The 72,089-nt window shown below is 31.6% G+C and overlaps 3 protein-coding genes and 1 pseudogene across 3 annotated transcripts in view; all 4 read right to left on the bottom strand.

Moving 5' to 3' along the window:
- LOC129290831 (uncharacterized) overlaps positions 1-10,992 on the bottom strand; it is a 15,607-nt gene extending 4,615 nt beyond the window's left edge. Inside the window, exons 1-10 of the mRNA XM_054927848.1 lie at positions 10,244-10,992; positions 9,999-10,106; positions 9,790-9,914; positions 6,660-8,940; positions 5,190-5,343; positions 4,342-4,984; positions 4,163-4,246; positions 3,776-3,874; positions 1,828-1,902; positions 1,647-1,738 (exon numbers count right to left, since the gene is read on the bottom strand). Of these exons, the coding sequence (XP_054783823.1) occupies positions 8,577-8,940; positions 9,790-9,914; positions 9,999-10,106; positions 10,244-10,843 (1,197 nt within the window). The 5' untranslated portion in view covers positions 10,844-10,992 and the 3' untranslated portion in view covers positions 1,647-1,738; positions 1,828-1,902; positions 3,776-3,874; ... (2 more) ...; positions 5,190-5,343; positions 6,660-8,576. The remainder of the gene's footprint in view (positions 1-1,646; positions 1,739-1,827; positions 1,903-3,775; positions 3,875-4,162; positions 4,247-4,341; positions 4,985-5,189; positions 5,344-6,659; positions 8,941-9,789; positions 9,915-9,998; positions 10,107-10,243) is intronic.
- Positions 10,993-32,193: 21,201 nt separating this feature from the next.
- LOC129291514 (glycerol-3-phosphate 2-O-acyltransferase 6-like) lies at positions 32,194-35,344 on the bottom strand. The gene is made up of 2 exons (XM_054928918.1): positions 34,615-35,344; positions 32,194-33,368 (listed from the first exon to the last, which is right to left on the bottom strand). The coding sequence occupies exons 1-2, from the start codon at positions 35,242-35,244 to the stop codon at positions 32,463-32,465; spliced, it is 1,536 nt and encodes a 511-aa protein (XP_054784893.1). The 5' UTR covers positions 35,245-35,344; the 3' UTR covers positions 32,194-32,462.
- Positions 35,345-46,805: 11,461 nt separating this feature from the next.
- LOC129290101 (glycerol-3-phosphate 2-O-acyltransferase 6-like) lies at positions 46,806-51,774 on the bottom strand (annotated as a pseudogene).
- Positions 51,775-60,321: 8,547 nt separating this feature from the next.
- Positions 60,322-62,205, bottom strand: LOC129289765 (glycerol-3-phosphate 2-O-acyltransferase 6-like). Its single transcript, XM_054926520.1, has 2 exons — positions 61,576-62,205; positions 60,322-61,377 (listed from the first exon to the last, which is right to left on the bottom strand). The coding sequence occupies exons 1-2, from the start codon at positions 62,203-62,205 to the stop codon at positions 60,502-60,504; spliced, it is 1,506 nt and encodes a 501-aa protein (XP_054782495.1). The 3' UTR covers positions 60,322-60,501.
- Between the last annotated feature and the right edge of the window lie 9,884 nt (positions 62,206-72,089).

Here is a 72,089-nt window from a genome sequence, read left to right as displayed (position 1 = left end):
AGATTTGAAAATATATGTTGATTTATTGAGGTTTAGATGATTATTTGAGATGAGAAATGAATTATTATGGTTATAGGATTATGATTCTAAGCCAGAGACTCAATTTTTAATTTTTGGATATTTTAGGTACGAATTTATGAAATAAAAAGAAAATTTTGATAATAGAAATTAGTTTAGAAGTTGATTTTTAGATTATTAATGTTTATTGATAATTAAAAGAGGAGTTAAAAATTTTACTTAATAGTATTAACTATAGATTTGTATTAAGATTGAGATTAGAATTATGTTATATTTTTAATTCTATTATTAGAATTATTTTATTAGTTTCAAAAATTGAAACTAATATTTATAAATAATATGTTATTTGTAGATTGTATTACTGGTGAAGATTGTGGTGAGAGAAAAATTTTAAGGAATAATTTATTGAAAAAGCCACAAGGTAACCATGCTTTTAATTTGTGATTAGTGTTACTTCATGTTAATTGGGTGATTATTGAGAAAATTATGAATTTTGTAATATTGTATAATTGTGCAATATTATTATGAATTTGTTTAATTATTGTGGGAGGTGTTGGGAGACTTGCTATTGTTGTTGTATTTATGTGCCACGTGGTACGCCCCTATTGAAGCTCAATAGATGGCTTGTAAGGGCTCGGGCTAATCTACCTTTGGCTGGGTAATTTAACACCGAGTGAGGGCTACGGCTCGAGGTTAATGAAGGGATATAAGGATGGTTGTTTGTGTTTATTGTAATATTTCTTATATTTGTTGGAATTATATTATTTTTAATTCTCACTTAATAAGCACCCACTTAACTGTTTGTATACACTATCATAAATTGGCTTTGGTTACTGGAATTTTTGAGTCTCATTATGTGGTTAACAATTTTCAGGAGAAGAGCCACGAGTGACACGTGGAGGAGTCCCAGAGGCTTAGTGGTATATATCCACTGTCTCTTTTGAGTATTTAATTTATGATTTATAATGTGTTATATTGCCAATATTAAGGCTTTTTGTTTATTGTCAATTATATGAATATATAAATGTAATCATGCCTTTCAAACTATTTCTATTTTTGGTACAATTTGGATGACTGTAATTTTAATATTTGGTTTACTTTGGATTGATTAAATTGGCATGATTATAAGGACAAATAACTGGCTTGTGTTGAAAATTGACTAAATTGTTTATTTTACTTGTTGGGAGTATAAGGATGGACAAATGTGATTTAGTTTACTTATTGGGAGTATAAGGATGGACAAATGTGATTTAGCCTAATGGCATGTGGGAGGTAAAAATTTATCTGAAATGTTATAGTGTGTGAGTTGAAATCAATTATAAAATATTTTATATTGAAATTATTGATATAAAAATGTGTTGGGTGGCTGTAACCCAACTATGGTTGAGTTAAATTACTTTAAAAAAAAAATTTTGATGTGTTACAAGACGCATAGACCCGAGTAACACAAGAATTAGCAAGCTAATGAACTCTCTGCATCCTATTTACTTTTCAGGGTTTAAAGGCGTGCATGCATCTTAAAATTATTTTAAAAAAAAATCTGTTTTCCTGGCAAAAATTTTACTCTCAATTATCAGTGTAAATAGTGAGCACAAACAGCGTAGGAAATGGGTGTTTGAGAGTAGCACCTTAGGCCTTGCGCTGCATCACTCTGCATCCAACCGTTTTCCATTGCGACCGCGTTGTTTCCTGATGATACCTCATCTTGATTCCACCATTCCTGTATCAAATTCAGACCATTACCACAACACTCAAAGACTCTCTTCCACAAATCAACATTGTTTATATTAATTGGATTTGGTCGCTTACAGCATCATCGGACCAACACTTCCCTCTTCTTCATTACTTTGCCAAAGGTCCCGCTCTGATATGCTTACTCTGGGTCTGCAAATTGGAAAATCCACAAGTATAAATACATGAGAATATTAAATAGAAAAAGAAAAGAAGAAACAGGAAATATATATATATATATATATGTGTGTGTGTATGTATATATAGATATATGAGAGAGAGAGAGAAGCAGTTCAGTCGGAACGTTTTCCCCAAGCTGCAGAGGTACACGCACAAACTCGTGTGTGTATCAATAAGAAAAAAGCTCACCTGCGATTTACTCTCTCTGTTTTTATTTGTAAGAGGAAAAAAGTATATTACACAGTTTATAAATTATGTTTGAAAGTAAACGCATTTGGAATATAATACTCTTTATTAATTATATTAATCAAGTTTTCATTAATTATTTTTTATAACTATGAATAATAAAATTATGAGGGATAATTTAAGAAGTTTGTAATAAATGCCTATTAAAAAATATAATTTTGCTTATAAAAAAATTAGAAGTAATAGTTTTTCTCACAAATAAAAACCAAGGGAGTATACCCACACACACTAGACTCCCACGTGGGATAAGAAAATTAAGGAAGCATCCAACCACTTATCTAATCTAAATAATTCAAAAATTTTCTTCAAGATATATTTGGAACTTGGGGAAGCTTATTATGAAAATTGAGAGCAAGATTATTAAAAAATTGTTTACATATTAACTATTATTTATTTTTTTCCTAGCCCTTAATTTTCTTTATGATTTATATTTATAATTATTTTAAAACAATATCTATTGTTATTTTTATTAGGTGTTTCTGATTTACCCACCAGTTGGAGTAAGGATATAGACATGAATAACCAAACTAAAAATAGATTTAGGAATTTATGGCTATTTAAGTTGTAGCTCCATGATTTTGTTATGATTTTAATTCGATTTCGAAAAAAGCAAATTCCATCCGAATTAAATAGGGATAAATTAGCTTAGAGTGTAATTAAAACACTTCAAGAATAATTGTTACTGTGATTAATGATAGAGTCAATTCAAAGTGTGGTAGAAATTAGTAATAGGGTAAATCATGAACCCTGATACTTCTACTGATTGAAAAATGATCTCCATATTATTATTAGTAATTTTTTTCATTTAATTCTCAACTCAAATAGTTTTCACTTATCTATTGTTATTTTACTAAATTAAAATAAATTGACATGGCAAAATCTTTTCCCTTGAATACTTTGAGACACTTTATTACAATCCTGTACACTTTCAAAAAGCAATCAACTGGAAGGAGACCACATAGGGCCGAGAAGCTATCCACGAAATCAAAGGAAGGAAAGCTTAGTACGACTTGTACGATCATATAGATCATGATGAACGGTAAAGCATGCCCACAATCTAAAGAAACATGATAGAAACTTACCTCCGGCCATTGCTAAATTTGGAACTTGAATTGTTTGTGGGGTTGCTTCTAATTTCTCTTTTTTTGCTCTCTTGATGGTGTATGTGTATGTGGGACTGGGAGAGATTTTCAATTGCAACTAAATGAGCTTGGGGACCCCTTCTATAAATGCCAAAGATCGCTCCTTTAAAGAAGTATGACAAGTGGCCATGGTAGCTATAGGAAGTTATGAGTATGGTGCAAATCCATTTACTTGTTGGATTCATGTACCGTCCAAAAATTGAGGGAACCGAAGGTATGAACAAGGGCCACATTTTAAGGAAAATGACTTGATGTAACGAGTCAAAATTTATAACAAGAAACCCCCCCGGGTTTCTATATTTCTTCGTATCTCGCTGATCAGTGATCTCTCTCGTCTCTGTTTCTATATCTCTTTCCTATAATCTTCTCGCATCAGTGACTGTGTGTGTTACATGAGAGACTAGCTAGACAAGTATACCAGTAAAATGAATATATTTATACTGGATTCGGTCACTTACAGATTGAACAGACGATGGAGTTTCCTCTTCTTCATTTGTTCGCTGATTGTCCCAATCTGACGTAACTATGCTTTCCTCAATGCTTGGGGAATGATGCGTCTGTATGAATTTAACAATACATATGTTCAGTCATTTAATAGGGTATGTGGCAGATTATCTTGCGAAGGAGGCTGACTGATCGTTTTGAACTTTTAAATACACTCCCATCAAGTTGTCTTGGTTTCTATCATCTGGATAGAAATGTGTAATCTGTTTTGTTTGCTTTTCTTTAAGAGTTAGGAATTTCCAAGCTTAGGTTTGTCTTGTAATTTCAGAAAAGTCATTTAATAGGGTAGAGAAGTAAATCAATAAAATGAATATTATTTATATTTGGATTTGATCACTTACAGCTTGAGCAGACAAAAGAGTTTCCTCTTCGTTATTTTGCTGATTGTTCGCAGGAACTTCTCCCACCCGTGCGGGATCCTGGGCCTGCAAATAGGAAAATCCACAAGTATAAAATACATGTTAGTTCAGGTAACAATGTTTCAAGTCAGGTTCAATTGCTTAAGCATTTTGCTGCAAACCTCAATTAAGACCTCCTCGTTGATGTCTTCATCATCAATTTCCATTTCAGCTTCCTTTGAAGAACCAAACTCTATGATCTAATAGTCATTTGGACCGTCAGAACCAACCTGCAGTACTCTTTGGCGAAAAACAATGAGGACGTAGCTGAAGAAGAATGCAATTAGTGCGAAGATTAACTTGATCTTGGCAAGCTGTTGGATAAACATTGAGAGGGAAAAACCAAAGAATCCTGTTTCGAATCCAAGCTCAAACTTCCTTGACATGGACAGCGACGATAAAGTAAATAAACCATACGAGATAATGCTCAATGCATCTGATTTTTCTTTTACACGTTTGTCATGCCAAAAGGAGAACAAGGTGGTCAGAACAAAACTGCCAGTCATCACATGACTTCGCACATTCTCTGAAACTCGAATTCCCTTGGCCAGCAAAGTGAAGCAGAGGACAGATAAACTGATCAAATATATAAACAAGGAAACGGCGATAATCCCACTCCCCAAACAAGTCTGTGAAGGTAGAGCTGAAACCAAAGCAAAGCACGCCAATTATGGCTGACACAGATCCCACAAGTTTCCAAATCGTGGACGGATTTATAAGATCTCCCATTCTGTTCTTTTCTAGGTATCAGAAACAGCAAACTGCCTGCAGTTATATATCCAAAAAATAAACGGGCAAGCTAAATTCAGCTAAAGCAAGGTAGAAAATCGGAAAAGGGAAAAAAGATCAGATGTGTTTAATAATTCCTCAAGAACAAGGATTCGAATTCCCAAAGCAGAGTACAACCAAGATTGTGCTAAGATTTCTGTTATAGGCCAAAAAATAAAAATCATCAAAGAAACATACTAACCTCAATCAGATTCCCCGACCCACACTATGGCAGAACCGCCGCAACCACGAGAGGATATGGGAAGAAGCTAAGGTTTTGGGATTGAATGGGTTTCTTCTCTTCAAAACTTCGTCTCTTGTTACCGTATGTTTCCACTTCCCCCACCTGAGGGAAACTGAGAAGGGCAGTCTTAGTGTGATATCAATTTACTTTTTGACTTGTGGTAGCAAAAGGCTAAAAGCAACCAGAAGCCGTCTATAGTACATTACCATCTAAATGATCTGCGCTTTATCAATGTAATTAAAATAAAATGTAAATGGTGATTGTATGTGAATCAATAAGTAATTAACATGGAGCAAATTGGACATTTAAATGTAGCCATTCTTGATTTAAACAAAAAAAATCAATATGATCCCATGCACAACGACGACGATATTGATAACTAAAAACTACGTGAATGGTACATAAAAAATGTATGTATATCAACAATTTATACACACACATACAATCATGCCCATTGTTAATTACTTCATCACAACATATCAATATATATATATATATATATATTCATTTCATTTAAAATTATAAGAAATTTTGATAGAGATACTTTATATTTAAAGATACAGATATTTTATTATATATATTGCATGTTAATACTGATTTACTTCGCTTAATTCTACAAAGTATCTCATCAGTATCATTAAGAATATATTCCTCCTTGAACTGCAACTCCATCAGCACAACACGTGTGCGAGTATATGTGTGAAGAATATTGAAGAAGAGAATATTAACAAGAAAAATGATGAAAACCTTACATTAATCTATCCAACTAAAGTTATTTATAAACCCCAATTTTGAAGTAAAATATTAAGATGAGGACTTTTATTAACCTTCTTTTGAAGTGGAATACAACTAGGGGTGGAACCAGCGTAGATTTAGAGGGGGCCAAATTTTCTAAAAAAATATATACATCGGTTTATAGTTCTTAAGTTTTTTTTTAAAATCTTATTATTGAAAAAAAATTCATAAGATAATATCTATAAATATAAAAAAATAAAAATAAAATTATTTCAAGTAAAATAATATATTTATTTATATTAATTTGTGAATGTATAATACAGGGACCCTATTGACCATGACAATCTATCCCCTTAATATATATCAAAGTTGGACAGGTTTTTTTTGGGGCGAGGGGGGAGGAGCCCCCTTGAACTACTTCTAGGTCTGCCCCTAAATACAACCCCCTAACCTCTAATTAAATATAATGCTCTTTATATAAATCTTAGAGTTATCAACAATTAAGTTATCAATACCAATCACTCTAACTAATTCAACACCCCTGTCAAGTTGACAACACTTTTAAGATGTTCAACTTGCCAACACCAAATATAAAGGTGGAGTAGGAATTAAACTAATCAATTTTAATTTGCTAAAACAACTTGAAGATATCTTTAAACTTGCATTTCATCTTTCTTATTGTACTGTACTCACCATCTTGATCATCACTTCATTTCCTTGAACTTAGTGCAATCATCAGTAATTATATGCTTTTAATCATTTGACTCTTTCTCCTTTCAAACTTTGAATAGGATAAGTCAAAACTTTGCCAACTTTCAACCAATCAACACTGTCTTTGCTAAATTCGGATGCCACAATGCCTTCTCTCTGTTCTTCTTGAAATCAATCCCACACCTACCAAATCAAAGGAGGGATCCACCATATGCGTTGTTCAATGATTTTGCTTCGTCTGTGTAAAAGAATCTACTACCTTCCAAAACTGTATCTTGAACATCAAATCCCTTTATGTCTTTCCTGAATGTACTTCGAATATTTTCTTCCGGTGTTTTGGGTGCTCTCTATGCATTGGCTCAGCAAGAAAGCACCATTGCTCGCTCAACAATAAGGACCATGAACAGAGAGCAATCGTTCTAACTTAGATGCCCAATTCATTGAGTTTATCATCAGCTCTTCATTCCTCCAAACACATAAATTTCACAGGGATTCCAGGTTCATCAACCACACGACCACACAGCCATCTCTGGCAGCACCATCAATCTTGGTCAAAATAAAGTAGTAGCACCAACAACCACATTAAAACTTTCATGCTCGTCGCAACATATTCAAACTAGTGTTGCCATCTATAACTTAAGAGAATCTCATTGGGTGCGCCAGGAACTACTTTACCACCAGCCCTTCCACAAGAAATCAACTCCCCTCCCCCCCTCTTTATTTTTTTACCAACATGCCAAGAAATGAAGGAATCAAGCTGAACCCAAATTTCTGAGACCGAGTGAGATAATATGCAAGAAATCTTCAGGAGTAGAATCTCACGTACCCTTTTCTTCATCTCAAAGACCCTTCACTAGAAGAATCCCGCATATAGATGGCTATGCCGGACAATACGTTCACCTTATTCCTGAATCTCCCTCGCCATTGCAGCCATCCTTCCAAATTTCATTTTTCGACTTGTTCATGAAAACAATCCCATTCTTGACACCAATCAAAACGAATGGTCCACAAACTACAGAGCTTTCAAGATCAGAGGCAATCCTTCCTTGAATATAACCTCCGGCTATCATCAACGACTTGGCACACCTGACGATCATCATCAAGGTTATGACAGAGAAACTACTCATAATGTAAAATCTTGAAGCCCCAATTACGTGCTACAAGAGTCGAAGTCTGATAAATAATTATCCACAACGTGCCACTTGGATAATGATAGGATTACATCAAGTGAAGAATCTAGTTTCTTTATTGTCTTCTCCTCCTCCCAAAAAAGGACAAGATTGCATCTTAAAAATTGTATACAAAAATATTTGTACAATTTTTATCCATCAATTATAACAAGTGTCAAGCATCCAAAGTTTGCAGTAAACCATGGCATGAAAGGAGGCAAGACTCAAACATATGAAATTCTCACGTCAAGTAAGCATGATGAATGATTGAATGACATGACAAGGAAACTTGTATAGCAGCCAGAAAGTTCAGGAAATGGCGCAAATTAATACAACAGACTTGACTTAGACCTTTTTTCCTTCTAGTCAACTTCCAATAGCTCCATCAAATCCTTACATCTTTTATTTGAAGTGTCTGTTGTTTTTTTTTTTTTAATGTCCAAAATCTCAGCCCTTCATTTCAGCTGATCACAAAAATTTCATCTAATTTCTCCTTCAAATGAAAAAATAAAAGAGATTTTACATATTAGAGGAGACAATAGAAAGAAAAGCAGGTACCCCAAATCCCTTGTTTCCTTCTTTGTACACATCAAGTACGCAAGAAAAAGTGTCACTAATACTACTTATAAAAATATTATACATATTAATAGCATTAATGGTATCCTTTAAATTAAGAGTTTTTCACTTCATCTTTATATTATAATAGTAGGAACCAGCAAGGGGATAATAGCTAACGTTGTACCCACAGAACCTGATCGAATTTCAGAGGTTCCTCCTCCTCCTCCTCGTCTTCTTCTTCTTGTTCCGCCTCATCAGCATCTGTCCTGAGTTGAGGAAGCACCGATGTTGGAGATGAAGTACTGGAATCCTCCCCTGAATCCTTGGCTGCAGGCTTCACTAAAACTCTCATTTCTGGCCTCTTTGTCACTTCCAAGTCTGCTTCTTCCACTGAACGAAACACCAGTGCCACTTCTTCCAGGCGCAGCCATACGCGTCTCAACGGGTCATACATGAGTCGCGGCTTCATCGAATGCACACCATCACAAACTTGTAATTGCCACGCGTTCAATTGTATGGCATCACCAGCAATATCTCTGACAAAAATCGCAGCACCAGTATATATGAAAATGTATGTGTATGTTTGATGGATTTGCCCAACCATTGCTAGAAGATGTGCTCCTGGCCGGACTCTAGTTATATTCCCTTGGGTCACAATTATTTGATACTCTCTAACTACCATACCAGAATTAATAAGAAGTGATTAAATCATTAATTTTTTAAAAAAATAGAATAAACTTTTAATCTTAATTGCCCATATTTAAATGAAAAGTTCTCAAATTTGCATTACATTCTTTCTTATAATTAGTGAGTTTAAATAAAAATAATATTAAAAAAATATAATTAATACCTCATGATAAGATGTCTTATACTATATTAAGGATAAAAAAATTATTTTTAGAAAGTGTCCTATAAAAAACCGGAGTAGCATATATAATAAAAAAGAAACTATTGAGATTATGATTTAAATCTTTATAATTATTTATGATTATTTTTATATATTATCTTGTTTTAAACCTATTTTATTTTTATTTGAAATTTTAGGAAATATTTATTATTAGTCAAGATAATATTTCTTTAAGATATGGCATTTTACTGCTAATCTTGCCTATTTTCTCTCTTTCCCCTTACTGGGTGGTCGTTACTCATTCCTAACATGAAAAGTTGGGGAAAAACTTAGAAAAGAAATGGACTCTATGCAGAAATCTCTAAGAAAAAGAGTCAATGATGTTTATAAAATCAAAAATTGTAGACCAAGTTAGTAGCAATAATTTTTTTCGAGTTTTTCATGCAATTTAGTTTTCAACAATTCCCTATGCAAGTACGTTTTTTTTTCCTTCTTGTTCAAACAAACAGTCAAGGAGAAAGGTGATTTAGTGTAAGACCTTGAAAAATCCGATGGTGGGGTTCCTGAAATTAATTGGGACACAGGAGAACTGAGATTAATCCAGCCGTTTTCGTTTGTTACCAGGTTCTTTCCTGAAGAAACATTGTCTTGATTTGAGACTTCCTGCAGGAAATCAAAGCCATTCGCATAAGACTTAGGAAGCAAATCAATAAAATCAACGCATTTATACTGAATTTAGTCACCTACAGCTTGATGAGACAAAACAGAACAAGTATCATGTTCTTCACTGCTTTGCTGACTATCCCCAGATAGGCTTTCCCTTGAAACTTCTCCAATCCTTGTGGAATGTTGCTCCTGCGAAAAGAAAATTGCGCAAGGATAAATACATGGATTTTTATTTGAACAGGAAATGCTCATTTCAAGAGTCAACTTCTATTTCTAGAATATTTTACTCTAAACACACCCAAAAAAAAAAAAAAACAAAGAAAGACCTCTGCATTGTTGTCCTCATTTGCAGGATCAACTTGAAAGCAATGAAAGTCATGTGGACCAGTGGAACCAATCTCTACTTGGGAATCTGAATAGCTGCGAAAATTGATGAGCACATAGCTGAATCCTACTGCAATCACGGAGAGAATCCCGCTGATCTCAATAAGTTGTACGGAAAAGCATGCCAGGAAAAAACTAAAGAGCCCTGTTTCGAATCCGAGCTCAAATTTCCTGGACATGGACAAAGACATCAAAGCAAATGAACCGTACGAGATTGTGCTCAAAGCATCTGGTTTTCCACTCATAGTTTTGTCACGAACAACAGAGTACAAACAGGTGAGACCAAAATTGAAAAATACCATGTGACCTTTTAGCAGGAAATTCCCTGAAACTCGAATTCTCTTTGCAAGCAAGGCGATGAGCAAGATAACTGAGCTGACGGATAGATAAATGAGGAAATGGAGAAAATCCCATTCTCCAAATAACTTTTTGAAGGCGGGGCTCAGGGAAAAACAAACCAGGCCGGTTATGGCTGACAAACTCCCCATGAAATTCCAAAACTTGGACTGGTAATGGAACAATCTCCAAATAAGATCTCGCATAGTGTTCTTTCCACTGAAGCAGGCTAAGATGATCGAGAATAAATGGAAGCTAAGATTAGTTAAAGTATTGGAGAGCTGAAATAAAGAGAGATGCTCACATGGAGTCAAATTCACCTTCGGCACTGGCTAGAATTGCAACCAAATTAAAGAGGAAGAAGAGCTTTTGGAGTCAAGGTGCTCTCTTCTCCCGATCTTTCCGCGTTCGCATTCGGAGCGCTCATCACACGTGGCCAAAATGTGGCCTTTGATTTAATCCTGAAATGATCTATACCATTCATTTTAAATTAATTTTTAAATATTATATTTATTAATATAAAAATTATAAAAATTTTAATGTTAAACCTGAATTGTCTACAATATATTTATATAATATATAAAAATAATAAAAAATTTTAATATTAAATTAAATTATTTAAATTATAATTAAATTTATTAGAGTATATTTGAATAGTTAAATTATATAAATTATAAAAATTTTAATATTAAATTGAACCTTTTAAATTAAATTTATACTAATTAGATTTGTAATAAATAAATTAATTAAAAAATTTATATTTTTAAAATTTTTTATTTTGATAAATGTAATTAAAAATAAAAAAGTTTAAATTTAAATGGTGCAAATTTCATTAAATATTATGAGCATGATAATTTTTATTCTTGAATGGGTATCAAAAACAGTTCAGATTTAATATCAGGATTTTTTATAATTTTTATATTCATAAATATAATATTTAAAATATTTAAAAATTAATTTAAAATAAACGGTTGAGATCACTTCAGGATAAAATGAAAGATTTTGATTCAGCCACGTAATGATAAGCGCTCGGTACTCATCGCAGATGCAAACGCGTCCGAGAGAAGTTGATTTCTTTGAATTTCTCGAAGTCAAACTTAGGAATAGGCGTAAAGCAAACCCACCAATGTATAAAAAGTTAAAACATTAACCATTTTCAAATTCATGCCTAAGTAATCAATGTTCTTAACTATGACAGAGTGGGAATACAATATCTAAGTTTGCCTTGGAAATAATATAAAATTAGAGGAGGGGTGGAAGATAAGAAGAGTTGAGAATAAAAACTGAACTTAAAAAATTATACCTAGAAATCTTATTTAAATAAAAGTTTAAATTTTAAAAATTAAATTTTTTTTAAGGTAATCGAATTTGAGGGCCTAATCTTGATAAATTCTATAAAAAAAGGCTCAAACTTAGGTGGCCCTTTAAATCCTAATAAGTTTAATTATTTTACACACACATACATATATTTAATTGATAATGATATAATTTAATTAATATTTATTGTAAATAATGAACAAGTAATAGTAGAGATAATTGATATTGAATCTTCATCTCCATCTTCAACAAGTAGATCTACATCTAAAGGATCTAACATTTTATTTTTAGATGATGAGGAGAAAGATTTAGATTTACATTGATGAAGATTTTAATTTTCATCTTAAATTTAAAATTTTAAATCTTTATCAAATTTTATGTTTAATTATATGTGAGACTTTAATTTATTTCATGTTAAATTTTAAAATATTTTGTTTAAATTAAAATGTTGATTTTTTTTTAGAAAAAAGGACTTAAGGGCCTAGCCCTAAATCTTTTAAATAAAAGTCAAGTCTTAGAATCAGATTAAAATTTGGATAACTGAGCTTTAGGACCTGAGCCTTTAAAAGCTAAGCCTGCCTTAATTCTCATCTTTAAAACAACATGATTCTACCATTTCAAACAAATTTGGATGACCCCGATTTTACAATATTCTTTTGAATATTATAATTATTTTATATTAAAAGATCCATCAATAGCTCATTAAAATAAATTACTACTACTTACCAAATAGCACGTTGACATGAACTAAAAATATTTTTTTAAAGTTATTATTTTATACAATTAAAAATGAACAAATATTTTATGTTTAGTTTTACTAAAACCACTTTTTTTATTTTATATAAATTTGTCTTGGAGATAAATCTTATTTGAAATACCTGTAAGTATTTTTTTTAGCTTGATTTCAAATCTTAATTTTATCATATTATGAGAAATAATTCTTTTTCGTTAGACTCAATTTTGGTTGATAAAATTTTGTTTTATGTTTAAAGAAACAAGCATATACTGGTACATTGTGCGTATAAAATTATTAGCACCATCATTGAAAATGACTCTTTATCAAGGCAATTTAATAATGTATAGAGGAAAGGAAGCCATTTTAGATTTTTTTTTTTTAAACTACGAACATTAAACACACGCACATTTCAACTAAACATTTCTATCTAATCAAATATGAATAAAACTCATGTATTTAATTTTATACACTTAATATATTTTTATTTAATCAAATCAAAATCAAGATAAATGAGTTTTAGTATATGAGAATTAATGCGGGCATGGGGGGTTTTCATGGATTTGTTTCAACCATTGTTAGAGATTGTGCTCTTCTCTTGAACTCTAGCCATATATACAATATAAAAGAGAGATAAAATGAAGCATCATAGTAGAGGGAAATGAACTCATGCAGAAATTTAGTTCGAAAAAGTGTCACTAATATTTATAAAATAAAAAATGCAAAAGACAAAGGAGAGTAGTATCATCATCAATATATCCTTAATAGTAGTTCCACCGAGCCATACACTTGAAAAATGGCTTTATGACTCTAGACACAATTTATTGTTCATAGAGCCAACAATTATTTTTTGGGCTTTATACGATGGTGGCTGATATTTTGGCCTCTAGAAAGATTATTAATATTAACCTTTTTTTAAAAAGCCTACCTCTCTCTATCTCTCACTCACTCTCTCTTTGATGAAAAAACACGACAATCAGCCTAAGGTTGATTCAGACAATAATCCTCTAATAAAAAACTATTTGAAGTAGGAGAAGGACTAAAAAACATATGCAGTCCAAGATAGTGCAAGGCTTGCTTTGCAAGATGATTAGTAGTTGTGTTTCTAGTCCTTATCAAGTAATTGATAGTAATGTCCCATTCACGGCTAGTCTACCCAAGCATGAAGTTGGACAAGAAAGAACCTGAATGATCATAGATGACTCCCCCGCAACCACCATTCTTCATACGAGGATTAGAACCTCCATCAATGTTAATTTTAACCCACCTTTGTGCTAGTGTCATCTAAGATGAAGGGCTCTGCAAATGAATAGTCCTACTCATATTAATATTACAAACCTTCTTCTAATAAAGCCCTGTACTTCTCATGACCGACATAGCCTATGCAAAGATAGTGTCATTATCTCTATTCTTGTTCTAAAAAATACAATGATTCCATCATTGTTGAAAGAGCTAACAATTGATTGTGAATAATTCCCTTCACTCCTTCCTTGGTTTGTGACCAACATTATTTAAGTTCCACTGAATCCAGTGGTCATATGGAAGGTCAAAAAATGCATCATGAAAAGTAGGATTAAGCAACTTATACTAGTAAGCACAAGTTTGTGGAAAGTCGCACAAGACATGAAAGGCATCTTCAGTATAATTAGAACAATAGGGACACTTGTCATTCTCAGTCATCCAATGTTTCCTATGTGCTTCATTAATAAGTAATCTATTATGAGAAGCAATTTATAAGAAGGATTTGCTTTATTGAGGAACTATAATCTTCTAAATTCCCCCATACTATGCTCTATTAGGCTCATCATGTTACTGCATATAAGAATATGTTGACTTAATAGAAAAATTACCATCCTTTTTCCACTTCCACCTAACATCAGAACTTCTATTAGTTAACTCCGCACTCTCTACCACTTTGTCCCAAACATTCTTAATCTTAGCCCAAGTATTAGATCATTATCGCTTCTTATTAATCACTAGGGTCAAAGTACTGCCATACTTGTATTTTTCTCTAACAAACTTAACTTAAAGATCATCACTTTGTTTCATCCTTTTCCATCTAAGTTTCATTAAGAATACTTGATTTTGGGCTCCAGCTTGATGAATACCCAAACCACGAGTTTTTTTTTTCACTTTGGCAAATATTCACCCAGGACACAAGATGAGTCTTCCTTTTATCTTTTGTGAAACCCTAAATAAAACTGCTATTTAAGCTGTCAATAGTATCACAAGTTTGAACTATAAGAAGAGACATTTGCATGTTATAAGCTGGAAGAGCAGAGCTTGTTGTAGAAATAAGACTCGTCCTTATAACAAGTGAAAGAGAAGAAGTCTTCTAGGCAGATAGGCATTTTTTGACCTTATCAATAACATCAATAAAGGTATCACTTCCCACAAGTTTAGTGTGAAGATTTACTCCAAGATAATGTCCTAAATCGGCAGATCTCGTGAAACCTAAGGCAAAACTCAGCTCCTCGTATCATGCATTGTTTACTTTTTAGAGAAACATTCACACATCTTAGAGGCATTCACCTTCAATCCTGAGATGTTACAAAAATGACTCAGACAATCATGAATGACATCTACCTAAAATAGCAAAGCTTTAGCAAATAAAATGGTATCATTAGCAAAGAATAAATGGGATATTGGCGAGCCTGTTCTCCTGAATCTAATAGGAATCCATTCTTCATCCTTTATTTTTTCTTGAATTAAGTATACTAATTTCTTCATGCATATGACAAAAAGATAAGGGGAAATTGGATCTCCTTAATGAACACTTCTAGAAGGAGTAAATATATCATCTTTACTAACATTTTAAAGTAGTTGCATCAACGTAAGTGACACATATTGTGTAATTAGTTCTCTCATGTGATTAGAAAGATTAAGGCTCATCAAACAATCATCCAAGAAATCTTAATTAATACAATCATAAGCTTTCTCCAGATCAATTTTAATAGCCATGAATCCCTTCTACCCTTGCATAATTTTCATAGAATGAATAACCTCTTGAGCTACAATAATGTTATTAAAACTATGTCTTTTTAATATAAAGCTACTTTGATTAGGGGTTATAATAGCAAGAAGAAAATTCTTCATCCTTAAAGTAATCACCTTAGTAGTAATTTTGAACACCACATTACACAAATTGATAGGCCTCAAATCTTTCAAAGTTTCAAGTGGATCTTTTTTTGGAATAAGCACAATAAAAATATTATTTACCTCCTTAATGGCATTAGCCAATATGCTTCCACTAGCTTTAATAAAACACTGTACCAAAACCATCAGGCCCTGGGCACTTCATAACCCCCATACTTTGTACTGCTTCTTAAATCTCAGAATGTTCAATATCACGGCCAAAGTGCATCAAAGATTCTTCATTAATCTTTGGGAAGTTAATTCTAGAATCAAGATGGGTTCGAGCGATTTCGTCTTCAAAAAATAATTGCTTGAAATATCGTGTGGCCATATCTCAAAGTTCTAACTCCATATAAATCCAATCTCCCTCGTCATTTTTAAGTGTCCCCACTCTATTCAATTTCCTCCTGCCATTAGAAACCATATGAAAATATTGAGTATTTGATCACCTAGAAGAGCCCAGATACTCTTAGCCCTTTAAGCCCATATAATATTCTCCTAAAGTAGAATATTTTTAAAGTTCAAGCCATAAATTAGATTGAAGCTTGACAAATCTTTCATTTCTACCACCACTCCCAATAGCCTTTGAAATGCCTTCAAGCCTTCTAATAATATATCTCTTCCTTGCTTTAGTATGCCAAAAAGTGATTTTATTCCACTTTGGGCATTCAATAAGAGCAAAAGATTCAATTTGGTCATTATAAGGTTTTGAGCAATCCTATTAATCATCACTAATTTTTAAAATTTGTCATGAAGCACCTAAGTAGCAATGAATCTAAATGGTTTATCTCTGGATCTAGTAGCACACTTATTATTTAACCGAAGTAAAAGAGGATAGTGGTTAGAAAAAAACTAATGAAGATGAGTTATTGTAGCATTACAAATTTTTTTGAGCTAATCAAAATTTGCAAGCACACAATCAAGTATACTTTTAACATCTCCTTTACCTATCTTCCATGTAAACACTAGACCATAAAACCCATATCACTAAGTCTAACGTCTTTAAACTAAGCTACGAAGTCTTTATCTATGCACACTCTTTGAAGTATAGTAGTATATCTTTCCTCATGAAGGAGTGTAGCATTAAAATCTCCAGCTAAACACTAGCTCTTGGGACTTCTTCCTTTAAGTGTTTCAAATTTTGCCATAGCATTCTCCTAGTATTAATATTAGGAGTAGCATAGATCAAAGTCATCCACCATAAGTCTCTACAAAGATTTTTTACTTTAAGATGAATGAATTGAAAGTTAAGTTTAACAATTGTAACTTTTAATTTATAGGGGTCCCATAAGCACCAAATGCCACCACGATATCCTTCAGCATTAACAGTTTCTTTTTTACTAAAACCCAGCTTCATAGCCATTTTTGTAGCCTTCTCACCGCTGCTCCTAGCTTAAAGAATAGTAATAAGGTCCAAATCATAAGTCTTCTTTAATTCTTGAATGATTTAAGGGAATAGTTTGGTACCTGTTCCTCTAGAATTCTAAGTTATTGAATTCATTAAACAACAAATTTGATTAATGTTGGGGTTAGAGTGCCCTTCCTTATCCTCTTGGCATAGCATATTAATATTATTATCAAGTGTTGTTTTACCATGTGGCTGATTTTCTTGGGAATAATCTATGCTGTGTCTATCATCATTATGACTGGGATAATTGCTGCCCTTTGTATAAAAGTTTATTGCAGTCATGGGGGGACTTATCCATGGGAATTCGTCAATCATAAGAGATATCATAGGATACAACATAAACACTAAACAATATAATAATATCCATCAACATAAACATTTTGGAGATTAAAATTTCTTTCTGTACATCTCAAAGAGAGAGAGAGAGAGAGAGAGAGAGAGAGAGAGGTATGCAACTAATTGCAGATTTAAGACTATTCTCAAATTAAGAATTTAAGCCCTTTTATCCACTAAAGGAAGATAGAATCTATACCTTAAATAGATTAAAGCATAGAATTAGACAATGACAACTAGGATATGCAGTCTGTTAGTTTATGTGTCTTGATTTCCTTCATTGATTTGATCTTTGATTTTGTAAATTTTAATATGATTTCCTTTGCACAAAAAGAAATCTGCTATAGCCACAACCTGCAAATATAAAAGGCCTCTTACTATGCTTACTTTTAACTATGTTGCATTGTGCAAGTCATTGGGAGTGCCAGCTATCAATTCACTCTTAATTCAATGAGTTTGAATAAAGTCTACACTTTTTATTTGACAATTTTCAGACTAAGCTAAAAGAGGATGCAGTAGGAAAGATAATATACCACATCATCAACTTTTTGTGCAAACTTATTATATGGAGTCATAAAACTATTATCTCAAGTCTACATCATTACCCAATTTGTGCTAAACAACCTTGATAATCTCAAAAAGTTTGTTCATATCTATATGTATATAATTAACGTCATGCCCTTCTTGAAAGGTACCTTCTTTTCATTTGTGATAATGGCAATTTGTGAGATATAGTTTTTGATTTTAAACCATTATTTAAGTTTTATTTCTCTTATCCATCACGCATCTTGAAGAATGATATATTTTCAATTAATATTTCGTACACATTTTTTTCATAGATTTTAAACTTTTGTCATAAGCACTTTTATATATTGTGGATAGAATCTGTGACCCAAAACTTACAAGCAAGTTCATTTTTGGAGAGGATAAGGAACTTGCACGGGGAGCATCTATTTTCTTAGATCTAAAGATTTTATTTTATTTTTTCAAAAAGCTCAAGTGTAATTTCTTTCTAAGGGAAAAGGCTTTTAAACTTAAAATGTAAATGATGTTTAGTACTTTGAACTATTGCTTCAATGTTTATATTTTCATATTTGCTAGTGCATATACATTGGGTGGTGTCCACTAATTTATATATGTTAAAGACAAGGAAGAGATATAAATATTATTTCTACTATATAGTTAAAGTCTCTGATCAGAGGGGGAATTGTTGTACCCCTATTTTGTCATATAAATTCTTATATTCTCATCTTGATAAACTACTAAAGTTGGAAAAGCCAATTCTTTTTTTTTTTTGGTACAAGTTGGAAAACAAATTCTGAATCTTATTTTTGTTGCCCTATTTTGTCATATAACTTTGAATTATTGGTTTAGTGTCTAAACCATAGCTTATTGCATTGCTTTTGTTGCCATCAATTTTTCAAATCTAATAACTTGCAAGTATTTTTGCTTCCTTTTTAAGGAGATTGAGAATTTCAAGAGGTATGTAGTGGAAGCTATAGAAAGGTAGAATAGTACTTTCTTGAACTATAAAAAAAGATAGGAGTTGAAGATGGCACTAAGTCTTGCTTTAACAGTGAAGCTTTTATGCTATTTCTTAGGTTGCATTTATGTATAATATTTTTTATCATTTTGGTCTCACTATCATGTGAATGTATGTATGCTCTTCTTTAAGTTTGGTCTAACTTGCCTTGCCATGTTCAATGAAAAAATTGTGTAAATCATGTGTTCAAATAAAATGTTGAAATGAAAGTTTTATGACTTTATCTTGCATTAGGTAGCGTATTTCTTGTTGCCGCTATGGCTTACTTTTTAATAATTATTTTTGCAATTACGTTGTTATTTTAGGTGTAAAGTATTGGAAGTTTAATGTGATATTTGATTTCATTTTTATGTTATATATTATATTTTAATGATTGTCATCACTAATAAATTAACTGTGATTTACATTGCCTACTATTAATTATTGTAATCTTAATCAAATTGGTTTCTTTCTTGATGGTCATCATATTTGCAATTTGCAAGTTTTCAATATGAAATTAAAAAACTTCATATTTAGTTACAATTTTTTTAATCTTCCCAAAGTCTTGCCCATGTGTCTAAAAAAAAGTTATCAAAATAATTTTTTTGTCCAGCCATTAAAAGCATGTCACTTTAAAGAGTATTTAGGTATTGTACATGACTATACATCCCAGGTTTTTTTTTGCCATCACAATACATCACTATATATTAAACAAAAATGCAGTATATAGTTGATTTATTTATAAACACAATTTCTATTGTGATAAATGTTAATCTTTCATTAATTAAAAAAATAGTGAAATTTAATATTTATGTTGTATTTGATCATTATTTTAGTTTAACATTTTCATGCATTACATGGGAAGTGAGTACTTTAATAATATGTTTGTTTTTGAGTCTACAGAGATTTTATTTGAATTGCAATAAAGCTTGAATAAATGGTATCCTACATTAAATTGAAGGGATAATTTTGGTGTTTAGAAATGAGGGGTTAAGATAAGGTATAAATAGTATTCCATTTGGGTTTTAATTTAGAATGAGTTATTATTAAAACTCAAATGAATACTTATTAATAAAAGATCAACATGTACATAAAGATGACTATGAATGTACATGTTTATTTGCCAAATATTGTTGTTGTTTGGGTACCTTGAGGTAGCTTTAGGCCTCGAGTCCTTTAAGTTTACTTTCTTTGCTTGAGGCTCTCTAGGCCTTGAGTCCTTGTGATCTCTCTTGTGACGGCCAATATTTCTTTAAGTATTTTTCGTTTATGGTCTGTGCATGTGGTTCCCATCAAAACTAGCTAGCCAATATGCCTTGCCTTCTAAAACTTGGTGTATCTTAAATGGTCCTTCCCATTTAAGAGAGAACTTCCCTAGTGCATGATCCTTAGTCCCAAGAGGTAGGACCAGCTTCTACACAAGCTTGTTAAGTTGGAATTTCTTTCTTTAAATCCTTCTATTGTAAATTTTTGAAATCTTCCTTTTTTGTGTGACCATGCAGTCTAGTGCTTGGAGTCATACTTCATCTAACTAGACTAACTCATTTGTCATCACCTTATTATATTCTTCCAGGCTAAGATTTAGGCTTCTAGAAAACCCTTAGGGAGGCACCACTATTTCTAGGGGCAGCATGGCCTCATGCCCCTATGTTAAGGCATATAGGCTTGTGCTAACGGCTTTTCTTTTAGAGGTTCTGTATGCCCATAATGCTTTTGAGAGTTTTTTATGCTATCCTCTAAGGTTGTACTCAAATACTTTCTTTAGGATGCTTAGAATGACTTTATTAGATGCCTTTACTTGCCTATTTGATTGTGCATAAGGAGGTAATGATATGAGCAGTCTAATTCCACTCTCTTTAGCAAACATTCTGAAGGTATTTCCTATGAATATTTTGCCTTGGTTAGTTGTAATAGTCTGTGGGACCAAACCCAAACACAATTCTTTCTCTGACAAAGTTTATAACTTCATCCTATTCCACCTTTTTCGTAGGGGCAGCTTCTACCCATTTGATAAATAGTTTGTAGCTACTAAGATAAATAAATGACCTTAGAGAAGTCTAGGTGGATTTTCCCTATGAAATCCATTACCCATCCCCTGAAAGGCCATGGCTTAACTATGGGGTTCATACATGAGATCGGGGCCCTTTAGATTGGCCTGTGTACTTGACATTCCCTGCATCACTTGGCATATTCCATATAGTCCTTTGCCATGGTTAGCCAATAATACTCGTGTCTTATTATAACCTATTGCATTTTGGGCCTTAACTGATAAGCTCTATAAACCCTTCATATACTTGTTTTAATACCTCTATGCATTTTGGGTGTTCAATTTACTTTAACAATAACCCATTCGAGCCCTTTCTATAAAATTCTTTATCAAACAGTATAAAGTACTGTGCTTAAGCCTTGGTTCTATAAGGGAAATGTTAACTGAGATCTTTTAGATAAACCTTAAATTCAGCCTTCCAATTTACCTCAACCCTTTCTGAGACTGTTTGTCATTTCACAATCATCCCTTGCTGAGTTACTGAAGGGTGCTCTCTTCTCTTAACTAGAATAAGCTTTCTTATTAGGTCTGATGAGAGTCTTAACCTCGATGCTACTCACACCAATTTGTTAGCTTCTTAATTGTGGGCTCATGGCATGTGCTTTAAGGTTGTTTCTTTAAATCCATATAAAATTTGCATAGTGGCTATGTAATACATGATCAAGGATGGGTTTGTGCACCTATATTCACTAAGGAGTTGTTTGATGACCAATTAGGAGTCACCTTTAATATAGACCTATCGAGCCCTTAACTCTTAAAGTATCTCTAGTTTAATCAACAATGCTTTGTATTCAGCCTGATTGTTAGTACATTCGAAATCTAGTTGAAGGGAAAGTATCATTTTGACTCCTCATAAGGAAATTATCACCATCCCTTCACCCAATACTCATTCCATGCTCAAGCCATCAAATTTAAGGACCTAGGGGTTTGGGTTTACAAAGTACACGTGGATCTTGTGGTTTATACAAGGGTCTGTGGCCAAGGGGTGATCAACTAAGAAGTCAGTAAGTGCTTGCCTTTTAACTAACTTTTGAGATATAAAGGTCAACATGAATTTAGCTAGGGCTAAGTTCCACTTCCCTATACGGCTTGTCATGATAAGCCAGTCTAACGTACATTTGATTAAGTCAATATGAGACACTACGTATACAACTAAATATATTATGTGATGCCTTAACTTTATATAAGCATAATATAAGGCTAAACATGAAATCCTGACAGGGGAGTATTGGGCCTCTATTGGGGTAAGACATCTATTCAAATAATAGACTACCTGTTCATATCCCCCTTCTATAGTTTGGGCTAACATACATCTTGTGGACGTGGTAATGGTTGCTAAATACAAGACAAAGGGAAAATTTTCCTTCAAGGCTGCAAGGACTAGGGGTCTTGTCAAGTACTCCTTAATCTTGTTAAAGGCTTTTTGATGACTGGGGGCACTTAAAGGCAATCTTATGAATATCTCCATTAGCATTTAAGAGTTTAAAGCATTTACTTGATATGTACGCAATGCCTATTGCATACAAGCGATCTTGTCAAAGACTCCTTGATCTCATTCTCATACATGACCTCAACCCCAAAGGTTTCATGTCTAAGATCTTTATTGTATTCCAGAATTGTATGCAACTAGTATTTCTAAATGGCTACTACTGCTACGGCTTATCTTTCTTCTAAGCTAATCATCTGTTAGTTCTACAATTGATTCACGCCTCCTAGTCATTAAAGGTGTGATAGCATTAAGCTCTATTGTAAAGGGTTTTTGGAACCTGAAGGGCATCACTTTTGTGTCATAATACCTTTAATTTATATAGTATACTGGTGTAGTGAATGGTTTATTATCTACCCAAACCACTTCTACCTCTTCGCCCTTCTATATCAGCAGCATTTGGTACAGTGATGATGGTACATACTTATTAGCATAGATCCAGTCATGGCCTAAGAGAGCTTGATACTAGACTGTGGAGTTCACTAAGGAGAATGCCGTTAATGATGAATTGGTCCTCACATTGACTTGTAATGGTAACACTCCCAGGGTTTATGAAGTAGCCCTTGTGAATCCTACCACCGTCATCTTTGTGGGAATTAGGTCTTTTACTGACTTCCCCATTTTTTACATCCTTTTGGCTGGCAGGATGTTGCAACAGATCCATTGTCGATTAATACCCTTGTCATGGGTCTTCCATCGAAATGGACCTTAATGTAAAATGGCCTAAAGTACTGTGTCATCTTCATGCTTAGCTTCTTTAGTACTACCCTTTTAGGTTGCCTTGGTATAGCCTGTAGTGTCACTTAGCATATGGGCTTAGTTTCAAGACTTCCTTGAGGTTTTTGTTGATATAACCACAAGCTTTTTAGGGGCACTGGCAGATAATCATCATCTCTTAGTTCCATTAGACAGTATATAGTCCTTCTAGACCACTTTCTTTATCTGTATCTACTACCTCCACAGGCTCTACTTGAGAATCTTTTATTTTTTCCCCTTGTTCTTGTTCATGGTGCGCTTTATAACTTGAGAGCCAACTAAAGTAGTACGACAAGGTTAAGGAAACCATACAACATATATTCAACAGGGATCTCCCCTACGTAGATCCTTTATTCTTGAGTACTCAAATGTTTTGAATCTCTTTCACTATCTTCCTGATCTTTATGATCCTTTATGGATTGTCTCATCAATTTATTGCTCTCTTACCAAGTAGAGTTTATGGGTGTTTCAATGTTCTGTTCTTACTTATGCCTTTAGGTAGCCCTTTTTCTTTGTAATCTTCTTTTTTAAGTGCACGTTATCACATTTGAAACTTCTTGTGGCAAACCACCTTCTACTATCTAAGCGGCACATTATTGGGAGGAGTAATAAACTAGCCCGTCGTTAGTTAATATTTAGTGTTGAAGGGTGTTTATTAATCTCACTAGGTTCTATCTCTAGGCTAACATCCCACCTTATAGGTTTTCTTATAAATAGTTTTCTTGCATATGAGGGTACTGAATACTTGATGAAGTAATTGTATTTGCCTAAAGCCTCCCTCAGACAGTCTTACACAAACTTTGGTTCCTCTATCTTTATAGACTCATGGCCTAGGCACTTCCAAATGATCATGGACCCTTTCGCCTTAGCCTATGTTCTTTCAGTTATAGCCCTAGGGCTATTTCCCTAATCCCTTAGGCCCCTGCACTTAACATAATCTCTTCAGGGCATCTTGCTTCTACCACATTTACTGTCACAAATGGAGAGGGTCATTGCCTACTTTCATGGTCTCTTCTTTCCCTAAGAATTTTAACACCCCTTATTGAGTCTATCTTGTGGTACATTTTTGAAAGCCTAAAAATTATTAGTAGAGTGGCTTTATGAGTAGTAATACCTGCAGTATTCTTTCCCTTTTCTCTCTTTATAGGAACGTATCTTATAATACCTTAGTAAAGAGATGAATTTTTCCTTTAGAAGGAAATCAAATATCTCCTTTATTTTTATGGTGTCAAACATGTATTGTATTGAATTTGGTTCCTTAGGGCTCTCTGGCCTCCCATTTTAGGGCTAGGAAAGTGACATCCCCTACACCGCAACATTTGTTTCATTGAAGTAGGTGCCTATTGAAGTACATTTATGATAAAGCTCTTCTTGTAATAGCTCTTCGTATCCGTACACCTTTACTGAGAGTTCATAAAAATCTCTAAATTTTATCCCCCCGAATTTCTTACATAGGTAAATGTCTAGCATGTTTTATGCTAACTTTATAAACTCGATCTCTGATAGTGGCACATTGCATCACCCCTAAGCTTCTTAAACCTTACTAAGAATTGATCTACAGATTCCTGCCTCATTGGGATGATTTACACAACTCTACAATGCTTACTTATGGTCGAGTTTTATAAAATTGTAGGTGGAATTTATGTTCCATCTCTACCTAAGTAAGCACTAAGTTTCATAGTAGTGTAGTAAACTAAGTAAAGTTATGGCCCATAAGGGAGTTAGGAAATTGGCTATGTCACCATATTGTATGGTGAAATGGCTAATGTGCTTCAACATAGATTGGCATTTGTCTCTTGAGAACAGTGTGAAATTTGGGATATGATAGCCCTTGGGGTAGGGAATCTTATAGTCTATGTGGTCTATATATGGCTTGGTGAATGTAGGCTAGCCAATAGGTTTTAGACCTAGCCCGTACATGTCTTGTATCATGTCTATTAGAGCATCCTATTGAGCATCACGTCTTTAAGAGAAGGGTCGTTCAAGTGTTATGGGGCGAATGCCATATGCCCCGTGTCACTTGCTAGATTTTCCTGAACATAATAGAGATAATTATTATAAGGGTCAATGTGAATGAATTGATTTATGTTAGGGGAATTTCTTATTGATGTACGACCTCTAAGGCTTATAGCAATAAGTAAAAGGCCTCTAGTGAGCTGCCTCCCAAGTGGCTCATGACTTGAGCCTACTTCATCGTGTTTCCCTCTCAATGAGGCAGTTTTATTGCTCTTATAGGTGGCTTACACCATAATCTATTGACATTCTCTTTCACATCTTGTTGCTATTTCCCAAGTTAAGGCATAAAACCTCTAATCTCTAACTTTCTTTGGCTTACTTATCCATCTGATCCTGAATCCACTTAATTACCTCTGAGACTAGCTCATTGGACACAATCAAAGGTTTATAGATGGGTTTTGCATTAAGTCCTGATGTTTAACTAGTACTACCACTAGATATGATTGGTCTCTACGTGCCTACATGGCCTCATTTCCCCATTAGGGCTAGCTAGGTCTCTCTCGTGATTGCAACTATTGCACTAGTTGGCTCCTTCTTACAAATGCCATTTGGCATTCTAATGATGGGTCTTTTAGGCTCTTCAACTTAGATTTCCTACTCTATACTAGTAGAGTCGTCCTCCTGCTTGTTGGAACCAAGTAGTTGCTTTTTCTTCTTTTCTCTTTGTGGTGTAGGCATCTTGATACATGGGGTCCTATTAGGAGTGCCAAAAGATTGTTCTCATTTGGGAAATGAATCAAACAAACCAATTGAAATATCAGACATGCTAGAGACGCTAAGTCTCAAATAAAATTTGGTTCCTAGGCTCTCTTACCTCAGTTCACCCAAATGCGAAGATGCAAATTGAGATAGAATAAAACAAATTTGATTGAACTAGTGTGTGTGTACATGAATCATAAAGGCTAAGGCTAATAATTGACAAAGCACGGAGCTTGTATAAGTTTGTAATGTTTTTACGTGAGTTTGGTGATTATCCTTTCTACTAGCTGCTACTGTTTCTCCTATTTATAGCATTTGCAAACCATTGTTAGCTATTTATAACTACCAACCTGTGTTCCTGAAATATCCATGGGTAACGATCATGATCTTTGTAGGATTTGGGGCTTGTTGGGATCACGATCTCTTATGCGGCAATAGTCTAGCAAGTAATTATGAATCTTAAGGGATTATAGGACCCATGCTGACTTGGTCAAACCAATTTACCATGATGTGGATTGGGCTTATCATTGTTGGATCCCTCAATGGACTTGACACTTCACTTAGCCTAATTCTTGTTTTAGCTATTGTGTCCTTTAAATAAGTGTTGTTTTAGTTTTAACCCAAACATATGGTATATATGAGAATATGTTGATGTGTTTCATGGATTTGCTCCACCATTGTTAGAAAGTGTTCTCTTCTCTCTTGGACTCTAGTTACATATACATACATACATAGATACATATATATATATATATATATATATAAAATTAGAAGGATAAAGTCAAGCATGAAAGTGGAGAGAAAAATTAGAAAAGAAACGGACTCCATGCAGAAATCTAGTTAGAAGTAAGTGTCATTGAGTTTCACATAATTTAGTTTTCAATAATACCATATGCTCATGCATTTTTCCTCCTTGTACCTACAGGCAGTCTAGGAGATATATGATTCATTTTAGGGCCTTGAAATTAAAAATTCCAATGGTGGCCGGGTTCCTGAAATTAATTGAGGCTCAGGAGAACTAAGAACCAACCGTTTCGATGGTTATCAGGTTGTTTTCCTGGAGAAACATCGTCTTGGTTTGAGGCATCCTGCAAGGAATCAAAACCATTCACACAATACTTAAGATGCTATCGAAGCAACAAGACAAAAATAAAATAAAGACAAGAGATAACAGAATGATTCTGAATAATTCTCAAATCACATTTCATATTTCCCTGGTACCATCGATACAGTGCCAGCCAGTATATATACACAGAAAATCATTAAAATAAAGACACGTGTACAAGGTGAAATGTATTCTAGAAACCTACTTGCCATTTGAACGGACGACCTTGTTTGGATTTGGAACTGACGAAGATAAATTGAATTTGGGCTTGAATAATATCATTGCATATCTAAAGATTGAAAAGACAAAATTGAATGAGTGTAGTCTCCTTCATTGTTTTGTGGATTATCCATAGACTTGTGGAATGTTGCGCGCGCCTGCAAATTAAAAAGAAAGAAATGTAGAAGGATAAATTGATGGGTCATTAAATTATTCGAATAAGAATTGCTTGTTTGAACTTCTATTTCTGGAATATTTTGCATTGAAGCAAAAAGAAAAAAGAAAAAAAAGGACCTCTGCATGGATGTCTCCATTTGCAGAATCGACTTGAAAGTTGAAAGCAATGAAAGTCACCTGAACCAGCGGAACCGATCTCCATTCGGAATCTGAATAGCGGCGAAAATTCATGAGTGCATAGCTGAATTCTACTGCAATTATGGAGAGATTTTTAAAATAAACCGGAAAAAAAAACAATTTTTTTCTGACATTGTTATTTTAAGAAGCTTATATATACACCTAAAAATAAATAAATTTATCATGTTTAGTTTTAAAATGACTTTTTTTTATAAAAAAAAAACATACTTAAAGAAACAAGCACATAGTATCAGTTTCAGTTGCGACCGCAAAATTATTACAACATTACTGAAAACGACCCTTCATCAACAAAGCGATTTAATAATGTACAGGGGAAGGCAGAGAGAACAGGGAGTCTTTTTGAAGAGGAGAAAAAAAAAATTTATGCTTTATACAAAAATGCTCCTTCTGAATTATTACAAGTTATTGTTGATTAATTTACGTCTTTTAAAAAAATTGGTTAAGATTTTTATTTTTTTAAAAGTTTTTATATCTTTTTAATTTATTCAAACACTTTCATTAATTATTCAATAAAAAAAAGGCATAATTTTTTTGGCCAAGAAAAAAAGGACATAATTAAATATATATATATATATATATATATAAAACACCTATCCAATATCCTATATTTTAAATTAAGAATTTTTTTTTAAAAAATGCTTATATTGTAGTTGGAAGAAAGTAATAAAATGAGAAAAGTATAAAAATTAAAAAAATTCATACAAATTTATTTATGGATCTCGGCTTAAAAGAATATGCTCCTCTACATGTGACCTCATGTTACTTGGAAAATATAGATAGGAGAATATATAAGAGAATCACACACAAGTACTAGTAGCTCATAACACATTAAAACACTCCCTCTAATTAATCTTTACTATAAAACGAAGTTTTGAAAACCTTTTTTTTAATTATAAACATAAGATGAAGTAAAAATAATTGATTTTTTTTCAACGTTATCTTTTGTTTATTTATTATTATTTGAATTCTTAATATATAATTTATTACAGTCATTAGTTATAAAAAGGGCAAAATTGAAAGGTTATAATTTTTTTTTAATTTTAAAGTTATAACGAATATTTTTAAAAAACACCAAGCCGAAAGTTTGTTAACTTTACTTTGTATTAATGACCAAAGTACTATGACAAAATTTATTAACAATTTAACAAAGCAAAACTCTAAAACCTAAGCCTTTAAAGTAGTTATCATCTTACTCCATCCATCATGATTTATAAGATAATTTTAGACAATATCACACATACAAATTGAATTGAGTTCATTAAACACATTTTATAATCTTATTTTTTTAAAATAAAATTAAAAATTTTTAAAAATATCCTTCATTTAATACTGTATTTATAAAAAAATTAAAAAGACAAAATATAATTGAAAGATAATTTTGGAAGAATATCATTAATGAAATTAATCCTTATATATATTTTTGTCAAAGCATTTTATTTTTTTGGAAATAACAAATTTTTTTAAAGTGTCTTATAATTTGGAATGGATTAATATTCTATTAAGTTATCAAACAATACTAGATTACATTATATCAAGAAAATATTTTTTTTCAAAGAGACTTAATTAATAGGGTGAAGGTATAAATTTATTTATGAATTATTTTTTAAAAAATATGTGTAAAAAAAATTATTAATCATAAAAAATAGACATCCAACGCCTTCTCTCATCTTTGGTCAAATGGCTTTTTATTCACCAATTCTTTGACTGGAAAAAAGAGCTGACATGCCACGTGTCATCCACCCAATCTCCTCTCCTCCCTTCCACTCCGTCTCCTCTTCTCCATTTATACTATCATTTTCTCTGTCTCCTCTTCTCACAGGACTGTATTGGCTCATATGCTATCTCACAAGGCAACTCATGTCTGGGTGACTGAGGATAAGAGCGACAATGCTTTAGTTGGTGATGGAAGAAGACATGATGCCATGAACTAAAAATTAATGGAGCATAACAGTGGCGAGCGCAACACACCCACTCAAGCAATGCAACGTCATCGCGGATAAGAGTTTGCCATTAGTGACTTCTGGTGATGACAGAACCTTCTGCGCAACCTGGTGATGACGAAAAAAAAAAGTTTATGTCAATTTTGTCCCTGGAAGTTGCAGGATCAACAAATGCATCTAATTTTTTTTTTTTTTGAGTTCTTGAAGATATTTACATATTACCTATACGCCTCAATAATGTCATTCTCACATAGATGGTGATATTTAAACATGCAATTTTGTGAATTATGTATCAAATTTTTATTAACTAAACAAATTCTTGTTAGTCAAAGTATAAAAAATCTGACTGATTATTAAATCGATCAAGATATTAGTTTAATGATTAATAGTTAAAATTATAATTAAATAGTGATCAAATCAATCATAAGCAAAATATTTTATTAAATCAATCAAGACATAATTTAATAATTTATTGGTTCAACTATAAGGTATAAATCATGTTTTTGGATTTTCATGTCATTTGAGTAAATTTTCTTTAGATTTTTAATATATCTTGGCACAATTGTACATATTTTAAATATTCAAGTTAGAAAAATGTGCATATTGTTTTGGAAGTTCAAACCATGACTTTATTTTAGTATTTTGAAGCTAATTTATTGATATTTTAGTTTAAAGTTTGGTTAGATATATTTTTGGACTTTTGTTGATGCTTTTGGAAGGCTTTTGGATAAAAAAATCAAGTACATAAAGGCTAAGTTTTTATAAACAGCGAAAACAATACAAAATTGTCAAAGTCATTTCAAAGTAGTGACTTTCAACGCGATAGCAAAATAAAATGTTTTATTTAGCTGATAAAGTTTAGGTGTTAGAATGTATATATATATAAATATATATATATATATAATATATATATATATATATATATATAGATATGACCCATTTTCGACTTTGGCTGCCATTGTAGACTTTTTGGAAGTATTTGGGAGCTTTGGCTATGCTAAAGCATGAATTTTGATAGAGATTGAGCTTAGGTTTAAAGATTGAAATAGATTTTGACTTCATATCTTGGTTCTTCTTCTGCATTCTCTTTCCTTTCCTTTTGTTCAATGCTTGTGCTAATATATTTATATTTTTTTCATGGGTTTTATGAACATTTGTAGCTAAACTCTTGATTTTTGGATTATTTTGAATTCTTTATATAGATTAAATACTTATTTCTCCTTTGTATTTGTGATTAATAATGTGATTATGTTAATTTTACTCCATACTTAATTTTTTAGTTGATTGGCCATCAATTAAATATTGGATTTACTTGATTAATGCTTGAAAGAGTTAGATTGAGTATAGAACTTGAGTTAAATTGTGCAAGAATTTAAAGTTTGTTAGTTGAATGGATGATTTTATTAATAAGGTAAAGATATACTCATTAATCTCACATAGTCACATAGGATTCACGACGAAAATTAGAGTTTAATTAGTTAATTATGAGATTAAGGAATTAATTAAACTAAACACCTACTTGGAGACTCGAGAGAACATTTATGGGTAATTTAGTATCCTTAACTTGCATAATTCATCGTTAAGAGCAAAATATATTGGAAGTTGATTGAATACGAAATATAAAGGATGATAAATAATCTTAAATCTAATTATTTTCAAAAAGTCTTGAATCATTCTCCCTTCTTTATTTTTTAGTATTAATTTAATTTATAAAATTAATTTTACCTAATTATATTTGGCTTAATTTAATTGAATTCACTGAATTTTTTATTTGGCCGTTGTTTTTTAAATAATTTTACGTGAAAATAATATTTATATTTTATTACTTATCACGAACCGGGCACTTGCGGACCGCAATAAATGTTTTTGGACCTCGTGACTCTGTTCTCTTGTGGGTGTGTGCGCGCAAGCGAGCGAGCGAGCGAGAGAGAGAGAGAGAGAGAGATTGTGCTCTGTTTCACAGACTTGTTGGCGGAGCTTTGGTGTTGTGAGAGAGAAGATGAAATCTAGGAAGAATGTGAAGCAGACAAAAGATGGGAGGTTGTTTCAGTTGTGAATCTCATAATTCTGAAAATAAATAGTTGACGGAAAGTATTGGATACTCCATTTTTTTTTTTTTTTTATAGTTCAGTTCATATCCTTCCTTCTTCGGGTGCTGGGGGTTCCGTTCTCTATGAGATTAAGACGCTGGATTTTGCTCCGGACACGCAATTATTTGCAAACCTGCCACCTCAAGGGTTGTCTTTATCAAAAATTCAAAATCAATCACTTTAATTTTTTTTAGAAAAGGAATATTTCTGTTTGTAAATTAAAAAGTATAGTTTTCAGTAAATATTCAATAAATGCTCCTCGATCGGTCCTCCCCCCACCCACCACAATAAAAAAAACAAAACAAAACAAACGTTGCCTCTGTAAAACTACTCTTGTATAGAATCACGCTCTAGAAGATATCTGGACTGAAATCCAATAGTAACGGTGCCTATACTTCGTATTATTATATCAGAGGCTAAGTCACAACAACAACATATTGGTAGAATCATATAGATTACTAATTACTCAATCGCATATGATCTCAGCATATTTATTGGCTTCTTGGTATATATGTTATACACACACGCACGCACGCACGCAGTCCTAAACATTTAGAAACCCAGTAAGTTCAGCGTACAAATGAATATTGAATAACCAATCTGCCAAAGTACTGACGTACCTTCTCTCTTGTCCCTATAATAACTTAATTAATTTCAAACATTGCAGCCTTCTTATTCTCCTCCTCATCCTCCTTCTTTGATGCAATTCTCCCATCTGTTCCGGCAAGCATAGCATACTTATCTTTCCTTGTCAGATTGGTGCACTCAAACCTTAACGTCCCTGCAAGAACTGTCTGAATGTAATTCGCAACTTCAAAACTCGACTTCCCTCCCTTACATGTGAGCTCAAGTGGAAGCTGGTTCAGAAAAGTGATCTCAAATGTTGGCACAGGGTTCATGAACACAAAGTAAGGGTCCAAAATCTTATGCCCTCGAACCGTGGTCCCATTAAACATGGTCTGCTTCGTGTTAATAGCCACAGGAACGATCCTATCGGTTAATTCAGCAAACAGAGCACTGAACCTTAACAGAAACGGTTCTCTACAGGTGGTTCCTTCAGGAAAAATCACGAGGTCACCTTCCTGGAGCAGTCTCCTTATATTTTCTGCATCTTTCTCTCTTTCTCTTGACAGAGCAACGGTTTTGATCGGCGACATTAATTCACTGAACTTGCTTATGCTGTAGGTGACACAGCTGACTTTCCTCTTAAGAGCAACTGCGATAACTATAGGATCGACGACCGTACGGTGGTTGCAGACCAAAAGGACACCAGTTTGGGCGTTCTTTGGGGGAGGGGGAGGGGTGCCCTTAACGAGGATTCTGATTCCCATAAGCTTGGAGTTGTACCAGACGAGCTTTTCAGGTAAAGGGATGTTGAGGTATACCCTTAAGATGGAGAGTATGGTGCCAATGGGAAGCCATAGGAAGGTCACAAGCGCCATAATAGGCGTTGGCCTCTGAGCAAAACGACCGTCGTGGAAGATAATGGGACTTAAAAGTTTGTTTCTGGGTAGTGGCTTGCACTTTGTTCTTGGCACTCTATATCCTTCCTGCATATATATTCACAACACCAATTTAAAATAGTCTATATATATATATATATATATATATATTTGTAAATTGTAATTGATCCACGTAGAGTATGTATATATGCACACATCTGGTTAATAATAACATCAAGGGATTTATGTTTATACGTCAATAATGGCAAACAATGTAAAAAACAGATATTATAATTTATACGGTATTTTTTGACAAAATTTCACCTATGATAAAATTCATTAAATACAGTTCACCATTTTAATTTTTTTAATACATTTTTAAAATTACCTTTCATTAATAGAAGAGTAAAAGAAATCTATTTAATAAGTAAAATAATGAGGAATAATAATTATTAATAAAATTTTATTTTTATCGAAACTCCTTATATTTCAGTACACCAAATCACTTTAAAAATGTTGTATAAATTAAGATGAAGGGAGAATTAATTACTAATTATTGCAAATCTATACCAAACCGCGTTAATATTAGGTTAATTTGACGTCAAGAAATTATGGCAAGTACTCTCATGCATTATTCTTAAGAAATTTTGTCGTTTTCTTTTATTTTCCAACTTCTGTTTTTCACTTTCAAATCATATTCTTCCGAACATGGAGGGGCCATTTGAATATGGCTACAGTAACTAACCGAGAAGAACCGACACGTGGTAAAGATGATCAAGGAATATTGCGAAATAATATCATGTCTAGATAAGGACCAAGTTCTCCGACACGTAATTTAGGTGGAAAGTTAAAAAAAAAAAAAAAGAATTGAAAGAGGCACTTGGACAATGCCACGAGTCATATATCCACAAGCCTCGCATGCATGATAGATAGGTTTCGCTCTTCTCTGTTGATGGATTAATCTTTTAGGATTGACCCCGGTGGAGTAAAACTGTGGACAACGTCCTTAAGCAGAGGCCTGAACTCCAATTTTATTTACAAGTCATTTCTAAAGTTTGTATTGAGATATAACCAGAATGAGGCTTAAAATTCATAAACTCGATCAATTTCTAAAAGTCACCAAAGTTTCTAATCATACCCTTATTAAACCCATCTTTTGATAATAGTAAGAGCCAATTACGAAAAATATAACATTAAGTAAGGGAAATATGGGAAAAAAATTAAATGAATATCATACATTAAGTAGGGGAGTACATAATTATTACAAGAAAATTAAGTTTACAGGTTCAGGTGACCTGACATGGTAAACATGCAAAAGGCATGGTTTATAGAAGGTTACGTGGAGATTACAAACCTTGCAAATTGACATGAAGTGATAATCAGATTCACTGTCTCCAAGTCCCAGATCTGGCAAATCAGATCCAAATTCCTCGACAATAGCTGCTTTCTTGTGGTCACCTACCAGCACCCCTGGTTCCCTAACAAGACCTGTCAATGTCCTCCCAGATTTCGTGGCTCTCAGCTCTGTACCTACGACCTTGTCTGCCTCTAAAACCGTCTTCGCAAACGGCTCCACCATCAACCTTGGACTCGCCGTCACGATGCACCTCTTCCCGAACGAATTGAACACCCGCCACGTGTCCGGGTGGACGTCCTCGGCGTAGAACTTGGGCAACACTGACCTCGACACTATCTCCACATCTCTGGCGTGGAGTCCGGCGAAGGTGATGAAGATGAGAGTTTTGATCGCCAAGGCTTCGGAGACGAACATGTACGTGAAATACACGAAGGGAACGGAAGCGAGGAGAATGAGTCCCCGGAGAAAGCTTCCGGCTTCGAGAGCGACGAGCATGTAGTAAGGAAAAGCGCTTCGCGACACGAGAAGAGTGCCGTCTAAGTCGGAAACGACGGTTTGATTCTGTCGTTCATTGGTGGTGCATTTTGAGATGGGTTGGAAACGACGAAAAGCTTCCATGGCTACCATGGCGCAGAGAGAGAGAGAGAGAGAGAGAGAAGGCGAAGCCGAAATGAGTAGAGACTTTAATGACAGAGAAACAGAGAGAGGAGAAGGGAGGGGAGATTTAAAGGGATAGGGAAGACGTGGTGGTAACGGTGTTCAATGAATTGTTTACTGTTTAGCCTCAAATATGTAAAAAAGATATACTCTTTTATTTTAAATTATAAAATATTTTTTAAATAAAATTTTATATGTCAATAAATCTTATTAAATATATTTAATAATTTTTTTTAAAATAAAACTATAAACTTTCAAAAATACTCTTCATTTAATAGTTTTAAATCTATGCCTAATTAGTATTAAATAGAGAGACAAATAATAATATTAAAATAAATCTATCAATAAAACTTTAATCTTTTTAAAGTATCTTCTATTTTGAAATGGTGAAACTTTTCCAAAAATATTTTATAATTTAGGATATGGAGTAATTAAATCATGGTAACATATATTATGTGGTCTGGAAAGATAACCTCACAGCATGCGTTTAAAAACTTACATTGGAATTGATAGAGAATACAGATTATATATTGTGTTAATTATGGATTTCCGGTTTGCACAAATTCAGATTAAACGAACAGCGTTCAGCCATGTATACATGATATAACATGTTTTTATTGGATAAAGTATAAATAATGTGATGTACCAGATCATTCATGCAAAATATTTTCACACATTAGTTGATTAGGGGTAGTTGGTTTACTTTTCTTTTTGTTTGTTTAGTCTCCGGTAATGTTTTCACATTCTGATGAATGAGTATTTCATATTCATATTCAAAAAAAAAATTCACACAATGAAAAATATGTCTAATGTATATATACTCTTTCCATTAAAAAAAATAAGTTGTTTTTAACCGAACCTCATCTCTTAATAAAGTAATTTCTTGTTTCAAACTAACCTTATCTTTTTATATTTAGTCCTGTTTAATAGGTGAAGTGATTAATTTAATAGGGATACTTTAAAAAAAAAAAGATAATGAATACACCTTAAAAAATTAAAAATACTTTATATTTTTGGACATCCAATCTCTCAAAAAATAAATTATATTTTAAAAAATTTAATCATTTAGTCCTTCTAGTTTTTGACCTAGTTGTAACTCAATCCCTGAACTTTGACTCGTTATAACTTAGTCCTTAAAATTTTGACTCAATTGTAAATCCATTTCTAAAATTTGCCTCTTGCAATTTAGTCTCTAAAGTTTCAACCTCTTAAATATTGGTCCCTATATTTTAAAAAATAAAATTATAAAAATTAAAAATATTTTGAACTTTTAATATTTATAAATATTAAAAGGGTTTAATAATTTAAAATATTAGTAATAAATTTTAAAATATTTTTCATTTTTATAATTTTATTTTTTAAAATATAGAGACTAATATTTAAAAGGTTAAAATTTTAGGGACTAAATTATAAAAATAAAGTTCAAGAATTAATTTACAATTGAGTTAAAATATCAAGAACTGAGTTATAACAAGTAAAATTTAAAAATTGAGTTATAATTAAATTAAAATTATAGAAATTAAATAATTAATTTTTCTTATACTTTATACGCTCTTCAGGGAGTGAAAAGTTAAAGCCGTCCGAGAAAGAAAATATTTTATTATTCATGGAGAAGAGGGGTCAACTTTAAAAACGAAGTTATGGACTAATTATTTCCAATTTCCAAACATTCAAAGATCTCTTCGATAAATTAAGGTTGACCACTAAGTGAGGTTAGTGTTCTCTTCTATTTTGATAGTTGTCTCTCTCTCTCTCTCTCTCTTTTTTTTTTCCGTATCTAAATAATTGTCTTTTAACATAGTATACTAAGATTAAGGATGTGATGTTTTCCCCCATCGATGTTATGTTACTATATAAACAGAAAAGATTTAATTACATTTAACTAAAATATTCTTACATCAGTTCATTTATTGTATCCTATATGTTTGCCTATAATATCGAGATTTAATAAGGCAATTTTTGGTCGATTAAAATCTTCAATCAAATATTTTTAAAAAAATGAAAGCAATTCCCTAAATAAAACGGCACTATTTTGAAAATAGAAAGAATAAGTACTTACATAAAATATTGCACACTTTTCAAGTATAAATGAAGAATTGAATTAAATTGAAACAGTTGAGGAATAGAGGCATTTATTAGACATCTGGGTTAGACAACAAGTAATTAATGCAAGTGAGAGTAAAAATTAAAAGAATATCAAATATGTGTGACAAAGAGGAATACAGACAATATTTGGCGTTGGTAAGGTTAAATGGTAGGAACTGTTTCTTATGGCAAAAAAGAAACTTAAAACAGAGTTAAAATTATGTACAGCTATTGACTAGCACAAGCTAAAAGTTATCATTAGACAATAAGTATGTTTAGTTATATTAACGTATTACTTTTCTAAAACACAATATAAAATATTTTTTAAAAACCTTGCCTTGTCCAAAATATAGGATATTTGATAATTTTTATATTTATTTTTTTAACTATATCCTACTTTATTTATTACTCATTTTAAAAAAAAATCTTGCATTAGAATTAAAATTACTATAATCAAGGCTCTTATATAGGATATTTAATAATGGTATAAATGAAAAGATAAGACATTTTTAAAAATTTAAGATTTCAATTAATATTATTTGTAAACTGTGAATTAATTAATTATGACTTATATTGTGGTTTGAAAAAAGTAAAAATTATTCCCTTTGTCCTTTTTGTAAGTCATTTGTAATTAACCCACCAAAAGGTGAGTTAAAGAGAATAATAAAATTATATTCAAAATATATTACTTTCAAATTTTGATCCTAATTTTAAAAAAGAGTGATTTGATATGCAAGAAGAGATCTCTTAAAAATTAAAATATTTCTTTTTTTTGGGAATTTGTTGGAGGAATATTTTTTTCAAAATTGTGTCTCAAAAAGTATATACAAAAAAACAAAGGGAAAGTAACTAACATAAAGCATCAAGAAAACCTCTTAAATTGTGGCTAACAGATAGAATCGGATGGAGTATATCTTACCAATTGAAGTTCACATGAGTGATAATAATTATCGTCCATCAAGCAAGTGATTGGGGTAACGTATTCGGTTCCTAGACCTTGCACGTATACTGGAGCAAACATAGTTAAGAGGGATGTGTCATTCGTCTTTCATATATACTTGAGGTTGAGGAAGAGATATATTTGTCTCCGCTAGTTGGCCAATGATATATTCCTGATCTTACCCAAAAAAATTAAATAAATCATATATATCTATCTAATATGTTAATTATTTTATGGGGAAAATTAAATATCAAGAGAAGTGATTCTTGAGGGCAAGAAAAGGAAAGGAAGAAAGAAGAGGAAAGAAATTATGGAACAAGAGGGCAGTTGTATGGAGGCGTCCGAGTAGTTGGAGGTCATATTTCATACTTACCCTTCATTCAATTTCCCTTATTTGTCATTTATCATCATTAAGTGCCCAACACACCAACGCATATATATTCTTTACATAAAAAAAAAAAAACCAAGTTTTCATTCTTGTTACTAGCTATATACTTTTATTACTATTACTACTGCTACATCATATTTAAATTTATTTGGATTGAGAAGATTTGGATTTGGACCAAATCATTCATTTACATAAAATTTAAATTTAAACACATTTTTTATTATAATTCTTTTATAATTTTAAATTCTCTTTACATTTTAATAATTTAAAATTACATTCACCTCAACTTTTTCAATTTAAATTCTTCTCTATAATCGCTTTTTTTATATATCTCCTTTCATCTCTCATTTGTCTTTTATCAATTGAGAAATATAAGTAGGCATATCTATCATTTTTTTATTTTTTATTTTTTATTTTTACTTTGAATCTCAACTTTGTTTCTTTTAATTAAACTAACCCAAAATTTTTTTAAAAATACATGTAAAATTTTAAATCTAAAATCCAAATTTAAACTCACCAATTCAGACGTCTTCTGAATTTCTTTCAACTAAGGTTTTTATCCTTCAAGATCTCTATATTGAAACTATCCATTTGAGTATTTGGCTTGCACCTCATTTCATAACATCGTATTACAAGCATACAATTTTTATATATCTGGTGAATATTGTGACTTACGGTAGATTATATTACACATTGAAATTAATATCGATATTAGCTGGATGGCATAGGATTAAGGATTCATCTAGCATAAATTTGTATATTTAATTGTGGCGATGCCTTTTTGTTATTTGAATTGAATATGCATTACAAAAAAAATTTTTTGATAACAATTTTTAGTTGCGACAACTCAAAGTTACTGTCAAAAATTCACTTTTGGTTTTGGTGGCTAACTTGATATATCGCCACCAAAAATTTACTTTTGACATCGACATTTATTGCTGCAAAAAATATTTTTATAAAAAATAATTTAAAAATTAAAAGTATTTTATATAATAAAAGTACTTTTAAAAAATTAAACATAATTATAAATTACATGAAATAATTCACAAAATTATAATTTAAATTTTTTTAAAAATTTTATGAATTGTTTTAAAAATTTGACATTAAATAAAATCATTAAAAATATATTTATGAAGTTAAATTTCTTATTTTATATACAGAATTAGAAATAGGATCTTGAAACAAAAAAATAATAGTCAAGATGTGCTAAGTTTAATTATTAAATTATTTCTAATTTTTATTATTCATAGTTTTTTTAGACATATATAGCTCATATTTTTTAAAAATTATGTTATTAAGCTAGTATTTTAATGTGATAAATTAAAATTTTGATGGGCTCTTACTTTCAATTATAATTAAGTTAAGTTATATATAATATTATTACTTACATACAAATACATAAATGGTATTGGGACGTTAAAGTTGTACAAATATTACAAGATGCAAATAATATTATAGACTACTTGACATATTGCGCACTTGATGCTTACCTTGATATATATATGGTGTCTACTTTTTTTACTGAGCTCTAATGGCTTTTGAACAATGATTTTATATAATTTCTTCTAGTATATTTGGGTTTTCATTGTTATAAAAAAGAAGTTCCTGATAACATTTTTACAACTAATTATTATTAAAAATAACATAAATAACTATTCAAATCCACTTAGCTATGAGGTTGAGGATGATTAGATGTTAACTAGATTGATTATGTATGAGATTTTTGTAATTATCATATATTGTAAAAGTTATTAGTATTCATTTTTTAAATTATTCAAAATGACTATTAACAAAATTTATGTGGTTAAAATTAATTTCTTTTTAAAATATTTTTTTAAGATATTGAAAAATTATCAATAAAATATATTTTTAATAAAAGAGGAGGAAACATTTAGCTATTTTGAGAGAAGATAAAAATTTAATCATTTAGTTTATTAATTTTTGAGAAAAATATGGAGAAGAAAATATTAAAAGATATTTAACATAAAATAATATAATACATATTTATAAATAAATTGTATAATTAATAATTTTCATTTAAAAATAATAATAAATTTTTAAAATTGGTTACAATGTATATAAGAATATTATTTAATATTTAAAAATATTTATTTTAAATTCATTTTTCTAACAAAAATAATATTTGCTAGTAAAAAATAATATTTTATTAAAATTATAATTTTAATATTCATATAAATTATTTTGTCATATTAATAATTGAAAATAAAATATATTGTATGTATATCTTTTTAATAATATATTATTTGATATATATGTATGTAGTTACATAATATATATTGAATTTACATATGATAATTGCAGATATTTCAGTTCAATTGGATAAAAAAGAGATGTTTAAGGTTTGGAGGTGGGAGAGATCAAGAGTTCAAAACTTGACTTTGTTATATTTTACAATAAATATATGACATGACACATGGTAGTAACGTGACGCATGAGGTGGTTTGAGGAGGCACATATGTGGTAGGTGACATGCTCATGTGGCGGTGACGTGTTGCATGAGATAGCTTGAGAAGGTACACATGTGGCGGGTGACGTAGCACAAAATGGTGGCATGGCATGAGGTGGCGGGGTGATGTGGCATCACCTGTCGCATATATGGCAGGTGACTATATCACATGATGCACCCATGATAGAGTGATGTGATATAAAATTAATTATTATTTTAAAAAAAACTTTTAGTGGTGATACTTGTCGCCACAAAAAATACTTTTAGTAACAAAAAAATATTTGAAACGACATTTGTTGCCACTAAAAATATAACAAAGACAAATATTATCACTGCAAAAAAATTATTTGCAATGATTGTTATAGTGATGATTTTTTTGCCGTTAAAAACTTTTAATGAGTAACTTCTAAACTTTGCCAAAATGTTTTTTTTTTTTGGGGGTAGTGACGATGGGTTCATGCATACAGGCAATGTGATATGAAACCTAACCAGGCGACATCTCGTCTTGACAAATGCATGCTTGATCAGATTGGGCAATGCATGGCAGAGACACGCATGTAACTGAGACGGGGACGATTTATTGAAATTGACACTGATCATTTGCATGTTACATCCTATCTTAAAATTAGTTACTGTGCAAGTAAAGTTATCTTTCAATTAAATTTCAACTGAAAAAAAACATGAGACCGAGCATGTGATGCGACGTACGTACAGAAGGCGTGATAGAGAGGTAAGAAAACCATGTTATGAGAGAGAGAGAGAGAGAGAGAGAGAGAGAGCCAAGGCAATTGCTCAACCCGCGGCGATCTTATCTAATTGACGTGCAGAGACCAGGCTGCTTTATGGAAAGTCTATAATGGTGAAGTTTGATAGGACTAAACTTGCGGTCATGTGCTTCATATATGTAAATTTAAATTCTAGGGAGTCACATTGTTTATGATTTGTGCATCGTATGATTTTCAATATTCTTCATGCTCCTTTTTTTCCCCTTATAAGTTACATTTTTAGAAGTTTTTCCATGTTTCTCTATATAAAAATTATTTTACAAAATCTACGAAGCAATTAATTTTCTTGGTCAAAAAATGAAGCAATTAATTTCCTTTCAATTGTACATCTAGTATGGACATTATTATTGAATAATCATGGTAAAGAGAATGATGGAAAAGTATACGTACAATATAACTGAGTTAGAATTTATTGCTTGAATTAAGAATACATATAAAAAGATTAGGTAAATTTAATAATATAACAAATTTTAACTATTTTTTAGTTTTTATAAATTAATTAAAAATGACTAATAAATAAAACAGATAGATAAAATGCCTTACATTTTCTCTATGCAATATAATAATAATTGAGTCAGTAATTTGGACCAATTTGAATAATCTCAAAAAACCTCAAACCAGCCAAGCTTGGAAGTTAATAAGAAATTATTTACTTCAAGCTTATTGGACTACCTGAATAAATTCAAAAAAATTTGAGACAAGCCAAAAGCCAAATGGGTTTAGCCTAAATGTTAGAAAATTTTTATTATTAATAAAATAAAATAAAATATTTATTTTTAAATATAAAAAATTGAATTGGTTAAAAAAATTAAAATAATATTTAATAATTCAAGTATTTTGGCAAGCTCAAATAAATCCAAAATATTATAAATTTTTGGGTATTTTAAACCCAATATAACTAAAACCAACTCGAATTAAGGCCGGTTAGAATAAGCCCAGAGCTTGAATTACCAGCAATAGTAATCACATATTTGCAACAAATGTTTCCATATTGCTAGCTTTTCTCAATATTAATTAGTTGATATGTATATATGTATGTGTTTTTTTTTTTTTGCCAATGTATGTATATATGCAAGCCTGGCTATATATATCTCATATTATAATTTATTTATCTATCAATATGTATTGCAAAAAATTCTAACAAGTTGAATAGCCCATAAATAAAGTATGAAAAATGCAGTTCGCTTCTAGAGTCCGTACAACGGATGTCTTTTCTTTTATTTATTTATTTTTTTGGCCAGCACAGTGGATGTCATGTATCATATAATGTTTGGCATTTACATGTTGATAAATTTTAACATATATACGTACCTATGTATGTAACCCTTGGGAAACCTATGACAGAGTATAGTCTATTAGAAACCGACTAACTTTGACAGTATGAACTATTAATCCATATCTGTTAATCTTTATATTTTCAAATATTGAAGCAAGGACTAATTAACACATAGCATAACAGTATTAATATTTGATGAGCTGGTTAAGGGCCAAACATTCTTTGAAGCCGTATCAGTTCAGTCAACATTCAGAGAAAGTTCTGAATGGTGACAGCATAATCAAGATCATAAGCAATGAAAGAAGCTCAAAGATGATCACAAGTCTTGAATTTAAGTCCTGGTTGAGAATGCAGCGGCGTTAAATATTCGGCCAAAGAAGTTGTCTGTTGCTGCCTAAAATGGCCTGATAAGTGTCCAGTCTGAATTAATCAGAGCCCCGTTAAGGCCCTTCAATTCAAGTCGAGGTAGTCCCAAGATATATACTATGCGCAGTATGGGGGAAAAAAAAAGAAAGAAGCTCCTAACTTTTTTTAAGAAAATAAAATAAAATTGCTTCCAATTTCATTTGCACCTGGGTTTTCAGAGTCATCGTCATCAGGAAGAAATAAATGTCATCATCGTGCAGATGTTCATATCCTTAACCAAACTGAAAAATATATTATAAAGTAGTCATGAAACTACGCGTAAATCATAGCCAAATGATGGTTGAAAACAATGGTCCAAACTTATTAAACTGATCGGCCATGTTAATGCGTTACTGGACACGTCATGGACGGCTGTTGCAATAACATTCTCCCAATTGTTGCAAACGTACGTTATTTTGATTACCTCCGTTTTACCAAAAGGGGAAAAGAAAAAGAAAAACAGAGCAAAACAGAGTATTGTTGTGGTCTCTGCCCATCGAAGAATATGCTTCTTGTTCAACACAATCAAAGAATTTATTTAAGCCAATATTATATTATATTATATATAGAATGAATCCTAACTGTCATTCCAAAACACAATCAAAAAAAACTAGTTCAATTGCTAAAATTAGTTAAAGTTACCCTACATAGAATTTATTAATTAGAAGACACAGACACAATTCAAAGAATGTTGATTATAAACATTAAATATAATTGTTGTCAAATTCTTGAGTTGACTTTTTGAATTTATCATTTATATGTTTTTATCTTACAAATTGTATTAATTTGTTCATAAAATCATATTAAATAAAGTTTGGTTAAACTAGCAAGTTGGCTTTTCAAGTTTATCATTTTTATATTTTTACCTTATAAAATTGTGCCAACCTGCTCATAAACTTATTAACTAAGATAGGTGCATACCATGTTAAACTTGATTCATAGAAGCAGTGGGACCCGATTCAATAAAAAATAAAACTCAACAAAACTAAAAGTAATATTAATTAAAAAAGAATAAAAAATACTCAATATAAGTTGCCCTATTTTAAAATTTCTATATTAAGTGTAATAATATATGAATGTAGATGAATTTAATTTCAATAATTTATATTTAAAATATATTTAAATTAAATTGTAATCATATTTTATATTTTAATTATTTAATCATATATTTTTAAATGCTATTTATTAATAGAGTTAAATTTTTATGAGTTTATGATTTAAATTTAGGTTTTGAATTTATATCCCTATCAAGAATTTATTTAAATTCACGAGTTTAATAATCTACAACCTTGTTAAACATTAAACGAGAATATCGGGATAAGATAGTTATTGTCATTTTTATATTTGAAAATAATAAAACGCACCCCATAATAATAAAAAATTAAAATAACGTTATTATTATATACAAAAATTTAGGTCTCAATTTTTTTTTTCAATTCTTTAGTATGACATATACAAACACAATTCAGTTGGTTTTTTTTTTTCCCTGACAATGTAGAGCGAGAATAGAAAAAAACATAATTCACTATATAAATCTCTTATAATGTTACACAATAAAAAGATATAAATCAACCGTCCCATACCAAACACAACATCTAAAAATAAAACAGCTGCAAGCCAAACAACCAGCATCACGCGTGTTAACTAGAGTATAATACAAGTCATATTCAAAATGTTCTAATGAAGTGATATATCTTAATTAAGCCCATAATCCGTAAAATTATACAAGGATCAAGTGCCTTAATAAAATTATACTCTTGCTTGGATAAAATTTTGGATGATGATCTATTTTTATCTATAAGAAAAAAAAATATAAATTTGAGAAGTATTTAATATTTTTCTTGATATGCTCCCATTAAATGTATGAAATGACTTACTATAAATATTTTTTTCCTATTAAAAGATAGCAAATAAAATTAAATAAGGATAGAACTGGAAAAATATAAATGTGCTTAAGGCATGAATTATTTAAGTTAGTTTACTTAATACGCAAGAATTAGATAATTTTATCCTATGAATAAAAACAGAGAAAGTAATATCATTGGTAAATTTATAGTGATACACTATATATTTTTGATATTTAATTTAACGTTCACTCTGAAATCAAATAGTATCAATATATATTAATTTTAAAGTCATAGATAAAAAGAGATAAAAAAAATTAATAATAGAGATGACCCAGCAAACAAGAAGAGAAGGGGTGGAGGATATGGATGTAATAAGTGGTATGAAATCTACTCATTCAATGAGTCGAATAGCAATCGTCTATTTAATCGACTATTAAATATTTTGTCATTTATTAATACTAAAAAAACACCAAATTTCACCTCGCATATCATATTGCAAATTGCAAATTAATTCTATATGACAGGTGTTATAATTGTGAGGGTTATCATGCATTTTTGAAGGAAGTATATCTTAATAATTTTTAAATATTGATAAAAATCTAATAATAATTGAGATCTTTATTTTAAAAAGTAATTAACGTATTTATTGAGTGGGTGGACAACGGGATCCAATCTGTTGGCAACTTTCAAACCATATATCAAGCTTTCTTGTTCTTCTTCTCCTTCATAGGAACCCTACCATCAGTTCCAGCAAGCAGTGGCGGAGCCACGTTGAAGCCGGGGGCAAGTGCACCCCCCGAGTTGGGTGTAATTTCTTGCGAGCAATGAGGCGTTAAATGTTAATGCCTTGCATCATTGAAATCTCGAACACTTCAATTGGGGGGGGGGGGGACTAGAAACAGTTGAACGTTGAAAACCATGGAAGTTTTATGCACCATTAATGCTTTCTTTTCATTCTATAAAATACTCTTTATTTTACATCAAAAAATAGAAATACCTCATCTTTACAAGTAGCTTGTGTACGATTTAATCTTTTACATCTCCTGTATTCTTGATATTTTACAACCTTACATTTATTACTGAAGCCACCTACTTTTCATTTATATCTACTATTTAAATATTTTATATATACAAATTGTAAATTTTAAACATAAATTGTAAACTCACTGATATTGAATATGCCTTTATTTTTTATTTTCATTTTCATATATCAAGTCCAAATTTTTCACAACAATTTTTTTATATCTTTTACTTTTATTTCATATTTAATGTTTTTAAATATGAAATCATAATTATAATATATGAATTTAAAATTTTATTTATTAAAATTATTTATTTTTAATTATATTTTATCCCTGAGGTTCTAGCTCCGTCACTGCCAGCAAGCACAGCAAACTTATCTTTTCTCGTCAGACTCGTGCACTCAAACACTAACGTCCCCGCAAGAGCCATCTGAATATAATTCGCGACTTCAAAACTCGGACTTCCCTTCCATACAGGTGAGCTCAGTGGGAAGCTGGTTCAGAAAAGTGATATCAAATGTAGGCATGCATGGGGTTCATGAACACAAAGTAAGGGTCTAAAATCTTATGCCCTCCAACCTTGGTCCCATGGAACACAGTCTGCTTCGTGTTAATAGCCACAGGAACGATCCTATCAGTTAATTGAGCAAACAGAGCACTGATCCTTAACAGAAATGGTTCTCTGCACGTGGTTTCTTCAGGAAAAATCACGAGGTCACCTTCCTGAAGCAGCCTCTTTATATTTTCTGCATCTTTCTCTCTTTCTCTGGACAGAGCAACGGTTTCGATAGGCGATGTTAATTCACTGAACTTGCTTATGCTGTAGGTGACACAGCTGACTTTTCTCTTAAGAGCAACTGCGGTAACTATAGGATCGACGACCGTACGGTGGTTGCAGACGAATAGGATGCCAGTTTGGGCATTCTTTGGGGGAGTGGGTGGGGTGCCCTTAACAAGGATTCTGACGCCGACGTGGAGAAGCTTGGAGGGGTACCAGACGAGTTTTTCAGGTAAAGGACTGTTGAGATATACCCTTAAGATGCAGAGTATGATGCCAATGAGTAGCCAAAGGAAGATCACAAGTGCCATTAAAGGCGTTGGCCTCTGAGTAAAACGTCCGTCATGGAAGATAACTTGAATGATTAGAAGTTTTTTTCTTGGTTGTGGCTCACACTTTGTTCTTGGCACTGATGAGGTAGATCAGAGGAACACACACACACACACAATGTTTGATTCAGTGGCAGGAGCTAGAAGGTAGGAAAGGATTACAGTTTAACACAGAGAAGAGAGAAAGGAAGGGGAAATATTTTATAAACTGGTAGCAAATCCTCTAAACTTGTATTTATGAATTTCTGAAGTTTTCTTTTAATATTTTCCCTCGTTTTAATTTTTTATAAGACATAAAATTTTATTTTTCTTTTTTAAAAAGATAAACTTCTTCAAAAAAGGAAAGTATGTTAGAGAGGAAGAGGAGAGAAAATTCATTTTTTGCTATACTTTATGGCCCTTCATTATTTAATTTCCATCCAAAACAAGGAGTGGAGAATCAACCAAAAAATTAGCTAGGGATTATCATGCTTCAACATAATTTGAACCAACACCTCTTTTTTATTAGTAAATGATGTGATTTTTTACAACTTAATATGTTATTCCAATGTATAATATTATTTTAAAATGAATAAATGGTCAGAAATTAATTTCACACTACTTTTTTAAATTTTTTCTACCATGAAATTATATTCTTATACACATAAAAATAATGTGCATAAAGGTCACTTCTCCTTTTGTTTTCTTCCTATTGGGTTATCCACCCTTAGTAGATCAAACCCAAATATAAGCCTAAATTAAGAAATGGGGTTTTGTCATAATTATGAGAAAAGCTTGGGTTCAATGTGCAATTTACTTAGGTCCTCAAATGTAATTTTTTCCTTTTGTATTTTTAACCTTTTGAGCTTGAGAGGGAATGGCTGAGATAACCGTATCTGCATGTTTCCATATTTGCGTTCGCTTATGGGTGGCAATTCCCTCAATTTTTGGTTAACGAACAGAAGTCAGTAACTCGCTCTCTCAATTTTTCCTCTATTCTCATCTTTTTTGCGTGCATTTGTTGTAAGTGTAAGAATCAAGTTCGGTCTGTAACTTTGTTCACACATTAACAAGTATGGATTCCTCCTCAAAAACTTATAATGGTATAGAGCAATTAGTTTTTTTGGGCTGCGTTTCTTGTGTTTGAAGAACATATGATGATTTGTTTATCCATATCCATACAAATCTAACAGTTCTGTATTTACTTTTTTTTCTTTCACATAATTTGTTGCTGTCCATATTTACTTTGTTTTTATCATTATTCTCTCCAAATAAACATGTTTATATGCTATAAACGTTCTGCATGTGATCTATAGTGCCAAAAGTAATAACGTAACTAATGGGTGTTTAAAACTAAGTGTTTTGGACAAAAGAATTATATAAACGTGTAGAGCTCAAAAAGAATAAAGAAAATGACACTAAGAACGTGCAAAAATGGAGATCGGATAGAGGAGATATGGGCTTCAGAAGATTTCAAGTCGACAGACTCAACTCGCCGAAGGAACTAAGTCGAGCTAACCTGGTTGGAGGTATATGACGATAGAAACGATGTGTTGTTTTTGTCATCATCAAAGTGACACGTCATTTTGATGTGTTGTTCAATTTTTTTAAAAAAATTTTGCTTCTGAGCTCACTCAAGCCTATAAAAAAATAGTTTTGAGCTCAAAAGCCCAACAAAACATTTTTTTGTGTGTTTTGGGTTGTGGGTCCATGGGGTCGGGTACAGAAAACCCCGACCCAAAATCAAATAAATTTTTTTTAAAATAAATAAATAAAAATTAATAATAATTTGAATTCAAAGAAAAACTATATATATATATTTGGACACGTGGAGTGTGGGACCCATCGAGAGGCTTCATTTGTGCGTGATTAACCCCACCCAAAAGCTGTTGGTGCGTGGAGCACAATGCACTGGGGCATGTCATCACCAGAGCACGAGAAGGCGACGCATGTAGTGCACGCGCCTCCGTCAAGAGTGAAATATTTTATTTTTTAATTTTTTTCAAAATTTCTTAATTCATAAATGTGCTTGAAGCGCGTGTAGGCTCTTATAAAACTAGATTGGGACACAGTTTGTTTTTAAAAAATTCATGAATTCGAGATCTTCATTTGGATATATTATTCACCTATATTTGAGATAAAATAGGAATTTATTTTTAAATTATTCAGTGTATTTTAGAAGTTTAGTCATTAAAAAAAAATTAGGAAAATATGAAGCGAAAGGCTTTTGACAGCACTGATAACCTACAAAATTATTCCATTAGCATTAAATATCTGGATGAGCTAGATTATGAGCCTTTTAGTAATGATTCTGACCCTGAACCCCTCAAAGAGGAGAAAGAGGAGTATGAACCTAAAAATAAGGATTCTGATCTTGAAGAGGATCCCAATGTTGATATCAAAAATGTGCCAGAGGGACCTAAAAAGGTGCGCATGTTGGAAGGACCAAAATATGAACCAGAGGGTGATAAGAATCTTCAAGATGAAGATAAAGATGTAAAACAACCTTTTACAGCCTCAATAATCATAAATATAGAAAAAAAAACTAAAAGAATTAAAGAGTCGGATCAAATTTATCCAATAATAAGAGCATATTCAAGCTTCATAATAAAAGAAATACAAGCCCTGGTTATAGGAGAAATTTTCAAACAATTTAGGAAAGAACTTGTGTAACATAATAAGTAAAACAAGTCGTACTCAGGAAAGCCTCTATAGAATAGAGCCATCAAGGGGATTAAAGTATAAAAAAAATATAAAGATATAAATAAGAGTTGTCTTTTTAGGTCTGTACGTTAAGTATTTTTTTTTGTTTTTCAAGAATTTATTTTTAGTCAACTTATGTTATATTCAAACTTTGATGATTTATGATATATATGAAGCATGTTATTTTATAATTTTTTTATTACTTTATATATACTTTATTTAAGTGGGAGCTTTAAAGTGATAAGTCATTTAAGAGCTATATATAATGATTATAAAAAATATATATTTGAAAAAATTTTTATAGATGATAGTAATTTTGTTAGAATCAATGTGATGGAAGATATAAATGTAACCTCCTGATCGTTGATCTAATAGAGTTGTTATCACTCTAAAGAATAATACAAATATAAGACATTGTATGTTTCTTATGAGTATTTTATTCTTGGTTTAATATATAAAACTATTAATATGGGATAGTTTTGTCTCAAAACTGAAAATGACAACAAAAGGCATTTTTGCTAAATTGAATAAGGGCAACAAGTTAAACAAGGATATATCTGGCATCATAAAGTGTCATATATTTTGAAAGAACAAACCACTGAATGTGGTCATGGCTAAGCCTGAAGTAGGAAACTCGATTTAGCATAAAAGAGACTAATAGGCATTTGCGGCATGGAAACGAAAAAATAGCATCGCACGAATAACATTTTTAAGTGCTATGGCGGACGATCTGATGTGCAAATTTGAGAAGCACTCTACTACCCAAGCCATGTGGGGCGCCTTAAAAGAGAAGTTTGGTGGTAGCTCAACCATCAAACTGAGAAGGCTTATAATTAAGTTTTACACTTACAAGCTAAAGCTAAATGCTCCTATGCGAAAGCATCTTAGCAACATAATCCGTGAACTTAACAAGTCCTATTAGTGCCCTCCCAGATTTTTTCACTTTCAGCTCTGTCCCAACGACCTTGTCGGCCTCAAGAAACCTCTTTATGAAAGGCTCCACCATCAACATCGAACTCGCCGTCACGGTGTGCCTCTTTCCAAACTAATTGAACGCCCGCCATGTCTCCAAGTAGATGTCATCGGCATAGAATTTGGGCAACACTAACCTCGACACTAGCCCCAAGTCTCTAGTCTTGAGTCCGGCAAAGGAGATGAAGATGAGAGTTTTAATTGCCATGATTTCAAAGACGAACAAGTATGTGAAATACACGAAGGGGACGGAAGCGAGGAGGAGTCCCCAGAGGAAGCTTTGGGCTTCGAGAGTTACAAGTATGTAGTAAGGGAAAGCGCTTCACGACAAGAGAAGCGTGCCGTCTAAGTCAGAAACGACAGTTTGTTTCTGTCGTTCATTGGTCGTGCACTCTTTGATGGGTTGGAATGGACGACGAAAAGCTCCCATGGCAACTATGGCAAAGAGAGAAGAAGGTGGCAATGTGAGTATAGGCTATGGAGGTTGGCTATGAGGGGAGGAAGAAGAAATCCTTGGATGTTCATCTAGGGTCCAAGTTTAAAGTATTATTATATTAAAAATTATAAAATAATTTTAATAAATTTTTTTATTTTTAATTTGGTCTAGGTTTAATTTAAAAATTTTAATTTAATATTAAAATTTTTATATTTGTTATATATTGACTATTTAAGTATACTCCGTATAGTCTAAACGGTTTAAATTTTATCACACTGATAAACACTGTGGTGCGAATCACAAGTCAAATCCAGATGATAAAACTCACTTAGCTTGCGGGCTGAAGCGAGGAATTAGAAAGGAAAGAGAAGACTCGGCGTACTTAGCGATGACCGTTGATCGTTGCGGTGAGGTCTACCCCGTTTAAATTTAATTTAGATAACTCACATTCAAAAATTGTACAGTGAAATGAAAATTTAATAAAGATTAAAAAAATCAATATCATATCTCAACTATATATATATATATATGTACATACAGATTTGATCTGGACAGGATTGGTGTCGATCACGCGAAGAGGGTGAGATTGTTCAATGAATTTTCCTTTTGTTTTTGTCTGTTTTGGCCGATGCATCCAGGAAGGTCCATGAAACACAGCTTTGATGTCCCTATACCATGAATTATGACGTGGTAGTTATTGATTTGCTGTACCATTGACGTTTTATGCAACCCGGCTTACTTACTTCTGAACAGCCAATTAAATCATCTCTGATATTTCTGATCATCATCTCATTCTGAAGAAGTCAACAGTATTAGAATCATTTCGTTAATATTTTTCTCTTTTTCTTAATATTGGAATTTAAATTCAAACTCGGATTAAAAAATTTCTATCCAATAAGTAACATGTCTCAATAAGTAAGTCAGAATATTGAGCTAGTCTAAAATGGTAAATCTATCCCGACAATTGAGGGGAAACGCATTGGTTAAATCTAATCAGTTAAATCTTATTAATTAATGGCGAAGTTACCAAATACTTCCTCCACTACTTTTTTATAATTTAGCCCCTCCCCTCTTCATAGTCTTTACTGTAAGACCTAATTCCTCTAATTAAAGTATTGTTTTTTCCTTTTAAATAGTTCCTCGATCCCAAATTATAAAATATTTTTAAATAAAATTACACTTATCAAGAAAATTCATTAAATACATTTTATAACTTTAATTTTTCAAAACAAAAATATGAATTTTCACAAAATCCCCTTAATTTAATATTCCAATTATAAAAGAATATTAAAGAGTGAAAATATATATTGAAAGGATAATATTAAAAAAATATTATTAATAAAATTTTATTTTTATGAAAATATCTTATATTTTAGGATACCACATTTTTCTTAAAAATATTTTATAATTTGAGATAGAAATAATATTACTTACGTTATCTCTTAAAAATAAGTGTGGAAGTACTGTTTTTTTCAGGTAAAAAAAACAGAAGTACTATTTTTTTATTTTTGATATTTTTAAAATAATCAATCAACCTCTAAACCAACTAAAAAGCTATTCCAATTAACGAATTTTAATGAGTGTAATTTTAAAATTTTAAAAAATTATCAAAAAATTAATTAAAATCTTTAATGAACATGTAAAGTAGTTGATAAATTGGGAGGGGTAAATTTATGAATTTAAAGAAGTGTCACTCACGGAAAGGCCACGTACAAATCAAAGAGACAGAAATCTGCCAGTGGACCTAATGTATTTGTAAGAAGCATATTTATGGCATGTTTTATACATCCAATATTCTTTCGACAGTTGTGAAGAGGGATCAGAGTCGTATGAGAATTGAGATGAATACCCAACAACGGATATCTGCATCTCCTTGAATTAATTAGCCAACTTTTTCATTCCCCCTTCTCCACTCAATAAGTAATCATCTCCTTCTCTCATTTCCCATGTAATCAACCTTCATTTCTTACATACACGACCATCATTTCATTTGCATCTAGTGAGATCGAGTGGCACTCAAATGTATTACTTGATATGATAACATTTTCTCGATTTAATCGAACAGTTTTAAGAGATTTTATCTCATATAATATTTAGAAAACATCAAATTTCAAAATTTTATAGGAGACAACATGTACAAAAAGTATTCTGATTATGAGGATTGTTTTGATTTTTTAGAAGGAAATATATCTAGATAATTTTTAATTGTTGATAAAATTAAATGGATATAATTAAAATACTCATTGAATTAGTGAAATTTAAGCCACTTATCAGATTCAAATCCTTTTTTCATAGGCTATATGATATTGCTTGATCATATATGATTCATTAATGTGTATACTCCATCTACTCTTACATATAAGTTACTTTCAATATGTTTCACTACAATTAAAAAAAATTAAAATTTATTAACTCAATATACTATTACAAAAAATGACTATTGGAGCATTTATTTTTACTCTTTCAGAGCTTCTTTTTTTTTTTTTGTGGAGGGAGAGTATATGTTAAGTACAATTTTGTTTGAAGTCTATGGATTGAATTCAGGAGGCTCAAACAAGCTAAGCATGATGTTTAACAATATCTTCCATTGACAAAAAGTTTAACCGGAACAGGCAATACACGTACACACAAAAGAAACATTTAACTGAGCATTAGTTATTTTAGATTTCGAGATGACAAAATTGTTGTCGAGAATGAGATTACCTTTCCAATATCTAAATTGCAGTCAAAAATTAAGAGGCCATGTGAGCTCCTGATGACAAATTAAATATGAATGAACCAATTTGATAATGCAACTATCCTGTATCCACTAACTCCTGTCTTTTGAGCAGACCAAGCTTTTAATTTTGTGCCTAATTAATCACAATGTTCTTCTATTTAATTACGGAATTACGTGAAAATTGTCTAGCATGAGGTATGTGCCCAATCCATCTTCTCACATGCAAGAATATGAAAACTCATCAATCTTTTTCTGATCAGCGTTTCCAACTCTTTATTTACTTGCACAATTTAGGAAAATTTTTATCAGAGAAAATAAAACTTTAGGTCCCTATATTTTACCCGCGTTTTGCTATAGATCCTTACATTTTTGTCAGTATTTTAGGTTTCTACCTTTTTACTCTTTGGTATTCTAAATCCCTACATAAATAAAGTATAGGGATTTTGGAGGACTTAAAACACTGGAAAACAAAAATATGTGGACCTATAACACTGAAAAAAAATGTAGGAACCTATAACAAAATATAAGTAAAATGCAGGAATCAAAAGTTATGTCTTCTCTTTTTATTAACTCTAAGTAACTCTTAAAATTTAAATTGAGATGTTATACTTAACTTTCATCAGCGACTACCTTTTTAGTGACAATGATTTTCCCCTTCTACAGTGACTATTATTATTATTATCACAAGATAAAATTAGCGACAAAAGTTCTTGTGATGATATTGTAATAACTTTTTGTCACAACCAACTTTTGAACTTTCACCGACAACTTTTATCGCCACTGAAAATTAATTTTTTTTGTAGTGATAGTTTTATGAATTTATGCATTGTTACTAATAACTTTAAAAATAATCATTTATAAATTTATGAATTTATGAAAAGTCAGTTGTAAATGTATATTTTAAAATATATAGAAGGTCTCTAAATCATATATTTAGGAAGAATTTACAATTGAAGCTTTAAGAATTTACAACTCCAATATTTTATTTTATATCAATTTCCTTATAAGATCTTCAATTGTTGTTTTCCCAAATTATTTATTTTTATTTAAAGTGAGGCTCATGCCCAGATTCTATTTAAATAGAAACCAAATAAGGATCACTGTGATCCATTACATCTCAATAAAGTCACTCAGAAATTCCAATGGGAGGGTTCTTGAGAATTTTACAGTCATCATCTTGACTAAGACTATATTTAGCAATGGCCAATCTGCACTCATGCTAATTTCTTATGTTCTCCTAAATTATTATAATTAAGACATTTCAAAGATCGATTTACGAGTGATTGTTCTTAAATTTACAAATGACGATACATCTGTTCATAAAAAATTATTCATCCATTAACAACTAATGGTTAGTTGATTTATAAGTAACATTTATTAAACTCACAACTAACTGTCCATAAATAATAAATGATGATGTATAAGTTTATGAAACTATATGTATTCTATTCATTATTAACTTTTCATGAATTCATAGTGATATTAATGTTCAAATTCGTGACTATATCTATTCATAATTGACTTTTTATTAATTCATAGGTAACCTTCTTCAAATCTATGACTAAGTTTTTTTAAATTCATGAACGATCCCTATTGGTTATTTTAATAACTACTTGTTTTAATTTGCAAAAAAAGATTGTGGTCCTACATCTCAATAATTCAAGGTCTTCAATAATCATTAACGCTTTCACAAGAAAAAATTGGCAAAATTAAATTGGAGATAAAAAATTGATGAAGGTGCAGAGCTACTACTCAAAGTTTACAAATTAATCTTTTTTAACTTGTTTAACGGTAATTCTAGAAAATTATACAAGTTTGTGATGCTGCGACATTCATTAATCTCAAAAGAAGTAGGGATAGGGTTTGTTAACACGAAGTCAGGGTCCAATAACTTATATATGCCTGCAAACCGTTGTCCCATAGAACACAATCTACTGAACGATCCTATCATCAGTTAGTTAATTCTGCAGAAAGGGCACTGAACCCCAACGTATATAGAAATGGTTCTGTACAAGTGGTTGCTTTAGGGGAAAACATTACGTCATGAAGGTGAATAATTGAAGAATCAAAGAAGCGTCACCAACAAAGAATAATTAACTTTATCAATATAAAAAAGACATATGGCAAGTCGCGTGTGGCGTGGATAGTAATTTGGGGATAAGTGTGTGTGTATGTGTGTGTACAGGTGGTGTTTGGAAGTACATAAAAAGGGCAGTTGTATAGAGGCGTCGGGGTAGTTGGAGGTCATCAACACCCAACAGCTGCATTATTTCATTCAACATCATCACTAGCCCACTTTAACTTCTGATCATCATCAAGAGGCAAAGGGAAATATATATGGTTTCCTTACATATATTATCCTTAGTATGTTCTTCAATAATGACGATTGGAATTTATACGTGTAATTTGAGTAGATGTGAGAAGTTCCATGTCAGATATATTAACTTGACCTTAATAATTAATATATAATAAAATGAAAAGATCCATAAACTTTAAGTCTTGAGCTTTTGAATTAAAATATGATATTCTCCATTATTACTCATCATCCATTTATATTATCTCTCCTAATTTTGGACAGCCACTCTCCGTTCACAATAATGACACCTATATATATATTTTGAACTTCTTTATTAGTGAGATGCATGGGCGAATTGCTGCACAAATTAAAGTACACTTGTTTTCTTTTGTCCCAAGAGAGGAAAGAGTTTCATCATGTTTATAAAGATTCAAATAGATGTGTTAATTGCTTAGCCCACGGCATATCTCACGATAATTTTGATGCTATAATCTTTGATGTCTCTCCACATGCTTGTAGAAGCCTCTTGGCTTTAGACATGACTAGATCTTAATTTTTTTATATAGCTTGCTGTAGCCATGTATTAAAAAACAATGAAAGAGTATGAAGAGAAGAGAAAGAAGGGTCCACTAGTGTTCGTTATTAAGACGAAAACAACTAATCAATATTCTTGGGATCTTGTTATAGCTGCTTGATGGCAGATCTAATCGATATATATTTCGGGGACCAAAGAATTCAATATGCAATCGTCTTTCATGACTACTGAGGACAAGTGTTTGCTCAAATGTCACTGCCAGGCCAGTAAAATTAACTACATTCATGTTTCGGTGCTCAAATGTCTGAAAGCAATCCCGTAACCACTTTGTTAATTAACACGTGAATTTAGTGCATGCGTTTACTTTTGTGAATGCATTTTTGGATTGAAGTCCAGTTTTGGTCACACTAATCTCGTGTTAATTTAGAATTTTTTATCCATTTTTCACACGGTGATAATTAAAAGATCATTTTCATTTTAGATTTGACATCTATTAAAAAATGATTAAAAACATAAAAATAAAATAATATTAAATCTCAACCGTAAATTTTTAATTTAGATGGTTCATATTTGTGGTCACACATTATTTTAATTTTTTTAAATGTTTTATAATATACATGAAATTATGCAATGAATCCCACCGCTGCTACCCTCCACATTATGCAATGTTTTACTTTCATTGTTGTTTATTAAAAACGACATAATGCAAGCAACAATGGAAGCTTTTTAGCCAACTTCCATAACGTCTGAACCACAAAATATTTTGAAACAATGACAAACGCTAAATCATAACCACAATGTGTATTATTAACAAGATTGGATCCAGGAGAAGAAGTCAGTTAATCTTTTACAATGTAATGAACTAATAAGGTTTAAATTTTTACTAGAAAAGATATTCATATCTAATGTCTCTTATTTTAAACATGATTATTTTTAATGAAAAAAGGCATGTGAAATAAAAATTTAAAAAAAAACCTCAAAATGGGCTTTTGAGGAATCCCAAACCAAACAACAACACCCCAAAAAAAAAGAAAATCCTCCCTTCTCTCTCTCTTCTCATCACCTTAAGGACTGAAATAGCCTTAGACCTTACGTGACTTTAACCTATCTATCTATTTTAAAGGAAGCCTTGGCAATTCACACACACACACACACACACACACACACACATATATATATATATATATGTTATTTTCAATGTTATGAAAATCAAACCGGTCATCGAACTGATTAAGGTACTGATTCACAGTTCAATGGTCGGACCGCGGTTTGAACCGTGGTCCAACCGGTCATAAATCAATTGATATATTTTAAATATTATATATTTAAAATAGAAAGAAATAGTCATATATAGTAACAAAAATGAATATTTAAATTTCAAACAAAATAATATACAATAAAAAATATAAAATCCATCAATATTATATTATTTTCATCCAAAACATATACAATTGTTTCATAATTCATAATTTATAACTTTAAAATATATACACATATACATAATTTATACATATTTCATACATTTTTTTATTTCATAATGCTTATTAGGTATAAATATGTATAAATTATAATTTTAAAATATGAATTAAAAATAAAAAAATTAAAAAATAATATAACCGGTTCTTGCCTAGTTTTGGCCGGTTTTATCAGTTCGTGGCCGGCTATGCCGGTTATTGAACTTTCCGGTTTTTTGTGATGACCGGACCGGACTTGGGACCAGTTTTCGGTTGAACCGGCCAGTCTGATCCGATTCTAGTAACACTGGTTATTTTGCTTTTCATCAACTCTGTGAACTTTATAATTAAAAAATTTCTTTAAAGCATCTTGTGCGGGCAGACACTTTGAAATAAAACAGATGGAGACTGACGGCGATAATGCCAACTAGTGACTCCTCAACCTCAGGACTTCTAGATCCGTATACCTTATTACCATCTTTAATAAATTTACGGCTATCAAGACATTATTGCTAATTAAGTATTCACGCGTCCTAAATTTTAAAACACTTTCAGATAAAATCTTACATATTAATAAACTTTATTAAATACACTTAACAACCTTATTTTTTTAAAACAAAAATATAAGCTTTCAAAAATACTCATATTTTAATATATTGAAAAGAAAAAGACAGAAATTAATTATAGAGATATAAAAGATAATATTAAAATTGTTACATTTAATAAAACTTTAATTTATTTAAATTGTCTTATATTTTAAGATGAAGAAACTCATTTAAAAGTATCTTATAATTTAGGATGTAGGTAATAGCTTAGATATCAAAACTAATGGACCAAAATCTTAATTTTAATGTCAGAGATTAAAACAAAAAAATAAAAGTGATAACTCAAGTAATAATTGATAAAGTAAAGTATTTTATGTTCCCTTATTCCACCCACTGAAAACATTGCATACTCTGACGAGGTTATACATTGGGCTGTTATAAGCTTTCAGTCATATTAGGTTTATGATGTAATAACAAGAAGCAACGATATGCATATACATATAGGTTTTGTAGTTAAGTCCAATATACCCTCTCCCTCATATTTCTTCCATCTGGCCACAAAATCAATTCAACGTTAATCCGATTGGAAAAGATAAGTAAGGCCAGCAATATATGTTATCAAATAATCAAGTTGGAGTGACCAGAAAAACAAAACGAGAAAGAAAATGGATCATGATTGGACGAACTCTTGTGACAAGAAATATCCACCTTCTCTCTCCCCTTCCCCACCAAGAATCTATCCCATCTCCATATCAGCCTATAGTCTATATATATATATATATATATATATTTATGGGTAAATGACTTTGATAGTTTCAACGTTCAGATGAAAATCTCCTCATGTAAAATCTCAAAGCCACTGACACGTACTCTTCCGTATTAACTGAACCCAACATTTAAACTGTGCATATATATATATATATATATGTATGAATAACATATATATGTGTGTGTGTGTGTGTGTGTGTATGAATATAGTTTGTACTGTATGACAATTAAAAAAAACATAAATACACGTACATTCATACAGATAGTAATTATTCTGTCACAATCGAAAATGTTTTTAGTGCTACATATGTATACGTGTGTGTGTGTGTGTGTGTGTGTGTGTGTGTGTGTGTGTGTGTGCAGTCTCAAACATTTAGAAACACGCTGAATATACAATCAAAATCCAAAATAATAATCACCAACACTCTTGCTGAACCTTAACAGAAAATAGTCTCAATCATGTACTCTCTTATCCAATATTGTATGCGTTTCTAACATTCAAGCCTTTTTATTCTCCGTCTTCGATCGAACACGCCCATCTGTTCCATCAAGCAAAGCATACTTATCTTTCCTCGTCAGGCTCGTACACTCGAACCCTAACGTCTCTGCAAGAGTTCTTTGAATATAATTTGCAACTTCAAAACTGGATTTCCCTCCCTTGCATGTGAGCTCAACGGGAAGCTGGTTCAGAAAAGTGATCTCACAGGCAGGCATAGGGTTCATTAATACAAAGTAAGGGTCCAATAACTTATGCCCTCGAACCGTGGTCCCGTAGAACACAGTCTGCTTCAGATTAATTGCCACAGGAACAATCCTATCACTTAATTCAGCAAAAAGAGCACTGAACCTTAACAGAAACGGTTCTCTGCATGTGGTTCCTTCAGGGAAAATCAGTAGGTCACCTTCCTGAAGCAGTCTTTTTATACTTTCTGCATCTTTTTCTCTTTCTCTTGACAAAGCAAAAGTTTTTACTGGCGATATCATTTCACTGAACTTACTTACGCTGTAGGATACACAACTGAGTTTTCTCTTCAGAGAAAATGCAATCATCACGGGGTCAACCACCGAACGATGATTGCAGACGAATAGGACACCACTTTGGCCTTTCTTCTGGGGAAGCGGTGGGGTGCCCTTGACGATGATTTTGACACCAAGAAGCTTGAACATATACCGAGAGACTTTTTTGGGAAATGGGATTGTGAGAAATACCCTTAAGATAGAGAGTATGATACCTATTGGCAGCCATAGGAAGGTTAATAGTGCCTTTAGAGGGGTTGGCCTATGTACAAAACGTCCTTCATGAAATATAATTGGCCTTAAAAGCTTGTTCCGTGGCAGTGGCTCGCACTTTGTTCTTGGCACTCTCCATCCTTCCTGCACAGGAGCAAAATCCATAATATATATATATATAAGTGGTTCTTTAGTCCTTTCGCCACCTGTTGTGTTTCCCTTCTGACATATATATATATATATATATATATGATTAATAATGTGAAACGAAAGAATATCTGTCCAACATGTCCTGAGACTCGATGGTTAATAAGAGTATACGTAGTGATTACATGTATTTACCTTGCAAATTGACATGAAGTCATAGTCAGATTCACTGTCTCCCAGTGCCAGGTCTGGCAATTTGGACCCAAATTCCTCGATAACAGCTGCTTTCTTTTGCTCACCAACCAGTACTCCTGGTTCCTTAACAAGTCCTGTCAGTGTTCTCCCAGATTTCGTGGCTTTCAGCTCTGTCCCTACAACCTTATCTGTCTCTAGAAGCGTCTTCGCAAACGGCTCCACCATCAACCTCGGACTCGCCGTCACGACGTACCTCCTCCCGAACGAATTGAACACCCGCCATGTGTCAGGGTGGACGTCCTCGGCGTAGAACTTGGGCAACACCGACCTCGACACCAGTTCCACGTCTCTGCTGTTGAGTCCGGCGAAGGTGATGAAGATGAGAGTTTTGATTGCGACGGTTTCGGAGACGAAGAAGTACGTGAAATACACGAAGGGGAAAGAAGCGAGGAGGAGGAGTCCCCGGACGAAGCTTCCGGCTTCGAGAGCGACGAGCATGTAGTAAGGGAAAGCGCTTGGCGACACGAGAAGCGTGCCGTCCAAGTCGGAAACGACGCTTTGGTTCTGTCGTTCATGGATGGTGCATTGTGAGATGGGTTGAAAGCGACGAAAAGCTTGACGGGATACCATGGCAGCTAGCATAGAGAGAAGGAGAAGGCAAAATGAGTTGGAGGCCATACGTACGGAAGATGGTGGGATTTAAAACAGAAGAATTCCAAAAGGGGGTCCGTCTTCGTTGCTGGGCACCGCGGTGCTCATCCATGCAAATAAATCTGGCCATTCAAATTAAATCTGAATGGCCCAGTTTTTTTAATTTAAATTTATATTTATTAAAATAAAAACTTATAATTTTTTATAAATAGGTTGGCCATTAACCTGAATAGTATTAATTTAATTTAGATAATTTAATTTAATATTATAATTTTTAAATTGACTATCTACATGTATTATAAAAAATCTATATTCGATATCAAATGTTTATCTGCAAGGGTCAAATTTAAAGTTTCTTTATTTTGATGAATAGAATATTAAAAAATAAAATATATAATATTTTAATTATAAATTTTAAAAAATATTTTTTAAAAAATTACAAATTAAAATTTTTAAATTTAAATTGTGCAGAATACATCTGTATAGGCAATATATAAAAATATAAAAATTTTAATATTAAATTAGACACTATAAGTTAAATATAGACTTAGATTAGTAAAAAAATATTTATTAAATTTTTTTATAATTTTTATAAATTTTTATTTTTAAAAATATGAAATAAAATATTAAATTATTTTTTTAAAACTGGACCATCCAGATTAAAAATCTGAATGGTTCAAATTACATCACCCTTGATGAGCACCATGTGATGAGCACCCAAGATGGTTCCTTCCAAAAGGCGGTTATGATCCGTTCGGTGCTGGTAAACCTTAATTATGGATACACAGTGGTGGAGACCGGCCCCAATTTTTTAATTTTTTTAAATAAATATAGGAATTACATATTTTTGACCCTCAAAAATATTATGTGCATTTTTTAGCCCATCATTTATAAATAGCTCATGTTGTAAATAAAGAAGTAATTGATGTACTTTCATTCTGTCAAAACTTGAATATACTCCTAAAGAATTCATATTTTGCATTCATTTTACATTTGGATAATTATAGAAATTACTAATAAACTTTATCAAGTGTTGTAATAAAAATATCAAGATACCGGAATTCTATGTATTTGATATCCACCAATATTACTTATTCAAAAGGCTAAAGATTACGGTTGGAAAGGTTTTATAAAAAAAGTTACTTATTTTTGCAATAGCCAAATTATTGAAATTTTTTATATGAATATTTTTACTTTGCAATTTTGGCCCCTCCAATTAAAATTTCTGGCTCCGCCTCTGTGTATACATATTAGGATTGGAAATGTGCTTTGCATTACACTTACAGTTACATCAACATATATAATCGTTACTGTCCATTTAATATTATGAATCTGAGTTCGGTGAGTAACTTAATGACTTATGATATTTTACTAAATTTACCGGTATTTTTAATAAAATTGAAAGTCATCTCTTTGAATTTGTTAGGAAAAATATGACTAAGTGGATGATTATATATAAGAATGGATATGGAATTGTGGTTAAAAGTTAGTGGACCAATTTTAATATTAGTTTTGGACTTTATACATGTAGGGAGGCTCTAGTGAAAATTTCAAAGCCCAAGTACAAGAAGGCAACTTTAAACAGAAATTTTGTATAGATCATGTTTGCTACAGTAAAACAAAAATTTTTGTAGAATGTATAGTTTTAATCTTCAATGAATCTTAAGAGTTTTGGGGGCTCATTTTCAATCAATCCTCGTCTTTAATGGCCACAAAAAGCCCATGGTAAAGGACAGAAGCCAAAGTAAGCTTTGGGAAAGTTTGGGCTTAGTGAAAAATTAAGCGCAGAGCTAAAGATTGCTTTGATTAACAATTTCTTATCGTTCTTCTCTTTAGTTTGATGTATGTATTACTAAATGCTGTTATTATAGCCATGTTTGGCTGTTTTCTCTTAATCTATGTCAGTCATGAATTGATTATTGAATTATAGCATGTTTAAATTATTTATTTGAGCTTAATAATGTTAGTTTTCTTAACTTAATATTGTCCTTATTTGTCTACTTCATTCTTGGCCATCATTGAGCATGAATGTGAGGGTTTGGGTTTTGTTTTGGAAAAGAAAAATCTAAATTAGATCATTGGATGAAGTAATGTGGAATTAGAACTTATTCTAATTTGTCAATAGAATATGAATATATCTGTTAGACCCATATAATTGCATTAAAGTAGATTTATGCTTTTTGCCTTTTGAGTATTTGTGTTAGGAATATCATTTTTAACTTAGGAGAGGGGATTAATTAATTGACAAATAATTATTCTTATTAATACTCCAGATTGACAAATTAATATTAAATGAATTTATTTGAATAATTACATGCTCCATAAATTGAAGAAGAAATTACCCATCCTAAGATGCTTTAATTTTTTGTGATTGTTAGAACTTTTATTTTAGTAAATTTATATAACTTCAATTTTTATTTTGCAAAAAATCAAATCCATATTTGTTTTGCTCAACTTAAATAGAAATGGAAACTTTATTAGCTAATTGCTATTTTGATTGATTTTTCATGAGATCAATCTTGACACACCAATTTATTGCATATTGACTTGTATACTTGTGGTGAAACATTTTTGTGTACATCAGGGCTTAATTCTGCTTACTCAGTATCTCAATAATAGTCATTGGATTTCATCTATGCTTAAAAATGATACATTTTCCTCTAAAATTTCAAAACAAATCATCACAATCAAAACACTCTTTATATGTGTGTTTTTCCTTCAAAGAAATTTGAGATTTGTTACTTTAATTTTACATCACTTGCTAAGTTCAAATCCAAGATGATAGGCAAGTTGTTCAATAATAGGTTTTCGCTGCCTAATAAATAAAGATAAATATCGGATCATTAATATTTATTTTTTAAAAACTTAAAGATGACGTGTGTTTCATACCTTTTTTTTAATATTATAAGATATTTTTAAAGTGGTTAAACGAATATTAAGTCTTTAATTTCAAGAGGTAAATGACAATTATTTTCAAAAAAATCCTCAATAAAAGGGTGTCTTTAATGAGATTTTTTAGTTGAGACACTCTACTAAATAAGGGTGAGCATGCAAAAAAAATATGTAATTTTAAATAGAATAAGTAAAGAGAATATCACTACCAGACGTGTAAAAACTTATGCTTTTCATCATGTATTTATGTACAAGTAATAATTTTTATAATTATAACTAAATCGTAAAATAATTTATATTTTTTATAAGATCACTAAATAATAAATTACTTTTTTTAACAATCGAATATCAATTAGTTTTAAATTTTTAAAAGCCGGGTCAGTTATAAGTTTAGATATTGATATATAGATAAAAACATCTAAGTTTAGTTGAGATTTCTCTTTCAAGAATTAATTAGTAAGAACGTGTGGCTGGCATTAATGTGCCCTGTTTGTAATAACTCAGAAATTCAGGCCCAAAAAAGACTAATAACCCAGAAATTTAAGTAAAATTAAACTTGATATATAATAATCCAAGAATTTTAAGAAAAATTAAAATATACAGTAGGGTGTTTTAATTGATTTTTTTTTTTTTTTGTTAATTCTGGAGCAAACACATAAAGGGGCTGGAGATTGTATTCGTGTTATCTCACCAGGTTTTGGGTCTGAATCCACCGGGGTGCAAAGGGTGGGATTTTCTTTATTTTTCTTGACCTCCTCAAAAATTACTGTTATGCCCTTGTAAGAACAATCAGATATTTTCTTTCTTCCTCGACTCATTTTTCCCCCATCAGAATCTGTGGAGAGTGTGAGAGGGGTTCCGGATACAAAAAAAATTTGCCTTCCGTCTTCAGCCGTTGCCGATGTCGGTGAGTACAGAAGCTCTATCCGCCACTACTAGGAGGTTGAATCACGAGTTCTCCTGGGTGTGCCTTCAATCACTTCCCTCTCCCCTGTTGCAACATATATATCGTCTGGGGTGGGTGTGTGTGTGTGTGTGGGCTTTAATTTCAGTTCTCTCCCTCCTATGTTCTTGGTGCTGTGAAGGAGTGCATCGGACCTTCTCCTTCAGCTTCCTCCTACTTGTGTAGTGTCGCAGGCCTCTTCTTCTTCTCCTTCTCTGCTCATGTCTTCGCTGTTTTGGGTGTTAATGATTCATTAACTTAACTTCAGCTTTGCGGAGGAATTGATTGTGAAGCTAATACATGGTTAGCTAAACTCTTAAGAGTTGTGTGGTTGATAAATTATAAACCTTGGTGTTGTTTGATTATTTAATTTTGAGATACATGATGAAATGGGTAATAGAAGAGTTGTGGATCACTTGAGAGAGCAAGTGTGGTGTGTGTTCGCGAGCGCACCCCGATTAATGTTTAGCTACATGAGTCAGAGAGGGGTTGGGCAAACATTAAAATATAATCAATTTGTTGGACAGAAAAGTAATTATATAAGTGTTGAAGGGATCGAAGAAGTTAAGGCATAACTATATGATTTGGAACTTAGTTGATATGTTATGGTGATTTTGGAAGGGAATCTATTTAACTTGGACAAGGATCATTAAAACTTTATTTTATAAAATGTTTGAAAGAAGAAAAACTTAATTGATGTTGCAAGAGATGAATTTTGAATCTTAAAAAGATAACAGGTAAATAAATAACGTCTCAATTAATTTATATATTTGCAAATTTTTTATTAAAATATTATTTTTAACAATTTACGGTTAATAATGTATATTTATCTAACATTAACTACTTTTGTTAATTAAATTACTTTAATTCTTAAAGTCATGACATGTACTTATAAGATTGACGAAAATGTTTTTATAAGTTCTAGTATTCATTTATTCAATTAAAACAATCATGAAATTTGGTAAAGAAATTTATGAAACATTTGTTGTGAATTTTCATATTTAGAAATATTGATGTTCAAATAATTTATGTAAGTTTGTTATTGAGAAGAGAAAATTATATTTTAATAAATCGTTATTTTCTCGCTTGTTTGAGATGTGATTTTGAGATAGTTATATATAAGTAGAACACTAGTTCCTAAAGACAGTTTTATTAGTCTGTAGTGCTATGGTTAACGACTTGTTAGTTTGATTTTCGTGAGTTCAATTCTCATGTCTACTATTCATGAGTCTCGTACCTACATTTGTTTCATGACTTCAAGCCGCATTTAATTATTTACTCTCGTGAACTATATGTCTCATATGTTCATGGCTTCGAGTCACGTCTGGTTTAGCTATACTTATAGATTATGTGTCTATATTTGTTTCATTTCTTTAAACCATGTTTGATTAGTTACCTTCATGGATTATGTGTTTATGTTTGCTACTTATTCTATAAAGTTCTTGTAATATTATTTTCATTGATTTGTAAAATATATACTTTATTGATTTTAATTAGAAAATGTTTCTATTCTTATTTATTTAATCTCTGGGATTTCTCAAAAATTCTGTTATTGTAATAATTTGATGATTCAATGCGTTTGGAGCTCCATAGAAATTTTTTTAATCCTCAATTTTGGTGGTTATATTACATTGATTGGCTCTCTTTAATTTGTTTATAGTTAAGTGAATATATTCATTCATATTATTTCAATTTATTATTAGGCTGTTAGTAGCTGAAAAATTATTTTTAATATGAAATTTCACAGCTGACATTGCACCTCCCTCTAGACATAGAGGGGCTATCTTTTGACTTGAACTGAATAAGCTATTGACCAATCATCTTTTGATGTGAAAATTTGAATTATGAATTTGTGTTTTGTAAATTATGTTTTAAGTGCTTTGCATAAACTATAGTTAAGATTCTCGATTGATTACTTACATTATATCATTGGTCCACTGGTGGGAGATGAGCTCCCTTTTTTTTATGTTGTTATAAAAATGTTGTTGTAGAATTTTTGAAAAGTCTAACTTTAAAGAAATATTCTGCCAAATTTTTTACATAAAGTTCAATATTTTGGTTTATATGAAAGAGTATTAAATCAAAATCTTTTTTAAATCAAGGCTTAAGAGATATAAGTTTTGTGCACACATTTCTTGCTGGTCACACTTTTTTTGGAACATCACACTATTTATAATAAAACGAAATTGGAGTATATATCAATATAATCAATAGACATTTAATTTATATGCTGCTAAAAGAAGTTCATCATTTTAATCAGATATTTATTTATATGGTTTGGTTGAAGCGTATTAAATATTTATTTTATCTGTCCTTCTTACTTATGAGTGAACATTAATTGGAGAGATTTTTTTTATGAATATATAAATAAATATTATGAACTTTACAAATTGAAGCATTTATTTTTTATAGATATAATTATTTGATTGTATAAGATAATTTAAACGTTGTCGAGGCCAATTATTGGGGTTGCTCTCCTTAAAAGGCTTTTTATATCCAAAAGAGCTTACTGACCATAACCCCTTCCCACTAGAACCAACACCAATTGGTCAAATTGGTGGAGCGTTTGTTAACAAGGTGACGAGATAGTGAAATGGATAATATCACTATATTTACTACTCATCCAAAATTTTGTTTTACTTGGGTACACTATGAGAATAATGTTCTTGATAAGAGAAAATTAACCAGTAACTATCGTTAAAACACCAAAAATTAAGAGGTGTTGGTCTGGTTGAATTAGCTGTTATTCTTCTTTATTCAATATTTATTTTAATACACAGATTAATGTGATAAAATATACTTAGAGAGGCAATGAGTATTATTTAAGTAACTGAAATCTGAATTCTAAAATGCTTCTTGAGAATAATTATACATTTATACTAATGATGGAAAATAGAAAGCAATTCTGAAGGGGGGTGAAAAATGATTATCTGGGCCGCAAAAACCAGAATCAATGCTTCCAGCGTCGAAGGCATATTCCTTTTTCCCCCAACGCATAGAGTGCGCATTTAACGCCAATCTCAACATCACCACTACTAGCATGCACCGCCGCTGCTATCACTGATCGTCGCCACCGCCAGCTAATCCCATCGACCACCATCATCAACCAGTGTCGACCACCAGCAACAACCATTGCCATTTATGGCTGCGCATTGACCATCATCAAACACTTTCTCTACACATAACAGGGAACACGAGTGATTCAAAGAAAAAAGAAAAAGGAAAAAAAAAAGTCATAGGGAGGAAACAGAAAACACAGACATATGCATAATGGGTTTCAGGCTCCATCAAACAACAAAATACGGATTGACAAGCATATTTTCTCGAGCTGATAATATGAATTAACCTACAAGTTAATATGAATTAACCTACAAGTTGTCAGCTGTGAGTTTGGCGAGTCGGGTTGGCATAACTCGCATTTTACGTTGGTTGTAATTTTGCCAACCCGTAGCGGTATTTGCAAGTAAAAAATATTTTTTAATTTTTTAAATTATAAATTTGCCATTTTTTTGTGGTAAAAAAATCATATATTCCTCCTCAAAACTAATTATCCAAAAATAGTAAAAATTCTTCTATTCAAGCCATGCTTATATCACCACTTAAATATAAAACTAATTTAATTTTATAATCCTTTCATTCTTTAATTTTTTACATGACTGATCAATATTATACATATATGAATTAATAAAAATGTTCTTTATATCCCATTTTTTCTTCATCCTATTTCGACATTTTTGCTACAAAATTGATCCCTAGTTTAAAATAATGTCATGGTGATTTAATCTATGGCTATTAGACTGCTGCTCATAACATGTTCAATTCATACTACCTAAATGTTTTGATATTTGTATATGTTTTTTTTTTTCCTTTTATGTTCAAATTAAGATGATACTATAATATATAGTTAGCACTTTATAAATATGTTTATTTTTTAAATAAAAATGATAACTAAACTTTTTTTATTTGCTAACTTTTTTAGCACTATTTTGTGAACAAGATAATTTAAATAAGCTATTATATGAATGAAGCATAGTATAATAAAATATTTTATTTAATCTTGTCTTAATCACATTCAAATTACATTATAGGGTAAATGTGCAAATTTAGCCACATATTATTTTCTCAAGAGCATTTGGTAATATAAACTATTAGGTGGTCTAAAATAAATCCTCAACTTTAAAAAATAAAATATATAGTAGCCTGTCATTAACTTCACCTAACAGACGTTATGTGAAGCCTGCAAATGACATGTGGTACTCCATGTCAACATGTGTAAAGGTGTAAATTTAGCTATGAGCTATTTTTCAAGAAGTATTGAATAGCCTCTATTATAAAAAGCGAATCATCCAACACCTTCTCATCAAATTTTGCCCAAACGATGCCAATAAAATAGAAGCTTGATTTCACTATGCGTGGGACAATTTTGATTCTAGCTTAATTTAGCCACGAATTATGCCTTCTAATTTGTTGTCATCGTCTTTATGAATGTCTTCAGATATAAACTCTTTAAACCTCTTCTTCTTGAGTTGAGACTTAGAATGAAGGCAAGAAGATTAGAAAGATTGATGTATCGTGGGTTTCATAAGTTAAAAATAAACAGTATTTAATCAAAATTAGTGGAAAGGTGTTACATGGTCCATTTTTATAATAGAAATTATCTAGTGCTCCTCAAAAAAATAATTCGTGGCCAAATTTGTATTGCCATATGTCATTTGTAGGCCCATATAACGTCCGTTAAGTGAAGTTAATGACGGACTATTTAATGCTTTATTTTTTAAAGTTGAGGATTTATTTCTCAAAACTTGACAATTTAAATCACCAGATGCTCTTGGAAAAATAATTCATGACCAAATTTGCTACTTGACCCTACATTATAGTCACCACTTAAATAAATGAGCTATGTCTTTTTATTGTTTACTACCACAATTTAAACTTGAATTAAATAAATATACAAGTATTAAGTACTAGACTATAATTTCATGCATGCTTGCTCTGAATGCTTTACTTTAAACTCAATCTCATTAATTTTTTTTTGTCTATTTATAAAAAAAAATTAGCAAGCTAATCTTTCAACCTGTGGGTTAGCCGGTTGTAAGTTTGAGTTATGCAATGCAGTCAAAACCACACCGTATCTAATGGAATCCTTTTTTTAAACCTAACGTGCCCACTTCTTTGTGGGTGGTGGGTTACTGACTCTAGTAGTTTCTACTATAAAAAGCGCATAAGGATAGTATATTACAACTTTATTAACTCAAGGCAACAACCATCAGCACATCATCATTAAATTCATGACACCCCCATATTATTGCCTTGTAACCTACAACTGCAGAATTCAAAGTCAAGGGACCAACATCTTAATTTTATTGTCGGATATTAAAGTAAAAACAAAAAACATAAATGACTCGAGTGAAAAAGTAAACAGAAAATTAGGGTTCCCTTCCTATTTTCCCCCACCCCATGTCAGCAAACATAATATATTCTGACGAGGCTGTTGTACGATGTAACTGTCTGCTTTCAAGCAATATAATATTAGGCACAGATCATAGAAAAAGGAGGAGTAATTACGCGAGCACAAGTATGTGTAGTTAAGTCCCCACACTACACTCACCTTTCTAAACGGCTCTCTGGCCACAAAATTATTTCAATGTTTGCTCCGACGATTGGATAGACAAGAAGAGGCAAGTGGCTTTTATTTTAACAAATAAATACAACCAACGAAATATGTTTAATTTATTGGCAACGATCCAACTCATACCCATAAAGGAATGGGCTTGAATCTTAACTGTTGCTCTTAGATAAGGATTCTCGGCGGATATTAATTTGTTGGTATTTTTTGTAAACGCTTTTTTTAACCTTGACGAGCAAGACATGCTAATTATATGCTTAATTTTGTGCAGGGCTTGAGATTAGTGAGTCCTCAAGACCCACGACCCCCCTAAACTTTATCCTTAAGAAAAAACTTGTAAGGACGAAAAAGAAAATAGATGATAATCAGATAAACAATCGTACCGGGAAATACCACCTTCTT

This window comes from Prosopis cineraria, unplaced genomic scaffold (genome assembly GCF_029017545.1).
Source record: "Prosopis cineraria cultivar Desert tree isolate PC_DT_omini unplaced genomic scaffold, ASM2901754v1 PC13, whole genome shotgun sequence".
Lineage (NCBI taxonomy): Eukaryota > Viridiplantae > Streptophyta > Magnoliopsida > Fabales > Fabaceae > Prosopis > Prosopis cineraria.
Note: the sequence above shows the minus strand (reverse complement) of the source record. Positions and strands in the feature narration are given on the sequence as shown.

Excerpts from the sequence above, each read along its gene's own strand:
- LOC129291514 (XM_054928918.1), bottom strand. The coding sequence starts at position 35,244 with ATGGTAGCCATGGAAGCTTTTCGTCGTTTCCAACCCATCTCAAAATGC. Across the intron at positions 33,369-34,614 it reads ACTTCATGTCAATTTGCAAG|GAAGGATATAGAGTGCCAAG; the intron begins GTTTGTAATCTC and ends ATATATATGCAG.
- LOC129289765 (XM_054926520.1), bottom strand. The coding sequence starts at position 62,205 with ATGGTATCCCGTCAAGCTTTTCGTCGCTTTCAACCCATCTCACAATGC. Across the intron at positions 61,378-61,575 it reads ACTTCATGTCAATTTGCAAG|GAAGGATGGAGAGTGCCAAG; the intron begins GTAAATACATGT and ends GCTCCTGTGCAG.